Source organism: Coffea arabica, chromosome 2e, assembly GCF_036785885.1.
Source record: "Coffea arabica cultivar ET-39 chromosome 2e, Coffea Arabica ET-39 HiFi, whole genome shotgun sequence".
Lineage (NCBI taxonomy): Eukaryota > Viridiplantae > Streptophyta > Magnoliopsida > Gentianales > Rubiaceae > Coffea > Coffea arabica.
The window spans coordinates 60,921,070-60,993,158 of NC_092313.1; the positions used below are offsets into that span (position 1 = coordinate 60,921,070).

Consider the following 72,089-nt stretch of genomic DNA (forward strand, 5'->3'; position numbering starts at 1 on the left):
AGTATAATCATCCAACTAAAGGAGATAAGCAAAAGGAAATCGAACAGAAGAGGAGATCTTCTTTAAGGACCAATTAGACTTCGGATTCCCTAGTCAGCATTTGATCATGGGGTAAAAAAAGTAAATATATTAAATAGTTCATTCTACTGTTCAATGATAAACATTTAAAAAAATGAAAATACAAGAGCAAAAAACATGTTAACTAAATACATAAAACAGAGGAAAAAAAAAGGTTGTTCTTGATCCCAAGCATTGCTATTTTATGCTTTTATGAGAACAACCAAAAAACTTCTCTGAACGCCTGAGCACTTGCAAATAATATAGGCTTACAATGTTCTACAAGCAATCTTCACTTGGATTGCCAAAACAAAAACATAAGAAACAATATAGACACTCCCCAATATATCAAAATCAACAAAAACATAAATACTGATCCTGATACAAAAGATACAAAGGAATGAGAACTTTATAGCATCAGCAAAAATAGGAATATTCGAGGAATGGTAACTAGATTTGGAGTGAAGCAAAAAATTGGAGTAATGAACTCACTTGCCGAGCAGAAGCCTGGGATATCCACGAAGGCAGTAAACAAGGAGTGTTATTCAGTGCGTCATAGGTAGTCTCCTTTGCTTTTCCGCAATCAACCACAAAAACTATGTCATTGATTGTAATACTAGCCTCAGCCATATTAGTAGCAAGTACAATTTTACGAACATTTGGAGGTGGCTTCTCAAATATGAGTTTCTGTAGATAAATATCACCTTGTCAACAAAATGATAATGGACTATAAAAATACAGAGTAAAAGCAAACAAAACTAAAAAATATAAAATAGGAAAAACTCAGAAGACAGTGAGTTTGTTTGGACTGAGTTTATTTGGTTTGCAAAATTTATTCTCACAAATCCCAACCACCTTTTTATCTTCCCAACCACCTTTTTATCTCACATACATCCCATCACAAAAAGTGCTACAGTAAATATCTCAAATAAATCATCCAAATAAACTCTTATCCAAACAAACTCAGTGTCATTTCCAAAAGTGAATGTATGGCATTACACATTAGCTGAACAGGGTGTTACACTTGAATTAAACAGATCCATCCAACAACTTGAGAATAACCATCAACAATGATAGAAAAGTCTTCTAAAAGCCAAGAAATAGAAGAGTCCAAGAAAATGGAAGGAAAAAAAAGAGTACAGTGTATGACGAACAACACACTGCAAGGAGATCAAACTCCATATGAAAAGCTCACGCTTTCTGTCAAGTGGTGGTGGTGGACCATGTGCAGTTAAGTTTTCAGTCATAAGAAGGACAGAAAGAAGAAAAAGAATCAAAGATTAAGAAATTGAGGTGGCACATTATAACTGATAAGAGGATGAGAGAATGGATCATGGTTTAATCGTTATAAAATTGGGCCCAATCCAATGACATCCGTTTGTATAGTGGATGTAACTGGATTCAGTTAATTCAATCCAGTATCCAATTATATTAAGCCATTTGTATCCTACATTCATTAGGACCACTCTAGCTAATGGGCAACACCTGTGGCAGCCAACTGGCTAAGGCTGGCTAGAACTGCCAAGAGGACCAGTAAAAAACAAGACAGGAAGAATTTTGCTGTCTGCAGCTTGTGAAGTCAAAATTCAATTTTGATGTGATATTTGAGAGATACGACCCTTGGTGTCTAGATAAGGCGCCTCATCAAGTTAAAAAATGATAATTGAGTGACAACAAGACGAAAGATGCTGGGACATGCCATATACTTGTCTACTTTAGTGTGCCCTTGAGCTTACAAGTCAGTCTAGGAGAATCATATGAACATAAGATTTGGTGGATTCAGAAAGGAGATAGAGAAGTCTGAAGGTAACTTATTTGCAGGATTCAAAAATTACCGCCTACTGATTGGACTTGGGATACTTCTTAATAAGACAGAAATTGGGGAGGCACTCTTGGTATATGGGCCATCAGCTTCCCTCTTGCTTATTGGTCAATTGTCAGCAACATATTGCTGTAAATCCAAAGGTCAGCTTAGGCTACGAGAGGAGTACCATTATTCTCCATGTTCGTTGATGAACCAGAATAAACAGCACTACACAAGACTGCTCTGGGCAATCTCCAAGAACTGTAGTTTAAGGCACGGAAACCAGTAGCCTAACCATCTAGCAATCAACAACCTTATATCACTAATGTTTTGAGCAATAAAGGCACACCAGGTGGTGTATCCTAACTCATTCCAGAAGAATTGAGATCTAGCCTTGCCATGGAGGTTGCACTGCTATAAAGGGTGCATGGTATTTGAGATGTGAAGCTTTGGACATTGGTAGTTGGGAGCTTTAGCAATGTTGACCATATCATGCAGAAGGTACAAATGAACCATGGAAAGAATGCTTCCCTTCTAAGGCTGCTTCCCTCCTAAGGCAAGGCAAATGCAAGTGATGCCTAGGTAGGACAGGCACCATCGCAAGTTTCAAGCAAAAGAATTGTTCCTCAACCGTTCAAGCAGCCCTCAGTGCTCGAAGCAAGCAAGCATTCTGGCCTTCCTAGAGGGGCACAGAGAACCAGTGTGAAGAACAGTACATACAGAATATTGGAGACAAAGGCCTGGCATTCTGATGATGCTTGTGAGAGTTCAAGTATGTTCCCTAATACTAGGTTCATCATCTTGAGGCAAAACTTCCAGATGGTGGTCTTAGGCACAAGGGTGACTGAAAATTACATGAAATGTCGAGTATAGCGCTATCAATTTTCACAAGATGTGAAACAGTTGGGTGAATCTCGACCTATAGCTAGTTGAATTGAGCAGTGCCACATGAAGTAGATGCTAGCATAGGGAAATTATTGCTTCCACAAAAGGGTCATGATCATACTTGAATGCGCAAATCCTATGCAGTTGAGTGAGACTCAAAATGTTCTCACTCACTTAAATGGAAAAGACGTCCAAAAATGGAATCTTAAGAAAGCAGGTGTATGTAGAAGGATTTGGATACCACCAGAAGCTGGCGAAAAATTGCTGATTATATCATATCACTGTATGTGCAAGCTAGCCTTAGCACAAATCATGCTACAAGACAAGAGTATTAGAGCTCTATGATATTATTCCTGAAACAAGAATACCAATAGACTGCTGATGCATATGAACCACTGGAAGTCTAAGCAAAAGTCAACCTTAATCTACATTTTCGGAGCAAGTAAAGCAAGAAGAAAACTGAAGTGAAGACAACATAGACTAATCTTAAATCTACTAAAGGGGGAAAAAACTATTCTGAATCTATCCAAAAGCAAATACTGGATTGGACACAAATGATGAAGTAGGTGCTGAAGTGAACTTCTCTTTTTCTTTCCACCTGTATCTAAGAAAAGGAATACGAAGCTTGCAAAAGAAAATTGATGGGATACGTAAGAAACTTGGAAGAGCAAATTAGTCTTCAATAGTACCAAAAATGAATGTTTGAGATAAACTTATTAATCCATTGATATCCAAATGGAGCATATTCATATCAACATAAGTCAACCATACCACTTTGGCATGCAAAAGAAAAAGGCAGCAAGGAAAAGCAATATCTTAGAAAAGAATATGAGATTCAACAACTTCAATACGTTGGGAAATTAAAGCCCTCTTCCAGCACATTGAGGCAGGTAAAACAAAGAACTATCTATATAACACATTGATATTAAAGCTAGTGAGTAGTGACACCAGCAAATAAATGATAACAAGAATAAAATACTTTAGGAAAACAAAATATCTATGGTAACAATGATCATCAGCATGGTAAGAACAGTACAAGAAAAAGGAACTCAAAGAAAATGCAGCACCTGTTCAGAGGTTGCCATTGAACCATGACATGTAAGTAGAAGCACCCTGTTAGGGTCACCTAACAGTGGATGAGCTTTAATTTGATCCCTCAAGCAACTAATATCCTCCCAACCAGTCATAAATACCAGCACAGCACCAGGTCGTTCCTTCCGACATATATGGCATAAAACAGCCTCTATAAGATTGAACCCAGTACAATCAGGTGTCCAACATGAGAGTGAATCACGTGCTCTGGCACTATAATTCTCAAAGTTTGAGTTATTCAGAGCGTCCTGTGAAAAGATTCAAAAGCTCAAATATGAACATTACTCTTTGTAGGTCCAATGCATGTGACCTGCACTCTTTGAATAGTTGTTGTCTACCAGTGAAGATTAAAGAAAGTTACATTTAAGCAGGATTGAAAGAGGTAGTTCTTATAACAAGATAATAACATACAGCAAAAATGGTGGTCCCAGAAAAGATTTGGTCCACCAATTTTGTCCAGTTACTACCTTAGACGAGGTATGCATTTCAAGAAAGACAAATTTCTTCGCTCAAACCAGTAGTAGCATTTATAATTATTGGAATAGTTACCCTATTAGGGAAATGGCCTTCTATTAAGATATGAGCTTTAACTTTCCACCACCTCCCCCTTGCTACAGGAAGTATGCCAACATACACGTGATATGAGCAACAAAAGAATACCAGCCCAATGCAGAAGAAACAATTGGTAAAATGAACTAATCAGATTCACAATCTTTTGTATTCCTTGCAACAATTTCAAATTTTTCCAAAAAAGAAAAGTTCGTCAAATGGTCTCTGTGTAACTACAATCTCCCAGGATCAAGAACTAAGTTGTTCTAATGCACATCTTATCGTATGGCTCAGCAACACTATTCACAGAAATTATTTTTGACTTGTAAAGTTATAACATTCCTTCTCATTCATCTGATAAAAAATTTAAGCTTGTATTAAATCAGATGGGGTTACAAGAAAAAGAATCCAACTATTACTATGGAAAAAGTTGTGAGAGTGCAAAAGCCTTCCAAATCATCATAAAAGGCTAACATTTTCAGCCCAAAAAAAAAAGGAAAAATGACCTGGGTATATAATACAGAGATTGAAAAATTTTACCAACATGTGAAGATCTGTTAACTCAAGTTTCTGTGTAACTTAGCCTTATTAAAGAAGAATGTGCCAGTCAAAAAAAACCCTTAAAAACTTCAACATTCAAATTTATACAAACAATACTTGTACAAAACAAGAAAATGCAATGACCAAAGGGAAACAAATACTCAACCAAAAATCAAATATGTGTGGAAGCAAAAGCAGCAAAGATTTTCTATAGAGTATATCTTGAGCAGAGTTTGTTACCTCAACAAGAGATGTTATCTGATTCTTCTTCTTTCGTGGAGCTAGCTGCTTTTGTGTTTTCCATACCTTCTCTTGGCCATAATCATCAATTTGGTTGAATGAAGTCAGCTTATATCCAGTCATTTCCAGTACATCTTCCAGAAAGTGAGTTCTCACAGGATACGTGAATCCCTACACTCATTTTCAACAAAGGTGTTTAGGGGACGGGGGTGATAGGGTTGGAGGAGTGCTTACACTCTTCCAAATTGAAACACACAGTGTAGACAACATTAACTAAATTTCACAGGAGATATAAAGGTTGAAAGGGGATAATTTCAAGGTCTAAATTGTGCTGCAGCTCAGACAAATTTTTTTCCTTAACTAAAATACCAAGTTATCAAATTTATTCAAAGGATTTGAGAAGAAAGCAAAAAAGAAATTATTTGGTTGATAAGGTCAACTTTGCAAAGAATTTCACAACAGCCCCAAATAAAACCAAGCATAAGTAAACTCTGTTGGCCACACCATAAATCAGATTAGTGGTTTAGAGAAGGAAATCTAAAGCATACTCGATACTTATTCCAAGTTTAAGAAACCTACAAACTGTATCCTGCAAGATACAACAGGAACTTCTGATACCATATGGAAACCCCAATAAGGATATACTACTTAGCTTGACAATTTACCGGGATGTGAATTATAGGTGCTCCTCCAAAATAACTGGAGAACAGATCAGCATTTAGAGTAGCACTCATCAAAATCAACCTTAAATCTCGACGTTGCACAAGAAGATCCTTCAATACAATCAACAGGAAGTCTGATAACAAAATAGCAGAAAAGACTATGACAATCAGCATATGATGCTTTGCTGAAAAAACTCGAGAAGATAGGGAAAAAACTTTAAAAAACTATACTAACCTTCATTCATGCCACGCTCATGAATTTCATCCACGAAGACATGAGTAATACCATTCAGGTTGTGGTCACTCAATAGCCGACGGAGTAAAATACCACTTGTGCAAAAGAGAAGTTGTGTGTTTTTTCCCTTCATTCCCTCTAGCCTCACTTTAAAACCAACCTACCAAAAAATCTCTGTGAAGGACAGTAGCTCAAATAAAGAAGTTTCCAAGTAGAACTATCTATCTAGTGAATGGACACTTCAAATCCCAATCAATCATAAGAAAAGTTAAAGCAAAAGAGCAATAGAAGGCCTACTGATTCACCAAGAGGCTCTCCTCTTTCTGTAGATACTCTTTCTGCAACAGCCATAGCAGATATTCTACGTGGCTGTGTGCAAATTATGCTACAAAATGCTCCACGACCAGATTCTATTTCTGACTCTAATATGTACTGAGGAAGTTGGGTGGTCTTACCACACCCAGTCTCCCCAGATATCACAACCACCTGTAGAGCAGAAAGGAAGCGGATCAACTTCCATATAGAACTCATAATTGTGATGATTCATCCAAGGAAGAAACCATCCTCTTTACAAACGACCAAACAGCCACACACAAAAATCTTTTGAAACTTTAAGTAGTGTTTAGGCATTAGATACAGAAGGTTGAAAAGCATAGATGAAAACAAGATACATCATATTTCATCTGTAGACAGCACATAAGTTCTTTTAAATATTACAACATATCAGGCAATACATCAAAGTTACAGAACTTATTAAAACACTAGAAGTCTCACATATTCTAAACTAGATGAGGTACATTGTTGAAGCCTATCTTTTGTGCAAGCTTGTTTTTTTAAACATTCAAAGTGAAATACACAGACTCTGTAGTGTAAGTAACAAATTAAAAAGTACGAGTTCTGCTGGTGAACCTGATTATTTGCAATAGATTGAAGCAGCCTTTCCTTCTCCCTGAATGCAGGGAGAGATTTCCGAAAATCCAGCATCTTTCTTCCTTCATGTGATTCCTACATCAAAAGAAAAAATTACTTCAGTGCACAATCCAGTAAAAAAAAAATCAAGAAGTAAAATCTCGAGTATTGATATACATTGAAAGTATCTGCAATCACTTTCAGAACTTTTTGCATCCAGCACAACAGAACAAAACGCTTCCACAAAAAAAATTACATTTAGCAAAACAAAGATACTCTGTCCATAATGCAGCGAACTGTAGCATGATTAAGTCTCCAGTAGCTTTTAATCAGACAGAAGTCAAAACTAAACCAGGAATAAGGAGTTTTGGATTAGGAAAACAATCAGAAAATGTGACTATATTCTCAATAATGATGTCCAAGTGTCAACGAAAAGCAATATGCTAAGATATTATACATGCATATGCACTTGAAAGGTATATATGTATGCATGCACATGCATTCTTCTATACATCACCGTATGTATGCATGCGCACATTATAAGAGGTTAAAACATATATGAATCAATACAAAGAATATCTGGCAGTGAACAAGGAAAAAGCTAAATGCTTCAAATAGTCATTCGAGACATGGGTGGATAGTTTACATGGATGAGAACAAAACAGACATCTACATATTTAGTAATAACAACCTAAGTAAACAATAAATGCAATACTAGTTTTTATCAAGTACTTAATTAATGGAACGTCACTCAGGAGCTGGTGCAAATTGCTTGCATGCAATTCTGAGAATCATGCCTAATGCCATCCAAAGAGGTAAGAGAAACATAGAAAGTAACCACCAAATACCTGCCAAGCCCTCTGCATGTTACGCATCCGCAAGCTCCGTCTCTGGAGAACCTTCTCCATGACAGATCCATCAAGGAGGGAGTCAGGATTTTCTTCATTATTCACATCTTCAACCTGATCCATGGATTTTCTTTCGCCTGAAGCTTCATCGCTTTTAACACAACTTAGCTGCAATCGGTCCAAATGTTCCTGAAGCAGACCCTCAACTCTCCTCTGTAAACTCAATGGGATAACGACCTGCAAGTCTTGAATAAATTAAGAATAATCAACTGCTTATAAATGCAAATCCTAAAAAAAATCAACAACAAGTAATTACATACCTCCCTCTGAGGTCGCTTATCATCTAGATCTGGCCTGTAGTTAGGGAGAGGCACCTTGCTTGCAACTACAACTTTGCCATATATTTCGCTGAACATGGTTGTAAACATTGCACCAGACAAAATAAAAAAAAAATCTCAAACAAAATCAGGAAAAAATAAAGCCAAACAGAATAAAAGCACGATAATGCAAAAAGTTCTCTACCAGTAAAGTCCCACGCGTTTAGCCAAATTCGATATTTGCTCAAAGTCTCTCCTGTCCCTTTTATCTCTGGACACAATTTCTTGATCCTTTTCATTCCTCAACAGCATACTAAGTTTCCACTTCCATTCATCAATGTTGGCCACTGACGAAGATGCCTACAATAACAATAGCCCTAAAACTAATTATTCTCCAGCTCAATTTTCAATCATACAAATAGCAAAAAGAACATTCACACATAACCATCACAAGCCATTTAACCTTTCCAAGCAGTAACTAATAGCACCACTAAAAATTCAACTAGTAAAATTCAAACTTCTCCTCCATTTCTACTACAAGTTCGATGAATGAAAACGAAAAACATCATTTATTACGAAACCATTCAAACGAACCTAAAGTAGGGAAAAAATGACAAAACAGCACGCACAAATTAATGCAAACAAAATTAAACCAAAGGGAAATAAAAAAACTTTTCCATTCGATTATCGAGAAGTATAGATTACCGGCTGGTTGTCGTAATCGCATTCGTACTCGTCATCAGAGAACTGTTCAACGGCGTAACTAGAATAGCTCCGGCCTAGGGACCCACTGGCAAGAGTGGCCGAATTGCACAATAAATTGGACAGAGAAATACTTAAAACTCTTCTAATTAACCGCTCCCCAGCAGCCGCCGGCGGTAATACTAACGGCAAGGATAATGAGAGAGTAGAGAAGAGTGGAAATGATGGTGTTGATGAAGAAGTATTAAGCCTAATTCTTCTTTTGGAGCATGATGCTAAGATAAACCCAAGCCTTGAATGCATTATAATTTGGAGGGAGAAAAATGAAAATCTTCTTGTTTTAAATGGGATTCAAGTTCTCGGTGCCATGGCGGTTTTTATTTTATTTTATTTTGTTCCCTCCGTTTTAGAGCGGACAAGTGACAACTCCGGAGTCTGCTAATCTAAATGGAGGACGGGAATTACTGGATGCCTCGCCGCGGCCAAGGGGAGAGTAAATTGATTAAACCGGACCCCAAAACTGGATCGTCTCGGTTCCCTTCAAATTTGGAGATTTGAATGGGGATTATTTGACATCGAAATTGACTTTAGGTGAAAGGAATCGATAATTTAATAATTTTTTGTAGTTTTTTGGAATTCAATTTTAATCAAAAACCAACTTCGTTTTATTTTCTCTTTTAATCTTTTACCTTGTCTTATTTCTACATTTTTATGTGCATATGTTATTCGTGTAGGTAAGTTCTTAGTTAATTCTTGGGAAAAAAATTTTCAATTAGCCTCAAACTATTAGTCGGATGAACTTTTGACCCCCAACAATTAAAAGTGAACTTTTGACCCTCGATCTATCCAAAGTGCAAAATGTTGAGCCTTCTGTCAAATTTAACAGTTAATATCAACAGAAACCACGACCATGTGAGATGCAGGTCGAAATACTAAGGGCTTTTTTGTCCGTGATGAGCTATGTTCCACTCAATAAAATGGAGTAAAAATGATTTTGACCTAATTGTTTACTTTTACTTTTACCACTATCTCTCCCTCTCTCTACCATTATTTTGAGACCAAGAAATTCATTCACCCTTTTAGCAATCTGTTGTTTCACATAGCTCACATTTCTCTTTCTTCCAACATGGAACTCAAACTCTTTCCCACACGCAGTTCTAATAGTAATCGCCTAGAGATCTAATAGCCTAGGTGTGAGGCTTCAAAATTTTTCTTGTCTTTATAACTCTTATTTGAACTTACTTGCCTTAAATTCTTGGTTGATTTAATGGTTGAATCATGATTTTCTTCCTATTGTATTATTTACCTTGGTGCATGTTTAATTTGATGCATGTTAAGTTTCATAGTACAATATACTAGTGACCAACTAGTAAGGTGTGTGCAATAAATTTGGGGGATTAGAAGGAGTTTTGTATAAAAAGAACTATGTGACATGAGGTGTTAAGAGTTAATTGGAAAAACCTTAAATATCTTGGTGAGTTAAAGACGAATAGAGAGACAAAAAGATAAACCTCTCTTTTTTTCTTGCCATTTGTCAAGTAGCCAACCAAAGTTGACCAAAACCTTAACCAAAATAAGCTTTTCTTTCTTCCCTTTTCTTTCTTCACTATTTCTTTCTTCTTTATCTTGTCTTGGCCAAAATTCTTGAGGGGAAAAGAAGGGAAAACCAACTCCAAGTTCAAGCCTTGATTTCTTGCTTGATTAGTGAGGGAAAACAAGAGAAAACCCTAGTCTACTCCGACAAATCTTGAATCAAGTTTGGAGGGAAGTTATTGGAGAAGTTTTGGAGGAAGAAACCCTTGAGTACTTCTTGCTTGGCTGTCCATCTAAGGTTTTGGAGGTAAAGAGGTAAACTTTACCAGAAATCTTCCCTTATCTTTGAGTTTATTTGATATATGATGTTATAGAAGTTAAAGAAAGGACTTGTATGGTGAATTTCACGATTTTCAGGTTATGTTGTGAATTTTCAACTTTGTTTTGTGGGATTTAAGAGGTAAACTTGATAGCAATCTTATCTTTCTTCAATTGTCTTTGCATCTACTTAATGGATAATATTCTATAAGGTAAAAGTCATGACTTTTATGGAAGATTTTATGGTTTGTCAAGATTATGTTTTAATTTCCACTTTTGGTGCATAATCTAGTTAGTTTAGTTTAGAGTTTTGAATATGTGAAATTTTGATGGGTTTATTTGCTAAGAAAATGGTCATATATGTCATAACATGATATCTTGATTGATAGTAGTTTTGCTAAGAAAATAAGATTGAAAGTTGGAAGTTTTGTTGAAAATTTTGGGGAAAACTTGCTGTAATTTCTATTAGAGTTGGCCGGCTAGAAAAGAGCCATTTTCCAGATTTGATTTCCAGAATTTTGTGGTGATTTTGGCAAGGTTTTGCTCAAGATACTTTGTTAAACCTAAATCTTCGCCTGCATGTTGGAGTTGAGTCAAAACAAAGAGGACAAGAAAAGGAAAATGAGTTTTCTCCAACGTGTTTTTCTTGCTCGAAATTTCCAGTTTTGTGCCTCGAAAATTTTCTCCTGTTGTCTTCAAAATTCTTGGCTATAACCGACATATTCTTGCTCCATATTATACTTGAAACATGGACCTATCATACATGTGGTTTTCCCTTGATTTGAACAAGAAATCGTGGCCCTTTCGAAAGCTATATTAGGATTAAACCTGCAATTTTCTCTATTTGTTAAGTGAAGTTTCGAACTCATATTTTTTCTTTTATCTTAGTTTTAAATGGATAGACTCCTGATAGTTTATATAACCACAGGACTTGAGAAGATGAATCAGGGTTTGAAGTGGAAACATTGAGGTCAAGTGGTGAGTGTTCCTTGTGTTTGTGAATTGAATGCTTTGATTGTGTGATTATTGTTTGACTGTTAAAAGTATTTCAAAGATCACTTTACTATTGATAGGCGAGTGTGTACTTTACCACACTCGATCTAAGTGAATATAAATTTTCAACGATTGAATATTACCTGTGCATGAATGTAAGTCATGGCTGAATTGGGCCCTTGTCCTTCGTCGCTAGCCTATTCGAGTCACAAGCGGATTCAGTCAAGTAGGTTGGTAACCTTGGGCCACTATTTTGGTACACTAGTGTACGACTATGAAGTTAGGTAGAGTACTGGTCAGTGAATGAAATATAATGAATAAATGACTGAATGAAATGATCAATGTCGGGGTTTTTGTTTTCAAATGTATTTTCAAATATCGGAAGTTATAAGAAAGAAATGGACGGAGACTGAATGACTGAATGACTAAATGATTGAATGAATGAATGGTTCCAAGTAAGTTCATATCCTTTAAATGATTGAATAATTACGTTTTAAATGCCTTGAGATGTTTACTACTATGCAAAATGTGTGAATTTGTTAAATGCAATATTTTTGTGTTTTGACTGGTATTTTGCTTGGATGTTTGTTTGGGGAACCTCACTGGGTAATAACTCACTCTCCCCCCCCCCCTTAGATTTGTTTTTCCTTACAGGAGTGGAGGTTCGGAGCTTATAAGTTTGAACTAGTGTGTAATGATCCTCTTGCACATGTACTTTTAGTTTGTAATTAAGTTTGAATTTTGATTGAACTGTAGAATTCAGATGTTAATTTGGAGGCTTGAACGGTTATTTTGAGAATTTATTGGAGTGAATGTAGTGAGTCCTGACGTGAGTTAGGCAGGCAATCCGCCAAACCCTTGGGTACGCGTTAGGGAGAGGTGGAGTCGTCACACTAAGGACCAAATGCAACACATTCCTATCAGTGACCCCATAATCCTGAACACTGGACTTATTTTGCGCTAATTCTTTTCCATCAAAAACAAGTTTTTGATTCTTCACAAAAAATTCCTTGCGGTTCTATATCTTGAGCTTTACAGAAGCAATAGAATCAGACCCCATTACCTGCATAGGAACTGTATCTTGAGCTTTACAGAAGCAATAGAATTAGCCATTACCTGCATAGGAATCACAGAACCTCCAATTGCAAGAAAAATTATGATGGTATCATTTGAAAACGCCCCATTTCTACCCAAGACATGAACAGGGAAGTTCCAATAATCTTCATAAACAAGAGTAAGAGCCATGCTAGCAATTGACATTGCAGCTCCAATAGATAATCCTCCCCTGTATATCAAGCGGTAAAGTTCTCAATTTTTTAAGAGCCCACCACAACAGTCATGAAGTTTGGTTCTTCAATAGCCTAATTAGTCAACCACTTGACAAAACCATAGATCCACTGCCAGCCTGCGAGATACACCATTCTCAACACCATCCACTTGGACCCACCATCCGCGCACATTCTCAACACCATAGATCCACTTGACAACACATTCTCAACATGCGAGATACACCATCTCCTCATCACATCTTCTCATTGATCCACTGTCAAAATTTGCAGCTACCATCCACGCACACCGTAAATCTATGCCTAGGATTCCTCGAGGTCCACGAAGCTATGACCCTCGTCACTTTCTCACACCTACACAAGGGGAAAGGGGGATTGTTGGTTCCTAGCATTTTTTTGTTCAGCAAGCTCTTTGGCTGCAATAGAGTTTTCTTCATACATTTCTTTGCTCGGGAAGAACTCCCATTTTATCCAGTGGAACACAGGTTGTCACGGACAAAAATGCCCTTCATAGTTTGGCGTGCGTCTCATGTGGTCGTGGTTTTTGTTGGTATTAACTGCTGAACTTTATAGAAGACCCAACATTTTACACTTTGGATAGATCGGGGGCCAAAAGTTCACTTTTTATTATTAGGGGGCCAAAAATTCACCTGACTAATAGTTTGAGGGTCATTAGGACTTTTTTTCCTTAATTCTTTAACTTTTGAATATGAAGTCCTTCACAATCAATTGATCCCTCAATCAAGTCCTAAGTAAAAATATCTTAAAAGAAGGCAAGAAATTATTTGGACTCTAGACCAACCCCTCTCCGTCATTACGGAGTTCTTATAATCTAATCTCTGCAATTGATGGTCATTTGACTGAGCTAAGGGGTTAGTATTAATTCATGCAAAGATGCACCTCTAAAGTTAGGGTAAAGAATTATCTATCTCACTTCGTCACGAAGAGCAATAGTACTATTATTTTTCATGTCTACAGAGAGACAACAAAATTAGTGATGCTTAATCGAAAAAAAAGCAATCAACTATATACTTAACTCATGCCCCAAGATTCGCTCAGCACATGGGGTACGACCTATTATTTTGAAAGTTGAAGTGATCTAATTGTATATGAGAAAGTAAACAAAAATAGGTAAAGGAACATTTTGGTCAAGTTTAGTCTAGTGACAAAAAGAGTTGCACATGTCCAAGTTTTTGCCCAAAAATATAGACCATTCAAACCACCCAAAACATGGCCTAGTTCTGAGTCAAATCAACAGGTGCTTGCATTTACTGAGGTGTTCCTTGTATTAGGAACCAGGTCTAGCGTACTTGCTGCCTTTATTGGGTTGAGTTGTTCAACCAACAAGTTGAGCCAATTTAATTGGCATGCGCCTATGAAACCTAACCACATTAGCCCCATGTCCCACGTACCATATTGACTTGCAAAACTAGACAATTTTTTTTCATCCTTCAAGTACCTCAAAGTAAATTGGGGAAGAAATACAATTTTGTTCCCAAAAACCTTTGTTTGGTTTGTGTGCCAAATTGTTCTCCAATGTTTTGCTTAAAATAAATATTGTTCCATAAATTTTTATTTTAGATAAACTAAGACAGCTAATGAATATCAACCATGACTAACAGTGAAAATCAAATTGATAACAATTTTTTATAGGAATAATATCAGAAACCTCTCTTGAGATTTCTCCTAATATCACTTGGCATTTTTGAAAATTTAAAAATATCACTTACCTCTCTTAGTAATTGTAAAAAGACTATATTAACCTTTACTTGACACATAATGCATCTATCAAATAAATGTAGCTTAAAAATTAAAAAAAAAGGAGAACGAAAGTCACTTTCTTCTCTGTCCCTTTTCTCTAACATTCTTTCTTACTAATTTTTTTGGATGACTATGCAATATTTCATTTATAAATTATAATAAATTGAATTTTGTTTATCTTTATTTTTTGTGATTGTGATACAATGAAGTGTGATTTATTTGCTTATTTTGAGTTGATTTTTATAATGATAAGTACAATTTAAAAGTTTGGCTACATGTTGAGAAGCAGTTAGAAAAAAAAAAGTTCATAAGAAATCGATTTTGAGTATATAGAGTTAAATTGGTACAAGTGTATTTCTATGCAAATATCTATTTTATTTTTCAAATTTATATTTTTATAGAATGTAATATTATGATGTGGTAGCACTACTCGATATTGTCTTTTAGGTGATGATTTTCTTGAAGTAAATAAAGTGTTTTAGGAATATTTTTATTTAGCAAGTAAATACGGTTTTTAAAAATTTTGTTACACAAATAATAAAAGTGAGGGAAGTATGTAATATTTTTAAAACGTTAAGGGTGCCAAGTGATATGAAGAGAAACTTCAGGGAAGGTTTCTGATATTATCTCTTTTTTATACTGATAAAGTACTTATGGTATAAGTGATTCCAGAAAAAGAAAACCTTCAAAACTCCCTACAAAAATCCCTAAGTGTACTTGATATTTATCTAACAGTTATCAATTTCCTTTAGCTTAAAAAACATCTTCTTAATAAATTACTTTCAATTGAATAACAATACATAGAGAATAATAGAAAAAAAAAGTAATTGGAGAGCAAAGAATTATAATTTGAATATGACTGTATAATAATTAGTACGATCCAAATTCTTGCATGACTTGCATACATATGTTTCCAATAATTATAGTTATGGATCGTGAATGCAATAACCAGCCAAGGTAAGTACCTCACATTGCTAATGGGTATTTTTGAACAAATTTTCTTGTCTTTCCTGTTATTAAAATTTAACATCCTTATACTATATAAGAATGAGTTTAGGACAAAGACGGTTTTTAGATTTCAACTGCAAGTGTGGGGCTATTTTGGGAATGTTAGAGTGTTTGAAGTGTAATTGGAGCATTGAGTACAAGTCATTAAAACTTTAATTTCACTATAATTACTTATATAACCTTTCAGACATTTAAGGTTATGGGCAGATTTGGTATGTTACAATGTTTGGTGCCAAGTTGAGTATCAAGTACAACTGAATTAAGCTTGTGTTTTGATAGAATTACATAAAAGCCCTTTTAATCATTTATTATACTAATATCCAAGCCTTCCAATTTCCTGAAAACCTTTCTCATCCGTTAAGGAATTAATTGGATGTTTACATAATTGGATTTTAATTACAATTAATTAACTTAATTATTATTTGAACAATCATTATCATATTTATGCCCCCATGTTAAGCTGATACCCTTTCTTCTTTTTCGGTTTCACCTCTTTTGTTTTATTATGGCTATTAAATATTTGGTGGAAGGCGTAGCTTTTCCTTTAAATTGAGGTGAGTTCTTTGGGTTTGTCTTCTTCGAATGTAGTTTTTTTTTCTGATGAGTGGTTTATTCAAGAACTCCATATAATTTGCTTTTTGATACTTCTAATTCCAAAAACTGACTAATTGTATTATTTTCCTTAGTAGATCCTAGAGATTCTGTCTCTGATTTGAGATAATGTTGTCACTTTTTAAAATAATCAGAAAAGCAATTTTATCATCTTCTCCTTCTCGGCCAAGGTATTATCTCTTTATTTAAGTCAAATAACCTTATTTCTCATGAACTTTCTCCTATTGTTGTTGACTCCAGGGATCTGTTGACTACATTCTAGCAGTTATGTTTTTACTATAACTACCGCAAAGCAAACAAATGTGCAGACATGCTAGCAAATTGGGGAAGAAGCATCAATGAAGACTCCACCTTTTTTTAATCCTATCCTGATTTTGTCCTTCCCTTACTTTTGCAATACTTAAAAGGGTGTCATCAACACACAGACGACTTTACTTTAACTATAACTCTATAGACTTTGACTTATACTACAAAATATTAAACAATAATTATTAATTATCTTGAATTGCAACCACCAAATTCCCGCGCGTCGCGCGGGCTGTCCCTCCCTAGTTTTTGTAATAAAGTTTTGGGTCAATTATAATAAATCCACTTAACGTATGACCTCATTCTCACCTTGCCCCTAATCTTTTTTTTTTTCCATTTCACTACCCATTAGACCAAACTAGCCCTCTGTTGTCCTACTCTCTTATATTTTCCTTTTTACTTCCCTTTTCACATTGCCATTTTCTTATTTCTTTACCCACTCTTTAATTCATTCTTTCATCCTTATTCCTATCAAATATTTTTCACTTGCTCTTGGCTAGCATTATTAAAAAAAAAAAGAAAAAAAGCTTGATATAATGGATTGTCCCTGCCATCACCCTCATTTACTATTTGTTGTTGCCATCCATCAATGGCATTTGTTCCACCTCCACCCTCGTTATATTATGCCACCCATGATTGAGTTTTCTTTAATTAATTTTGTCATCTACCTAATCCAAAGAATTTTAAATATAATGTGCAGTATGATTGATGAATTTCAACTTTCAAATCATAGCTTGAAGAATTGAGGGCTAAAAGCGGGGCAAGTATTTGAGTTCCTTTTTAATCTCTCTCTGCAAGCTTTATGTCCATATCCCAGAAAAGGGATAATTCCTTTCCTTTTGCATCTATCCAAATGGTACCTCTTAACCGCTAAAATTGGCCCAATGATCAGGGAAGGACTTGATTGGGGGTGGAAAAGGCGTAGTGAGGAATGGGAGGGTTAAAATAAAAAATTAGTACCTCTTGCTATTTCTTTTTTTGTTTTTCTTTTAATTTTTTTTATTCATTGCCTATCTAAAGAATTTAGGGGCTCTGGAGTGAAGAGACGATATGAAAAGGACTAGAAAAAGACAGGAGAAAGGGAAAGAAGAAAAGAGAGAAGACAAGGAAAAAATCAAATCCAAGATAATGGAAGGGCGATTTTCTCTCACAGGGAGAAAAGTGACACAATTTAAAAGTTGGGAGTAAAATAAGAATCAGGCTATATCTTTAGGTGAATTTATTGTAAGTAACCCTAAAGTTTTAAGTCTTTCTTTTGATGTCAAGCTACATTAATAATTTTATTAAAGAACTCATATAATTCTTTTTAAAAATATTATTTGATTTGAAAGTATTTAATAACATACTTACACAAAATATATATTGAATGATCAACTTAATTACCTATAGTATGTATTGCTTGTATTTTTAAGGATATTTTTACTTGAGTGATTAGTAATTAGTGTATGTCAAAAATGGATTATCATTTAGTCATTCATAGTGCAGTTGTACCAATTTTGAGACAATGAGATTAAGCATATAAAAGAATCGATTCCAAGTGTGCAAAAGAGAAGAAACAAATGAGAGGGTATTAGAATAAATAAATGAAATCAAACAATAAAAAATAAAAAAGAAAGTTTAATCAGCTTTTCCATGTTTCTATGTTTTAGAATTCTAATACATAATTAACATATATTTGATTTAAATTTATATCTTACTTCACTATAAAATCTTCATGATTATCACTATTTGACATTTAAGGAACCACAATGATCCTAACACCAAATATTAGGGGTCCAAAACTAAAAGTTTCATAATGAAAATTTTTGTATTGTCGAATTTCTATTTATTTTCCTATCTTGCCTAAGGAAGAAAAAGGGATAATTTCAGAAACCTCCTTTGAGGTTTCTAAAAATTTCACTAGCCTCCCCTAAAATTTTAAAATTACATAAACCTCCCCTAAAGTTAAGGTTTTGATAACAAAGTTAGTCCAATTAGAAAAATAACATTAAAAAAGTACTTTAAAGAGAAAGATGAAACTTTTATTCCATAAATACTCCTTATGCTTGTATATAAGTCATATTAGTAAAAGAATAAAAATATTTAAAAGTTAGAAACAATTAATACACACATTTAACTACTCAAAAAGTTCACATTTAATAAATTAGATGATACAAATAAGTAACAAAACTACACTAATGATTACAAGATTTAGCAAAATAAAGTAGTCATCTCTTTTAACATGATTTTGCTATGATTTTCGTGATTTTGAATAGAAAAATTTTCAAATTTTGTCTTTCTTTTCCTTTCTTTCAATTTTCTTTGAAACTCTTAAAACTGTGACAATTGTAAAGTAATTTCATGGAAATATGGGAGAAAGGAGGGAAAAGAAAGGCAAATTTTGAAAATTTTTCTATTTAAAATCACAAGAATTGTAGTAAATATCATGTTTAAAGAGATAACTAGTCTGTTTTAAATCACAACAATTGTAGTACATATCATGTTAAAAGAGATAACTAGTCTGTTTTGCTGAATCTTGTAATCATTAGTGTAGTTTTGTTGCTTATTTATGTTGTCTAATTTATTAAATATGAACTTTTTGACTGGTTAAGTGTGTTCATTAATTGTTTCTAACTTTTAATTATTTTTATTCTTTTACTAATACTACTTATATTCATGCATAAAGGGTATTTATAGAGTAAAAGTTTCATCTCTCTCTTTAAAGTACTTTTTAATGTTATTTTTTCTAATTGGACTAACTTTGTTATCAAAATCTTAACCTCAATGAAGGTTTGTGTAATTTTACAAATTTTAGGGGAGGTGCGTGAAATTGTTGAAATTATCCCCAAAAAAACTGTAGACTGGATACGTTTTGCTTGAAGTATTGGCAACTAATCGTATGCACGGACTAAACATGAGAGACTAAAACTACAATTCTGAGAATTATTAGCTAGGAAGGTTTTTGTCCTTGAATCAAACAAGCTTGCATGGCTGTGATGTTTCAATTGCTGCCCCTCTATTAGCTGGAAAATGTACAAAGCAAGCGAAGAATCTTGGAAGCATTATCTTCAGAAAAGGAGAGAACTTCTTATCACACATTCATCCCTCCTTGCCTAAGCAAACAGGCCAATTAAGACACAAACTTGCACAATCTGGAGGCAACAAAATTGGAATAGTTTCTACCATAGGCAACCTGGACAACAAACTTCCAACATCAAACGTAAAAACCCAAATAAAATATCAAATGACACTCATATATATAACGTAGAAATTGTTGGTATTTCATCAACAAGAGAATTACAGATTTCTATACATCTGATACAATTGAAAGCTAAAGCACAAAAGATATAGTTTTTTTTTTTTTTTGTTGTAGATATGGCGATGAGACCTGCAAGAGGTGGGGTGGGACCTTCTATTCGTCCTCGTCTGAGGCCTGTTGTCCAAAATTTTTACGAAGATTTTAAACCCATGTCGGAATGGCGGCAAGATGAAGAGTCAGATATTTTGTTGCTTTTTCTTCCAGGTATGTCATCGACAATTGGACAAGGTGTCCAATCTCCATTGTGGTCAGCTTTATAAATTTGTTCTCTCTTTTAGTTTTTTGGTAAATTATTTATGCACTCATAGTACTAGCGGATTTAGATGCATGTCATATATATATATAATTTGATATTTAAATTCAAAGTAAAATAATGTGACATGCATTTAGATCCGTTAGTACATACATAAACAGTGTAATAAATATTAATTCTTAGTTTTTAGTTTTTTTTTATAGATATAAGTTTTATTTAATGCTAGCATCTTCTTTCCAAGAATGAATCTTGTACATGACCTTTCCTTTTCCAGATTAACTTTACTTCTTTTTATTTTTATTTTTTGTATTGCTTATTTTGCTTCTTAGAGCTTTTGATAAAAGCAGAACCACGTGATAATGCAAAACTTTTATACACATACTCTGAAAACTTGAAAATTTTGAATAAAAGCACATAAATTTTGGTATGCATATCCCCTTTATTGAATGCCCTATTTGACTTCTTTGTTGTGAAGCGTTCTTCACTTTTTCCTTCCTTTATTCGTTTGCAGCTTTTAAAAGGATGCAACATAGGCTAGGAAACTTTTTATGATATATTAGTATATGAAACTTAAGCTGATTAAAGAAATAGAGTAAAAGTCCACAAAATTTTTCTTTAGAAAATCAATACTTTGATACATGAAATGCCAATGAACACAGTGAAAGTCTTATTAAATATATTGAACATTTTGAATGTAATGAAATGCATCCATTAACTAGCAGATTGAAGTTTGTTTTGCAACTCAACCTGTAAATATTTTGGTTGCAATGTTCTAGATTCATAAGTAACATTGGGATTTATTTGCTTTTAAACTGCCTATTTCTTAGTACAGCGCAAATAAAAGATTAAATTACATAAGATTGGGAAACCAAAATATTATTTGAGTTCAATCATGGGATAGCAGAGATTAGTTAATTGCTAATATACATGTATTGTTCCTATTATACATACCACCGTAATCTTTCACCCGTAATCTCTTGTTTTCTTTCCATTTTTTTTTGAAAACTTGTATTTCTTTGTATTAGTTAACAAAAATCAAGAATGAAGTAGTCCATCTTCTTGCAAAAAGAATTACAGAATAATGAAACAATAATTAAAAGAATTAGAGAATAAAAACAGAAAAGAACCAGAGAAAGAAAGAAGAAGATAGAGCTACCCTTCACTATGAAAGCCTTTTTTTCCAGGTTTTATGAATCAGCACCTTAAGGTTTCAACTGAAGGCAGAAATATTGTCAGAGTCCGTGGGGAACGATTAGTTGCCGGGAACAAATGGAGCCGATTCCAAGAAGATTATCAAGTTCCAGATCGTTGTACTATCAGGGCTATTCGTGCAAAGTTTGACGGAGGAATTTTAACGATGACAATGCCCTGGAGGAAAGACGCAGCAGCCAAAGCAACTCCTCCAAAAGCTACATCTGGCCTGGACAGCACTACTGATCAAATGCAACAGATCAGTCCTCCAAAAGCACCAATCGAGCCAAGTTCAAAAAAAAGTGCTGATGAAATCCCTCCAAAAGTAATCGATCCACCATCCAGGCCTCAGAAGGCTGCAGCTGAAATTCATCCAAAAGTACTCGATCCACCATCCAGGCCTCAGACGGCTGCTGCTGAAATTCGTCCAAAAGGACTCGATCAACCATCCAAGCCTCAGAAGGCTGCTGCTGAAATTCATCCAAAAGGACTCGATTCACCATCCAGGCCTCAGAAGGCTATTGATGAAATTCAACCAAAAGTACTCGCTCCACCATCAGTTACAGCTGACAAAGGAAGCAAAGATATTGATGAGAAACTGTTGAGCCAACCACAAACTCAAAAGGGTCGTCAAGATGAACAAGCTAGAAGCCCAGGGGCAATAAAGCCCGTGACAACATCAATGACAATTTCCAGTGATGATGATGAAAAGAAGGAGACGATCACCCCTAAAACCAACGCCAAGCCAATGAAACCTGAATATATTGAGAATTTGAAAGAAGTGAGTGATGGTAAAAGAAGTACTGAGAAGAGTAAGGAACCTTTAGATACACTAGCCGGAAATCTCACAAGGAAAATTATTGAGGTGAAAGAGAAGCAAAGCCAGACTGCAGTTGCTTCGAGCAGCAAGGATTATGGACTGGGAAATTTCAAGAAAGCAGTTACAAGCCTTGCTGAGCCAAACGAGGAGAGACAATTGTTGGTAAACATTGTTGTTGCAGTGCTGGTTATAGTGGCAGTAGGGGCACACATTGCCTCTAGAATTGGATCAGAAGAAGCTTAACAGTTTCCAGGTGTCTTAAGTTTGTCTTCAGTGTATATGAAATAGTACAATGTACAGAACTGCAAATATAATTGGACAGATGGTCCAAGTGGCAAATTTACGTAATCAATTGGTTGTGTTTTCTATAGTAAAGCTGTTTCTGTGAAGTTTCTATTTTTTTTTTCTTTCATTCCTTGTTTCTTCTATACATAAGTTCCCATGTGTTTTTGAAGCCTCTAGTTATGATGACCTTATGCATATGCAAGATATGCATATTGGTATATAAATATATACCAAAAAAAAAAAAGGCCCTATTTAGCGCTTTAGATTTCCAGTAAAATTTCCATAGTTATTCCATGTGAAATACCAACATAAAATTTCTTTCTCTCTCAAAAAATAAGTAAATGAATGAATAAAAGGTGAAATCTCTCTCAAGAGAATTTCCTGCTTTTTAAGGTTTAAAAATGTATTCTAGCTTACCCTTCTATTTTTGGAATTATATTAGGTTTTTTCTTTTCCCTTTTGGTCGCAAAATATATAGTTGTTCATCTCTTTATATGTATATAGCTTGCCAGTACAATTTGTAAACGAAATTGTTACGGATTCAAGGGCCAAATTTATACCCAATGACTTTGTTTAATTCTTTTTTCTCAACCGCTTAGCTAATTGTTCTCAAACTTCGAAGAGTCCGTAGTGAACTTATAATCATATTTTCTAAGTAATTTTTAGCTTAGATAGTTATCCGTATCATTCGGAATGTGATCATCCAGTACAATTTCGAAGTAGTGGGAAAGGAGCACTATACATGTCTGCCAATTAAAAGAAAAGATTGACAGGAAAAGGTTGGAGTTTTTAACTTAATTTTTTTTTTTTTTTGGTGAAACGACACTTGTTTACCCTACACCTACCTCAACTCATATTCTAACCTATTCTAAGGAAGAGGGCCCAACTGAGCCTACTGAAAAATCGACGGAGATTGAATCAATATCGGACCACTTGAACCCACTTAAAGTGGCAAGCCGCATATAATGCCAATTGGTAGGAGGCAGGGTCTGAACCCTTGAACTCCCACTCCACCAAGTCTTAAAGGCTATGGTGGTGGCCAACAGCCATTTGTGTTTCTGACTTTCTTTTGGGTGTTATTATTTCATGTTTTAACGAGGGCAAAATTGAGAATCTAAAAAAATTATATATAGTTAACACCAAAACCCCTCACTCCAACATTTTACATAACATAGATATAAATATGTAATTCATATCAAACATCAAATGACATATGTTCTTGGCGAGCAAATAAGAAGGTAAGCAAGAAACACCACTTTTACAGAAAAACATCTTCTATATCAGGAGACTTCTAGCACTCTTCTATGAAGTTTCAGCTTGTAATTTTTCCTAAACGATGAACAAGTTTTTTAAACAATTTCAAAATTTTCATAAATAATTTGTACAATCTCATAAAAGCGATGTTAAAACTCAGTATTGTTCATTTGCAACATTACATATCAACTGTGTCAGAGTTACATGGTACTATTAGAATTGTTTATTTTGAATTTTTCTTTGATTGGCCAAATTTTGGCCTTTAAAAGCTAGATTCTAGCAATCATCCCTGCCCATGAATCCATGATTAGGGATACGCTTGGAAGCTAGAGAAGTTCCAAGCGCTTGGACCGGGACTTTCAATGGTATTCAAACATTATCCATTTATAACACTAATGGCGGCAAATGATGGCATCTGCCCACCCATTGCCTCCGCCACTCTTTCACACCCTTCAAACAGCCTTTTCCCCAAATTCAGCAACAAAGGCGTGAATATCTTACACTTAAATGACTCCCCATCTCCTAGCGTCCTCAACCACGCCTTTATCCTACTCCCTCCCATCTTTTCCCTCACAACGCACGCACTACATTCCCTCTCATGTATACAAACACCCCACTGCAATCCTTCTCGAGCTCTGCACTTCCATGAAAGAGCTCCAACAATTCCTCCCACTGATCATAAAAAACGGCCTCTACAAGGAGCATCTTTTCCAGACTAAGCTCATTAGTTTGTTCTGTAAATTCGGTAGCCTAACCGATGCTGTGAACGTGTTTGAACTGGTAGAAGATAAAGTTGATCCTATGTATCATACCATGCTCAAAGGGCATGTTCATCATTCGTCCTTGGCTTCGGCTTTGTGGTTTTATAGTGGGATGATAAGTGATGGGGTTTTGCCGGTTGTTTATAATTTTAGTTACTTGCTTAAGTCTTGTGCTGATAATTTTAATGTTAAGGCGGGGAAAATGATTCACGGGCAGCTGATTGTTAATGGGTTTTCGAGAAATGTGTTTGCGATGACGAGTGTTGTTAATATGTATGCGAAATGTGGGGTCATTGAAGATGCTTATAAGATGTTTGACAGAATGCCTGAAAGGGATTTGGTTTGCTGGAACACTGTTATGGCTGGGTATGCGCAGAATGGGATGTTGAAGAGGGCTATGGAATTATTTTTGCAGATGCAAGAGGTGGAGGGACATAGGCCTGATGAGGTTACTGTTGTCTCTATCCTGCCTGCTTGTGCTAATTTTGGGTCTTTGAAGATGGGGATGTCGATTCATGGGTATGTGACAAAGAGTGGACTTGAGTCGTTTGTGAATGTTGAGACTGCTTTGGTTGATATGTATGCAAAATGTGGCCAAGTAGGGACTGCACGTTTGGTTTTTGATAGGATGACTTACAAGACTGTTGTCTCGTGGAACACTATGATCGATGGATATGCGCAGAGTGGAAACTCTGAAGAGGCCTTGAAACTTTTTGATGGAATGTTGGATGAAAAGTTGAGACCGAGTAATGTTACTGTTATGGCTGCTTTAACTGCATGTGCTGATTTGGGTGACCTTCATCGTGGACAGGAAATTCATGCGTTGATTAACCAATTGGAACTTGGTTCTGCTGTTTCAGTAATTAACTCTTTGATTTCCATGTACTGCAAATGCAAACGAATTGATATTGCTACTGAATTATTTGAAAAGTTACAAGGAAAAACTATTGTTTCATGGAATGCTATTATTTTAGGTTACGCACAAAATGGGCATGTGATCAAAGCTTTGAGTCTCTTCTCTGACATGCAAATGCAGAATGTAAAAGCTGATTCATTTACAATGGTGAGTGTAATTACTGCTCTTGCTGAGCTATCAGTATTACGCCAAGCAAAGTGGATTCATGGACTTGCTATAAGAAACTATTCAGACAGGAACATTTTTGTTATGACTGCTCTTGTGGACATGTATGCAAAATGTGGAGCTGTTCACACAGCAAGGAAGCTATTTGATATGACGGATGATAAGCATGTAACTACATGGAATGCTATGATAGATGGGTATGGGACCCATGGGTTTGGAAAGGAAGCTGTAGAATTGTTTGATGAAATGCAAAAAGGACATACAAAACCAAACCAGGTGACATTTTTATCTATTATATCAGCTTGCAGCCACTCAGGCTTTATAGAGAAGGGGCGGCAATATTTTACCATCATGACGGAAGAATATGGCTTAGAGCCCTCCATGGATCATTATGGAGCCATGGTTGACCTGCTTGGTCGAGCTGGGATGCTTGATGAGGCTTGGGGCTTCATTCAATGCATGCCAGTTAAGCCAGAAATCAATGTCTATGGAGCCATGTTGGGGGCTTGCAAGATTCATAGAAATGTAGATTTCGGTGAGATGGCAGCAGAGAAACTCTTTGAGTTAGGCCCGGATGATGGAGGATACCATGTATTACTGGCTAATGTATATGCTACAGCTTCAATGTGGGACAAAGTGGCCAAGGTGAGAAGTTTGATGGAGAAGACGGGGATTCAGAAAACCCCCGGGTGCACTTTGGTGGATCTGAAGAATGAGGTTCATAGTTTCTACTCTGGGAGCATTAATCATCCACAATCCAAAAGAATCTACTCTTACCTTGAAAAATTGATGGATAAGATTAAAGCAGCTGGCTATGTTCCTGATACTAATTCTATTCATGATGTGGAGGATGACGTCCAGGAGCAGTTGCTCAATAGCCACAGTGAGAAGCTTGCTATTGCTTTTGCACTCCTAAATACAAGTCCTGGTACACCAATCCATATCAGAAAGAATCTTCGAGTATGTGGTGACTGTCACAGTGCAACGAAATACATCTCTCTTGTAACCAAAAGGGCAATTATTGTACGTGATATGCGTAGGTTCCACCATTTCAAGGATGGAACCTGTTCTTGTGGGGATTATTGGTGATCTGCCCTAACAGTTAGAGCTCAAATCCTGTTAATATGGGGACCTTCATGGTCAAGACGAGAGATTTATGACGAAACATTTTTACCATTTTTACAAGGAGACCCATAAAGGTGAGGACTGGGCCCCTCAACTGCTGGAAGTACATAGTGTGAACAACTTTTACGTTCAAAGGCTGCCCTCTAATTCCATGACAATTAATATCGTACAGGTTGCTGAGATTATTTCTTCTCCTTACTCGTATACTTGTCAGGTAGCATTCTTGATCTACTCGTGTAATCAAAAACAAAGAAAAAATTCTTGCATCATGGCATCAGCATATTGGAAGATTGAGTTGGGGTGAGGCAGAATTCTGCATCAACAGTCCTACTAGCTAGAAAGCTAGCTAACCTTTCTGAACATGTTCAGTTATGGTTGTTGTAGTTAGTTCATTGTATATGTCTATATAATTTGAACTGCTAAAGCAAAGCCCTAGGTTAAGATGTACTTATATCTGATCTACGTTGAAACAGTTTCTTGTGAAGAATATCACACATAATATGCAATTGTGTGAGCCATACTTGGGCCTGTTCACTGTTGCTTATTGGTACTAGGATCTAGGTCTGGTGTTACATTACTCAACTGACCCAAGCTAGGAGTTTCTGTGTACAGCACCAAACTTACTGAGAAATAGACATTGCTTGACCCTGTCTTTGCGATGCTTAGGAGTATCCCTTCATCGGTATATCTGGGAGCTAGTGTGAATGTCTTGGTTGTACACGCTTCTTGTTTTCCATTACATGGCATTTGTTACTCCCATTCCTGTTAAATTTTGTCACGTTGTTAAATTTGATGGCTTCAAGAACTTGATTCGTGGTTTGAGGACTTCTCACTACTAGTTTGATCCGCTTAATCTTTGTCCTTATTCCTAATTATTCTTCTTGAATCGTGCTCTGATAACTGCTGAACAGGGCATGCTAATTTTGTTTGCGTAAAAGAGTTTATTTAGTTTCAAAAACAAAATAGTAAGCAACTGTATTGCAGTTTGGTACCCCAAGCGTTGGACTTACAACTATAATCCTGGTTATTTCACAAAATATTTCCATATTTTTGTTAGTTAAGAGTGTGTGTGTGTACAATATAATTTGTCTTTTGAAAGTAAAGGAAACTTATTTTATTTAAGTTTCAAATCAAACACCGAGTTTATACTGAAGATAATTTTGGCAGATTGAATTCTTAGCTGGATTTTCCTGGAAATCAAACTTTTTGGCTCGTCAAAACAATAGGAAAAATAGGCTAGTTATAATTGTTGGTCATACAATTCCTTAGGATAGACAAATGAGGCTTACCTCATAGAGTAATTAGATGAGGACAACTATGGTCACATATCTCCACGGTAATTGATGGAGGAATTTGTAACAATCGACCTAATGTATACATGATTTTTTGGGACTTGGATGGAAGATTTTCTTTGACTACTTTGTTAGTTCTCTTTAGTACTCGAAAGAAAGTAGAAACAACTTAAAGGAGTGTACCAAGAGAAACATGGCATTTGCACTAAATAGTTTAATGTGAATTAAAATATGTGACAAAATCTATGGGGAGTGAAGTTATCTCAGTCGTGTAGGAGAGTACCACACTTGGGATTCAAGTCTATAAGACCTGGATACTTTATGCTAAAACTTTTCAAAATGGCAACGACTGTAAACCTAAAGGTGAAAAAATTGCTCATTGATTGCACCAACTAAAATTCTTGGATTGCTCTGCCAATTACATATTTGGCCAAAATTTATTTATTTGTGTCACAAACATATTTTTCAATAGAACTTTTTATTTTCTCAGTCACCTTTTTATTTCACGTACATTATATCATAAAAAGTACTACAGTAACTATTTCAAATAATCTCATTCCCAAACACACCTATAATCCCCCAAGAACTGCACACTAATATATGCTTGAAGATGAATTTGACTAGTGTATTGTGGAGAACTTCAGAAAAAAGGAGGAGCAATTTTAAATGTTTTAATAATAAAGCGTCTAATTGATAAGACATTTAACTAGTAAATGAGAGGTCACAGGCTCAAATCATAAAGAGTTAAGTGATAGACCACTGATAATCATCTTTTAAAGAAAGAAAAGAAAGATAAAGAAGGGGAAAAAAGAGCACTTGAGACTTAGGCAGAAGTAATCATCAACACAGGAGGTACATAGTGCATGAAATCGGAAGCCAACAAAATAAATAAAAAAAATCCCAATGATGACAATTTTTTTTGAGATAAAAAGAGAATTTTCATTACTAAAATTGTTGGAAAGCTCTGTAGAGTGCATAAGTTGAATGATTTCCAATGCATTTTTATACTATATAAGAGCGAGTTGTGGTCAAAAGAGGTTTTGAATTTCAACCGCATGGATAGGGGTTTTTTGGAAATGTGAAATGTTGAGTAGTTTTTTTAAATCTTTTGATACAACTGAGGACTGCATGTGTTTGGGCATGTTTACCGAAATGTCCTCATTTTGATAATTTAAAGCTTTGATTTATGGAGACAACTGGGTATTTGTAGAATGTGTAATTATTTTGCAATCGTTTTTGCATAGAGTACAACTCATATAAACTTATGTGTTGGTGTAATTACTGAAATGGTGTTATAGACACATTTAATTGAAGTGTAGCTTCTAAGACAAGGATAACCGTTTGAGGATATTCCTTTATTTGAAACAACTTATGTCTCATCACTTGCGCAACTCCTAGAGATGTTAAAGCCCAGGTTGGAAACAACCCATTTCTTTGCCATTTGCATCTCAATTAATTAACAGCCATAAACATGGGTATGTTAATGAATTAATGTCTGAGCATCGGTTATGGTTGTTCCAATGCCTCCTCTTTCACATTCTTCAGTTTCTCCCCTTTCAGCATCCATGATTGGTTTTTTTTTTTTGGCTGCCTTTATACTTAGCATTCAAGAAAATTCCTTGTTTGGATTGCGAGTTTTCGTAGGAAAATTTTCTCAATACATTTTGTAATCACTATTTTTCTCACATTGTTACACTATATTTTTCTATAAAAACTCCAAAAAATTGCAATCCAAATGGGTAGATTTTGTGATTTTGTCGAGTGCAACATCCTGAACTTTGTAAGTTATATGTTTTGTTATTTTGATTGATGAATTAGGCTTTGGAGGCTATCAGTACCAGCTGGGGAGACTACTGACCATCCACTAATAAACCCCTTTGGACCCTTAAGCCCCAGCCTGGAAACAGCTGATCTTGATCCCATCCTAGTCCTCTTCATTAGTTAAATGGGGGATGAGTAGGTTCTTTGCTATGAAGATAACTTCCCTTGCAACCAATATAAATAAACTATGACGAGAGAATTAATATTAAATAAGCTAAAGATTGTGGCAACCAACGTATCAAACTCCCTTGTGGTATTGTTGAAAGACACCATAGCCCCTCATTTTTTAAAAATTTCGATATAACTCTCTTATACTTTTAACTAAAGTGGAATGGTGATTCCTTCCTTATAAACAAGATTATAATTTATTTATGCTTTATAATTTCTTTCCTTTTTTGTCCTTTTTTTAGTTAGGAAAATCATTTCTTTCCCCTTCCTTCCTTCGAAACACCACCCTTCTTTCTTTTTTGGGAGAATTGTAATTTTGGTCCCCAATCTATAGTGTATGCGCGGAATTAGTTCCCAATCTATTTCGAAAATCAATTTTGGTTCCCAATCTATTCAATTTTGCGCTAAAAGTGGACAATTGACGGAATTTCTTCAATTTCAACCAGAACCAAGTCACGTGAGATCACGTGCCGGCACCTAAAACCCCTTTTTCAATTTTTAAATTTCTGAAACACGTTTTTTAATATTTTCAGCTTTCTCTTGCCTTTTGTCTTATTAAACAAAGACATGAAAGGCTAAAATTCACTAATCAAAGGAGTTACTAATCATGTGTAGAAATAAATCACAAAATAAAGTAGGACAACGACGTCCTCTACTTCCTTCTTTCCTCATCTTCTTTCTTCCAACTCAAGAACAAACCCTAGGAGCCACAATCCCATTCTAATCAGACAAAAAAACTCCTCATTCTGGCAAAAAGTTGCAAGATCTAGGCAAAAACCTTGTATTGAGTTTCTTCTATTTTCAATTTAGCTCCTCATGGAACCAATGAAAAATTGCGACTGCAAGCAACGAGCAATAATGGTTACTTCTTGGACAGACAACAATCTTGGGAGAAGATATTTCGCTTGTGCAATCAAGAAGGTATGGTTGTCTCTGTTTCTGATTTCGACTTTTCTGTCTCTGTTTCTGAGTTTTGTGCTAAAGCTTTATGATGTTGGCTATGAAGGGTGACAGAGGAAAATGATGCGATTATTTTGAATGGCATGATCCAAAAATGTGTAGAAGGTCAACAGCCCTGATTCCTGGACTACTATGGAGCATGAATTCTAAGAATGCTACAATTGAGAGGCTAAGAGCAAGGGAAAGAAAATTATTGTTAGCAATTTTCTTGTTGGTACTTCTGTTGGTTAATGTGTTACTGGTGTAAAAGGCAGAAGGCTGGACAATCTTGGTATCAACTGGTGAAAGGAAAATGTGTTAAGTATTAGGCTAAGTTAGGTACTGTCTAAACTTAGAGATGAAAGACATTCATCCGGATTCTTTGGTCTTTTTTGTTGAAATGGGTGAATGTGTGAGGACTCGTATTTTATTTTATTTTATTTATTTATTTTAGCGATTTATTCACTTATTTATTAGTTTACCCTAAAATAGTTATTTTCATGATTAATTACCCAAGTGTTAGTTAGTTATACTATCGTTACAAGAATTTCTTAGAAATTTCACTTTATCGTGCACAAGTCGGAAGTTCGCGTTTTCGCGCCCGCGATTAATTGAGGGACTTTAGAAAATTATTGTTAGACTACTAAGAGTGAATAATAATAGTGTTAAAGAAAGTGCATTAGAGGTTTAGTGCACCAGTGAAACAAATCCGAGAGGAATCGGGCACGAAATGCGCGCGCGCGCACTATTGAGAGTTGACTTTTGTACAAAATTTGAACTACAACTACCAAGCTTCCATGAGAAGCTTCCCTCATCAGATTGCACTCTCTCTCTCCTTACCCTTGCGGGCCGAAAACTCCAAGGAGGAAGAAGACCAAAACCCTTCATCATCTCACTTCATTTTCTTGCACCTTTTCACTCCAAATTCACTACACAAACTCACAACAATTTGGAGACTCACTTGGACTAGGAAGAGAGCATCATTTCCACGGTTTTCTTGGAGCTCTTGGTGGCCAAAATTTCTGAGTTTCATCAACCAAGAGGTAGTAAATCATCCAACATTTGAAACTTGATTCTAGTGAGTTAGATTTCACTTGGAAGCTTGTAGCTTCATGTGGGTATCTTTATTTTGTTGGAAATCATTTGAATGGGCTTTATGAAATCTCACAATGGACATGTTGGACTGATGTGATGATTTTGGGTGTTATTTATATTGATTAAGTGTTAAACTAGTGGATATAAGTTAAAAAAGTGAAAAGAAAATCAAAGGAAAGCTTGCATGAGAAAGGGCCGAATTCTGCCCTGTTTTTACAGAGCACTTGGTGCGATTTTTTTTGTGGTCAAATGACCTTGAATTTGTTTTAGATATATTGTTTTGGTTGTGTGGAAAGTTTCCACAAAAAATTACTTGATTTGGTTAAGAAAAAGTTGAGTTTTGGACAAGAACAAAACTGGAATTCGCGTAACAGGGGTTCTCTGGCAGTGAATTTTGAACGATCATAACTCTTTGCTTCGATGTCGAAATCAAGTGCTGTTTATGGCATTTGAAACTACACACTTCTATTTTTCTAACGGTATAAAATGCATTTCCTGATTCGAAGGGAGTGAGCTGTACTAGTTCACCAAAGTTACCTGTTCTGTTTTGTTGCTCTGCTCGAGAGTCAGTGATGTGCTAGGACTTGTTACTTGAATTTGAGATAGTTATGAACTGAATTTCAAAACGATTTCTTCTGAATCGTTTCAACGCCACCAACCATTTCCAATTTCAAGTTGAATTGACTGAGTTATGGCCAAATTACAGAACTGCACCAGTGATAGAAAACCCTAGTTTTGGCTAGCCAAATGGCTTAGCTCGAATTGAGACTTGTTATTTTGAAACTTTTGGTGTTAATCACCTACCAAATGTATGTTGGATGCTTCTTAGACTTTTTCTTCATAAATGAACCATGTTTGAGGTGATTTCATTGGCCAAAGGTTCGAAAAAAGGAAAATGGAAACATAAGGCAGAATTACCTTGGAAATTCTTGAAACTTTAGTGGTCTTGTTAACTACTTCCCGTACGAATTTTTCCATGAAATTTGGCAGAGATGTAGCCCTTATATGTTAGTGTAATCATACCAAATTTGGTGCCATTCCAAGTCCATTTCGATGCCCAACTGAAGTCTCAAAATTTATGTTTCAAATCTGAAAAATTGCCCAATGGTCTTCATTTTGAACCAACTTTGAGCTGCTATATCTTGGCGCTCAAAACTCCGATTCTTGTTCCATTTATTGTGTTTTAAATTTCGATTGTAACTCTAATTGAGTTTCAAATTTTAGAGGCTAGTTCACATTCTGTGAATTTTGCCGAATTTCCAAAGTTTACCAAAAACCAACCCCAAATCTGTCTTGGAAGTGCAAGTCAGTAGCTTTAAGCCGAAATTTGAGTGTCTTCCATTTAGAATCATGGAAAAGTGTCTTCTAAAAACTTTTAGTACTTTGGAAATAGTTTTCAACGATACTAAGTTTCTAATTTTTGACCTATGGAGAGTGAGATATGATTTTTCAAAAATTGCACCTTAAATCTGGAATTTTTGAACTTGAAATGAATTGAGTTTTTAGAAACTCTTCACTACCCTTCGATATTGCTTGACCGTTTTACACTTGATTTCAAAGATGAAAATCAGTTTTTCCTTGTATTATTAAACCCTACTTTTGAGCCCCGATTTACGAATAATTAAGGCTCATTTTCATGATATTTTCCTAAATTGTACAAGACTACAATCTTCCTTGATAATTAGGGGGTCTTAAGCGATAGTGTGTGATAGATAATTATTGTTTACTCAGGCATTCAAGGGGACCTTTAAGAGGACCTCACAACGGACGCTTAAACACTTGAATTGAGTACCACTCTCTCATTTTGACTAGGTGAGTGTCAAGTGTGTGAAAACGTGTTACGTGCTTAATTGTTATTGGAAATTGAGTATTTTGAAAATGTTGAGTCGAGTGTGTACTTTACCGCACTCGTTCTCATTAAAGTGAAGTGTACTTGAATAACTTGACATGAAATACTTGAAATGAATATTTACATGAAGTATATTTGAACTACTTGAAGTGACTTGTTAAGTGAATTAAGTGAAGTGTTTCAATGATTAATTATGCTATGGCTGCATAAGTCGATTGGAGTGAATCTCCTCGACTCCTAGTGATACTAGTGGGGGACGCCCAAATCTCATCAGCCGATCTTGCAACTCGAGCCGGCATGGGCACGGTCGAGAAGCTTGGTGAGCCATGAGAAACGTGTATAAACTTGATCTAATGGGGAGATCTTGCTTGGTATATTCGAGTAGTATCGCCTTATATAAAAGACAGGCGGGCTCGGTACAGGGGCATGTAATGGTGATCAGGGAACGAGTAAGTGAAGTTCTACGGATTATAACTTACCTGATTGACGGAGTGTCAACTCGTGGAGGTTCTTGATTGTGCAAGTGGAAAATAGCTCCTGAGAGCTCTTATATTCTTGAATTGTTTCTGTTTACTTTTTCTCGCCCGATTGTTATTTACTTGAATATTACTGTTTATTCGTTAAATGGGATTGTTACTTGGACAACGTGCTTGCATGTGTGTTTCTTGGCCTCACTGAGTATTGGATCATTCCATTAGTTTGTTTTCCTTAACATGTGGATTGAAAGATTATGAAAAGTCGACTAGGTTATGTTTTTAATTGGAATTTTTGTTGTAATTATTTAGTCGACTTTTAATGGTTGTATTTTGGGACTTGATGTATCTTTTGAGAACCTGATGTAAGATTTGGATATTCGGTTAAGGAAGCGACTTTTCTTTATTTAGACTTGTATTAATTTGGTATGTATCGTTAAGCTTGAATTGAATTGATTTGAGTCCTGGCAATAGCCGGGCAGGCGTCCCGCGGATACCCTTGGGTTTGCTCTTGGGAGAAGTGGTGGCGTCACAGTTGGTATCAAAGTGCTAGGTTAGAGACCTAATTGGGAGGTGTGTTAGGGACTTTACCCTTAAGATTTGAGATGAGATGACTTAGTCATACCCTAAGTTATATTTGAGCAAATTCGTAACTTTAAGTTTCTAATCTAGAAATTGTGGTTGTTTTGCAGGGATGGAGAATGGGAACGGAGGACCTGCTGCTGATAGTAATGGCCATGTTAATGGCCATGTAGAGTCTCTTAGATCTATTTACTATAGCGCACAGGACGGAGGAACTCGTGTACGCTACTCACCCTCTACTAGGTTCCCCAGATGTGTCTGTAGGAGGACACATGCTTACCCGAACCACCTTGTATTTGCTCTTGATGATGAGCGCCGTCAGTTGGTGGCTGCCAACCGAGATCTGCTCCAGGAGGTAGAGGAGCTGAGCATTATGGTGAATGCTCAGAGTGCTAGGATTGCTGAGTTGGAGGAGACTTTGGCAGGCGAGGTGGCTACGGCTGAGGTCACCCGTGATGAGTTTCAGAGAGTTAGGGCTCGACCTATTAGGATAGGTGAGGAGCTCCGTGATCGGGCTTCCGGGATCATGACCAATGCCACTATACTGATAGATGAGGTGATGGAGGTTGTCTAGAGGCCAGTTCAGGAGGAGGATCCAGAGGAGGACCCTGAGGAGGAGGTTCCACCTGATAGCCCCTGAGAACTAGCTTTAGAGTGACCGACCTTTTGACTGATGTAGTTAGAATTAGCTGGGATGATGCTAGTGCTAAATCCATTGTATTTTTGTATGACTGTGTGGCCTACTTTTGAGGTACTTGACTTTACTTTAGTCGTATGTGACTAAAAGTACTTTCGTGGTACCTGTGTGCTATATTTTTAAGATTCCCCCATGATTTGTTAATTGTATGAATTTTGAAGTGTTAATGAATGTAAATTATTGTTATTTCCAATGTTTCTCGATTGGCTCTTGTTTTGAGTATTTTCTCGCGTAATCACTTTTATTTTTGCACTAGACACCATTAGAATTATGGACGGACGAAGGAGAGGTCGAGGTCGTGGGTGAGGGTTTAGGCAAACCCAACCTCAAGGAGATGATCAGGGATCGGCAACTGAGCCGACTCAGGGACAAGAAAATTTAGAGGGTAATCAATTGGTTACTGCCATTAATAGGATGATTGATACCCTTGAACGGTTAGCTGAGAGACAGGGTCCAGGACCACTTAACCAACTTAGGGGTCAGGATGGAAGGGAAGATAAAGCCTTGGAGAGGTTCTTGAAATTTAACCCGTCTAAATTCACTGGTGAACCTGATCCTGAGATAGCGGAGAATTGGTTGGAGAGAATAACCAACATATTCACCGCCTTAGACTATACTGAAGATAGGCGAGAGGAGTGCCTTCTAGTGGTTCGGTAGTGATACCGCAAGTTACTTGTGGTTACTGTGGTAAACCCAACCACTTAGAGAATGATTGTTGGAAAAAGTCTGGGAAATGTTTGTTCTGTGGTAGCGCTGAACATCAACTCGCGAGTTGTCCGAAGGCGCCAAAAATAGGAGGTAGCACTCAAAGACCAGAAAAGTCAACCTCTAAGCAGACTAGTGCTGGAGGATGTCGACCTACAGTACCGGCTATGATTTATGCTCTGGATCATCAACAGATTCCCGATGCAACTGAGGTGGTAGAAGGTACGATCCCTATTTTTCACCGTTTAGCTAAGATTTTAATTGACTCAGGTGCAACGCATTCTTTTGTAAACCCTAATTTCATGAGTGGAATAGAGTTGAAATCAATTAAGTTACCTTTATGATTTAAAGGTTAGAACATCTACTGGAGATCAAAGTTTACTAGCTAATTTGGTGTATAAGGATTGTGAGATATGGTTTGGAGAACGGAAATTACTGGCCGATCTGATGGGTTTAGTGATTAAGGGGTATGATGTGATCCTAGGAATGGACTGGTTAGCCCGTTATAATGTTCAGTTGAACTGTAAGATGAAAACAATAGAATTGTGCATTTTGGGAGAGGCAATCCTGAAATTGGATGTAAGGGGTAGGTTAGTCTCATCTGTACTGATCTCAGGGATTCGAGTTAGGAAAATGTTAAGTAAGGGAGTTCAGGGATACTTAGCTTTTCTTATCAGCACTCCTAGTGATAAAGTAAGACTGGAGGACATGCCTGTAGTGAAAGAGTATCCGGATGTCTTTCCTGAAAAGTTAGAATCTTTATCCCCAAAAAGAAATATAGCTTTTAAGATTGATGTGACTCCGGGAGTGGCATCTATCTCTAAGACACCGTATAGAATGGCTCCAACTGAATTGAAAGAGTTGAAATTGCAATTATAGAATTTATTGGAGCGGAATTTTATAAAGGAGAGTGATTTACCGTGCGGAGCCCCAGTCTTATTTGTTAAGAAAAAAGATAGGAGTTTAAGACTGTGCATAGATTACCGAGGCTTGAATGATGTCGCTATTAAGAATAAGTACCCATTGCTTCATATTGATGAATTATCTGACCAATTGCAAGGGGCGGTAGTATTCTCGAAATTGGATTTGAGATATGGTTACTATCAATTGAGGATTTTGGAGAAGGATATACCCAAAACTGCTTTTAATTCGGGGAATGGACACTTTGAATTTGCAGTAATGCCATTTAGATTGACCAATGCACTTGCTGGTTTTATGGATTTGATGCACAGGGTCTTTAAACCTTATCTGGACCAATTTGTGGTGGTATTTATTGATGATATATTGGTGTACTCTAAAACTGCGGAGGATCACGAGAAGCACTTGAGAATTGTTTTACAAACCTTGAGGGAACATCAGTTGTATGCTAAGTTTAGCAAGTGTGAGTTTTGATTGAAAGAAATGACATTCTTGGGTCATATAATTTCTAAGGACGGGGTTAAAGTAGATCTAACCAAAATTGAAGCGGTTTCTAAATAGAAGCGACCGGAAAACCCTACTAAGTTTCAAAATTTTATAGGATTAATAGGGTATTATCGGATATTTATCAAGAATTTTTCTAAAATTGCTGGACCCATGACTGAGTTAACTAAGAAGAGTGAGAAGTTTATATGGAATCCTAAGTGTGAAGAGAGTTTTCAAGAGTTGAAAAGACGCTTGACAATGGCACCCGTATTAGCTCTATCGAATGGGAAAAATAGCATTGTGGTCTACACAGATACTTCCAAGGAAGGCTTGGGATGCGTATTAATGCAAAATGAGAAAGTGATAGCGTATGCCTCTAGGAAGTTAAAATCACATGAAGGAAATTACCCAACTCATGATTTGAAATTAGCGACTGTAGTGTTTGCTTTAAAGAAATAGAGGCATTACCTTTATGGAGTAACGTTTGAGGTTTTCACTGACTACAAAAGTTTTAAGTATTTATTTTCTCAAAAGGAGCTAAATTTGAGACAACGTAGGTGGATGGAATTTTTGGAAGAATATGATTGCACGATAAAGTACCATCCAGGAAAAGGCAATGTAGTGGCCGATACTTTGAGTCATCAAGTACAAGTGGCAGGATTGATGATTAAAGAAATGCACTTGTTGGAGGAGGTTAGTGTATGGAACCCTAGACTTGAACTGAGGAAAGTAATTTTTGGGAATATTGTAGTGAATTCCACTTTGTTGGAATGTATCAAGGAGACCCAGGAAAAAGACACTGAAGTGCAAAAGTGGTTGGAGAAAGTCAAAAAGGGAGAAAAGCCGGATTTTAATTTGGGAACGATTGGTATATTGAGGTTTCGGAATCGGATAGTAGTGCCAAAGGATGAAGGACTTAAGAAGAAAATCTTGGAAGAGGCACACCGATCGAAATTTACGGTACACTCTGGAGGGAATAAAATGTACCAAAACTTGAAGAGTTTGTATTGGTGGGAGAGCATGAAAAAGGAAATTGCTCCATTTGTCCATACCTGTTTGGTTTGTCAACAGGTCAAAGCTGAACATCAGAAACCATTAGGACTTTTGCAACCTTTAGAGATACCAGAATAGAAATGGGAAAACATCACCATGGATTTTGTATCAGGGTTACCTAGAACCCAGAGAGGTCATGATGCCATTTGGGTAATAGTGAATAGATTGACCAAATCGGCTCATTTTCTGCCGATTAGTATAAAATACCAATTGGAGAAGTTAGCTAAGTTATACTTGGATGAGATTATCAGATTACACGGGATACCTGTAAGTATTGTGTCAGATAGATACCTTAGATTTGTTTCAAGATTTTGGCAAAACATGCAAGAAGTGTTGGGGACTAAATTGAATTTTAGTACTACTTACCATCCCCAGACCGATGGACAGTCTGAGAGGACGATTCAAACCCTTGAGGACATATTGAGAACTTGTGTTTTAGATTTTGGAGAGAGTTGGAGTAAGTTTTTGACATTGGTGGAATTCGCCTATAACAATAGCTTTCACTCTTCTATTCAAATGGTCCCGTACGAAGCACTTTATGGTCGGAAGTATAGGTTTCCGATTTGTTGGGATGAAGTAGGTGAACGAAAAATCTTAAACCCGACTACAGTGCCTTGGATTGAGGAGGCGAACGAAAAAGTGAAGTTGATGGGCCAGAGGATTCAAACCGCACAAAGTCGTCAGAAGAGTTATGCAGACAACCGAAGGAAGGAATTAGAATGCGGTTGAAGATCAGGTTTTTCTTAAAATTACTCCTCTGAAAGGAAGTTTAATGTCTGGAAAAAGAAAGAAGTTACAACTGAGATTCGTAGGGCCGTACAAGATTATCCAATGTGTAGGAAATGTGGCCTATAAGTTGGAATTGTCACCAAGTTTATCTCGCATCCACAATGTTTTTCACGTGTCCATACTTAAGAAATATCATCCAGACCCTTCTCATAACTTGCAACCGGAAAATATTGAAATTGATGAGGCGCTGACCTATGAGGAGAAACCGATCAAGCTTCTAGATCGTAAGGTGAAAAAATTGAGAAACAAGCAGATTCCGTTGGTGAAAGTTTTTTGGAGGAACCATAGACTAGAGGAAACAACCTGGGAAGTTGAAGAAGAGATTCGAGGAAAATACCCAAACCTATTCTCAAATCAAGGTATAATTTCGAGGACGAAATTCTCTTAAGGGGGAGAGGATGTGAGGACTCGGTATTTTATTTTATTTTATTTATTTATTTTATCGATTTATTCACTTATTTATTGGTTTACCCTAAAATAGTTATTTTCATGATTAATTACCAAAGTGTTAGTTAGTTATACTATCGTTACAAGAATTTCTTAGAAATTTCATTTTATCGCGCATAAGTCGGAAGTTCGCGTTTTCGCGCGCGCGATTAATTGAGGGACTTTAGAAAATTATTGTTAGACTACTAAGAGTGAATAATAATAGTGTTAAAGAAAGTGCATTAGAGGTTTAGTGCACCAGTGAAACAAACCCGAGAGGAATCGGGCATGAAACGCGCGCATATACGCACTATTGAGAGTTGACTTTTGTGTAAAATTTGAACTACAACTACCAAGCTTCCATGAGAAGCTTCCTTCATCAGATTTCACACTCTCTCTCCTTACCCTTGCTGGCCGAAAACTCCAAGGAGGAAGAAGGCCAAAACCCTTCATCATCTCACTTCATTTTCTTGCACCTTTTCACTCCAAATTCACTACACAAACTCACAACAACTTGGAGACTCATTTGGACTAGGAAGAGAGCATCATTTCCATGATTTTCTTGGAGCTCTTGGTGGCCGAAATTTCTGAGTTTCATCAACCAAGAGATAGTAAATCATCCAACATTTGAAACTTGATTCTAGTGAGTTAGATTTCACTTGGAAGCTTGTAGCTTCATGTGGGTATCTTTATTTTGTTGGAAATCATTTGAGTGGGCTCTATGAAATCCCATAATGGATATGTTGGACTGATATGATGATTTTGGGTGTTATTTATGTTGATTAAGTATTAAACTAGTGGATATAAGTTGAAAAGTGGAAAGAAAATCAAAGGAAAACTTGCACGAGAAAGGGCCGAATTCTGCCCTGTTTTTACAGAGCACTTGGTGTGATTTTTTTTGTAGTCAAATGATCTTGAATTTGTTGTAGATATGTTGTTTAGGTTGTGTGGAAAGTTTCCACAAAAAATTACTTGTTTTGGTTAAGAAAAGTTGAGTTTTGGACAAGAACAAAACTGGAATTCGCGTAACAGGGGTTCTTTGGCAGTGAACTTTGAACGATCATAACTCTTTACTCCGATGTCGAAATCAAGTGCCGTTTGCGGCATTTGAAACTAGACACTTCCAGTTTTCAAACGGTATAAAATACATTTCCTTATTCGAAGTGAGTGAGCCGTACTAGTTCACCAAAGTTACCTGTTCTGTTTTGTTGCTCTGCTCGAGGGTCAGTGATGTGCTAGGATTTGTTGCTTGAATTTGAGTTACCTGTTCTGTTTTCTTCTGATAAATTGTAGGCTTATGAATGTAGTTTCCAAAGCCACCAACCATGCCTAATTCCAAGTTGAATTGACTGAGTTATGGCCAAATTACAGAACTGCATCAGTGATAGAAAACCCTAGTTTTGGCTAGCCGAATGGCTTAGCTCGAATTGAGACTTGTTATTTTGAAACTTTTGGTGTTAATCACCTACCAAATGTATGTTGGATGCTTCTTAGACTTTTTCTTCATAAATGAACCATGTTTGAGATGATTTCATTGGCCAAAGATTCGAAAAAAGGAAAATGGAAACATAAGGCAGAATTACCTTGGAAATTCTTGAAACTTTAGTGGTCTTGTTAACTGCTTCCCGTACGAATTTTTGTATGAAATTTGGCAGAGGTGTAGCCCTTATATAGTAGTGTAATCATACCAAATTTGGTGCCATTCCAAGTCCATTTCGATGCCCAACTGTTGTCTCAAAATTTATGTTTCAAATCTAAAAAATTGCCCAATGGTCTTCATTTTGAACCAACTTTGAGCTGCTATATCTTGGCGCTCAAAACTCCGATTCTTGTTCCGTTTATTGTGTTTTAAACTTCGATTGTAACTCTAATTGAGTTTCAAATTTTAGAGGCTAGTTCACATTCTGTGAATTTTGTCGAATTTCTAAAGTTTACCAAAAACCAACCCCAAATCTGTCTTGGAAGTGCATGTCTGTAGATTTAAGCTGAAATTTGAGTGTCTTCCATTTAGAATCATGGAAAAGTGTCTTCTAGAAACTTTTAGTACTTTGGAAGTAGTTTACAACGGTACTAAGTTTCTAATTTTGGACCTATGGAGAGTGAGATATGATTTTTCAAAAATTGCACCTTAAATCTGGAATTTTTGAACTTGAAGTGAATTGAGTTTTTAGAAACTCTTCACTACCCTTCGATATTGCTTGACCGTTTTACACTTGATTTCAAAGATGAAAATCAATTTTTCCTTGTATTATTAAGCCCTACTTTTGAGCCCCGATTTACGAATAATTATGGCTTATTGTCATGATATTTTCCTAGATTGTACAAGAGTACAATCTTCCTTGATAATTGGGGGGTCTTAAGCGATAGTGTGTGATAGATAATTATTGTTTACTCAGGCATTGAAGGGGACCTTCAAGAGGACCTCACAACGGACGCTTAAACACTTGAATTGAGTACCACTCTCTCATTTTGACTAGGTGAGTGTCAAGTGTGTGAAAACGTGTTACGTGTTTAATTGTTATTGAAAATTGAGTATTTTTAAAATGTTGAGTCGAGTGTGTACTTTACCGCACTCGTTCTCATTAAAGTGAAGTGTATTTGAATTACTTGACATGAAATACTTGAAATGAATATTTACGTGAAGTATACTTGAACTACTTGAAATGACTTGTTAAGTGAATTAAGTGAAGTGTTTCAATGATTAATTATGCTATGGCTGCATAAGTCGATTGGAGTGAATCTCCTCGACTCCTAGTGATACTAGTGGAGGACGCCCAAATCTCATTGGCCGACCTTGCAACTCGAGCCGGCATGGGCACGGTCGAGAAGTTTGGTGAGCCATGAGAAACGTGTATAAACTTGATTTAATGGGGAGATCATGCAAGTGGAAAATAGCTCCTGAGAGCTCTTATATCCTTGAATTCTTTCTGTTTACTTTTTCTCGGCCGAATTGTTATTTACTTGAATATTACTGTTTATTCGTTAAATGGGATTGTTACTTGGACAACATGCTTGCATGTGTGTTTCTTGGCCTCACTGAGTATTGGCTTATTCCATTAGTTTGTTTTCCTTAACAGGTGGATTGGAAGATTATGAAAAGCCGACTAGGTTATGTTTTTAATTGGAATTTTGGTTGTAATTATTTAGCCGACTTTTAATGGTTGTATTTTGGAATTTGATGTATCTTTTGAGAATCTGATGTAAGATTTGGATATTCGGTTAAGGAAGCGACTTTTCTTTATTTAGACTTGTATTAATTTGGTATGTATCGTTAAGGTTGAATTGAATTGATTTGAGTCCTGACAAAAGTTGGATAGACGTCCCACGGATACCCTTGGGTTCGCCCTTGGGAGAAGTGGAGGCGTCACAGAATGTGTAAGTTGTAATCTACTCTTAGGCTAGTACATTCTGTTTATTTTGAATGAATGAATATATTGGATGTTCCAATCTGCCATCACTTAGTTGTGTTTTTACAGTTCATTTACAAGTTAACTGGATGTTGAGTTATCCTCGGAAAATGAATTCAATTTGAGAGGTTGAATGAAAGAATCATTTGATAGCCAAATCATGAATCCTGGCTTGAAAGAGCACATACGTAATTTCCAATTTATGCATGAACATGGGTTACATACCATTGGATTAAATAGTCCCAAAAATCAGAGTAGGAAATTCACTGCAATCCTTGCATTGCAGATGTAAAGAAACATGGAAGAATAATAGGAATTCAATTCATCCAAGTCATCCACAACTAGAAGCATACATTCACAACCACCATCCCATTGCTCAAATAAAGGCGTTTCCCTGCCTAGAATCCTATATAAAACTTGAAGCTCCTATTTATGATAATTTCCAGAATCCAGAACCACCAGAAAATAGAATGAAAACACAGCTTCAAAATGTGAAAGTAAGCTACTATAAAACCTGAACATCATATGTAATGCTGGATTGTAAAACAAAACAAATGGTAACATACCAAAAGATAAAAGAAGAATTCATTGCTAACTTGGAACCAATGTACAAAAGATACATTCAGAATTCATTACAACCATCAAATAGACATTGTTTTGTCATTTGCCAGAAATGATTACAAACTTGAAAATGAGCAATATGGTAGCTGGCTTGTTCTCAAGATACATGAGTTCCAAATACTAATGTACAAAAGCTACTAATCTGACAATAAAATATTTCAAATTCAGCAACACAACCATCCAAAAGGTGCTGACTAGCAACATTAAGCTAGGTACAAGATTATCAGTTAGTTGATGTTGGCTTTCCCTTTGTCATTGTAAGGTGGATTTGAACATCTTTGATCCTAAAAGGTACAGATCCTCCTTGGCCAACTGGTTGACTGCAATGTACCACAAAATTTTCTAGGATCCCAAAAGCTTCATGCAGGTTTGGTTGAGCAGTAGGGGCAGAAGATATTATGTTGTCATCTCTAGTTGCTGGGTTGTTCTGTGATGAATCTATTTGCTTTGCACTTCGTTTGGTGCCATTTCCCGGCAATACATCAGCATTTAACCACTAAATATTGAACTCACAAGAAACAATAACTAAATGTACATTAAGTAATAAAATTACAACAGATTTTCTTGATGTTTTTGTTCTTGTCTTTTTTGCATTTGAAGTGTTGCCCCTGACCTGCAACAAAGCATAAAATGCATTAGCTGCTACAATGTTACAAACACAGGTATATCTATTTACACAAATTAGGAATTATTACTTACAGAGTTATCTACTATCATGTCATCTAGTTGTGAGAGATTCATATCCTGATTTGCTTGTGTTTCCTGCCCCTGTTTATTATTTTGACTGGCTGCAACACCTGCTTCCTCTCTAAGCTTACATGTCCGTGTGTTATGACCTTGCTCACCACAGAATGAGCATTTACAGATTTGACCAAATCTCCTCACTTTCTTGCCCTGCTCTTTTGTTTGCTGTATCTCATCAGCAGATTTTCTCCTCTGTTTCTTTGGTTTTCCTGGTGTTCTTCCATAAGTTGGTGGCAGGGGTGCCTGAACATCTACATCTTCCCACTCATGCTTTTCATTCACAGGTAAAATGCAAGGGTCATAACACTTAAGATACGTTTCAACACTATAACAGTCATCAATGTACTACATAGGGTCCTTCATAGCATCCACAAAGCTGAAATTGCATGAGCACATGGTATCCCTGTCAAATCCCATTTCCTGCATGAGCAAGTCCTATCCTCAATATTGACTGCCCACTTTTCACCATAAGGATAAGCAAGTTCAAAACTGACATCGTTTGATTTGTAAGGCACATAGTAAGTTGCCTTGTCAATATTGACCCTCATCCTTTTTCTAATTTTTGGACAGAAATCAAATTTACTCCACTTTTCCCTAGCTCTATTTCTATTTTCTTGCATTCTTTGCATGACAAAATGCCTCAATGCCTCCATTATGACAACAATGGACCCTTCCCTGGCATCTAATATTTTGCTGATAAATGATTCACATATGTTATTCAACAACATATCACATATAGGGAATGTTCAGAAGTGTGATCTATTCCACTCTGGTGGATTCTTGTCCTCTAACCACTTAATTGCATCAATATCCAATTCTGATATGGCTTCCATTCTTCTTATATATTGTGTACGAGTAGTTGCCTTAGCTGCTTTCCATGGAGCTTGTCTCATGGCTGTCCCTTTGAATCCAGCAGCTACCATATTGCTTTGCATATGCTTCACACAAAATCTATGATCAGCCCCTGGAAAAACTGTTTCACATGTCTGAATTATGCCCTTCTGCTTGTCACTCATTATGGTTCATTCATCATCTTTTTCAATTTTTAGATCCTCCTTAAGTAAAGTAAGAAACCAAATCCAGGAATCCTTAGTTTCTCCCTCAGTTGCTGCATAAGCAATTGGATACAAACCATTATTTGGATCAACTCCAACTGCTGTCAGTAATACTCCACCAGCTGCACCGTTGAGAAATGTCCCATCTAATCCAAACACAGGTCTGCAAGCATCTAAAAATCCTTTTTTCACCCCAGCAAAGCACATGTACAATCTTTGAAAATTTCCTTGTTTGGTGACTGAATCACAGTAGTCTTCTGCCACCTTCATTACTACAGTACTATCTGGGTTACTTCTCAAGATTTCATTGATATACTTGGACAATTTATTGTACTGGTCCACATCACTACCTTGGGCCAACTCCTTGCCAATTTTTTTAGCTCTATAGCCTTGATGTCTACTCAAATAGCACTTGTTCTCTTTCATTACCAGGATTTTGAAGCTAGCATAATCCATCTTGGGATTCTCTCTAAATGTGTTAACATATTTTCTGCCAACCCACCCAGATTTGACACTCTTGTTATGATATGAAAACCCACACTTGTACTTCTGCTGGAATGTTCTAACTTTCAATCTGCCATCACCTTTCATCTTCCTAGCATATATGCACCAGTCACATCTTTTTTAGGACAAATTGCCCTAATTCTAATGGTGTCACTCTTGATAAATTTAAATGGTCTACCCCGCTTGATATTCCAGGTTCTAACTGCCTCTTTAAACTCCTTGAATGTGGTAAATACCTGCCTAATTTCAAGTTTGGGGTTATCTGCATCCTTGGGGTCATACATAGGGGGTCTTGAATGACCCTCTTTATCTGAACCTTGGAGACTATCAATATCTGAACCTGAATCTGGTGCAACATCTATGTCGGAGTTGTCATCATCAGTATCAGAATTACTCACCGTTTGTCCCCTAGTTTCCTCTACACATTCCTTTTTTTCATTCCTCTTAAGCTGCTCTTTCCTGTGATTTTCTACCCCTAACCATTCTAAATTATAATCAACATTTTCTTTATTATCATTGTCATCAGAATTTTGCTCATAATCTGAATCTTTTCCTGAGAATTCTCTAGAATCAGAACCCTCTATATATTTACTATCAGATTCATCATCTTCATCTTCTAATTCAAAATCTTCATCATCAACATCAGACCCCCATTGTGATGCTAATAACTCACTAAAAGAAACTTCTATGTACAAATCAACTACCCTTCCATACTCAAATTGATCAACACAATAGGCATGCATTTCTCTATCATGCTTTAACAAACGGAAGCCATGTTCCTCTATCAAAATGTGGTACTTCTTTTCACCTATAGCTCCAATCTGACTTTCTAACATTCTATCCATTGCAAAAAGGCTTATACCTGTGACCTCTACATGATCAAACACCCTTAATTCACCTCCCTCATAATGAACATCAGGTTCAGTTTCATATTCTCCCCATAAGTGACACTTCATAGTCACTTCCGTGCTATCACTGTCTACATTTAAAAAAAAAGAAACAAAAACAACAAACAAACAACACAGGCCATAATTTAGATGACAGAAATAGTAAAACTAGCAAACCGACAATAAAAAATGCATACTTTAGCAAAGATTCAAAGACAATGACCATCAATTGTAGTAAAATAAGTCCCAATTGTATAGTATGAACCAGCATGATAAGAGCCCGTTTAGAGACACAATGGGACCACATCACAAATGACAAATTTTTGTAGGGTTTTTTTCAAGATTGGTTATTAATAAAGCCTTAATTACAGATTTTTTGTCCCCCCAAGTACAAAAGCATCTTTTCCACTATATTCTAACATTATAGTTGGCGATTGTGCATATATATCACAAAAAGAAGGCAAAATCACATACCATAATTAGGTGCTGCCAGCTTGTTCATTTTCTTAGGTCTCGCTGCCATTTTTGCTTTGCAAAGCCACGAGGAGCTTCAGCTTGACTGAATTCGGCAAGATTTTTCCGTATTTTTTCATGTTTTGATTCTTGATTTTCACTCTTAGGGTTCGTTGTTCTTTTGCTGAAGAGAAGAGACCAAGGTTGAGAAATACGAGAGCAAATGTTTCTTTTTCTAATTTTCAACCTTTTTGGTGGGCTCCACTCCTTGATTAGTGAATTTTAGCCTTTCATGTCTTTGTTTAATAAGACAAAAGGCAAGAGAAAGCTGAAAATATTAAAAAACATGTTTCAGAAATTAAAAAAATTGAAAAAGAGGTTTTAGGTGCCGGCACGTGATCTCACGTGACTTGGTTCTGGTTGAAATTGAAGAAATTCCATCAATTGTCCACTTTTAGCGCAAAATTGAATAGATTGGGGACCAAAATTGATTTTCGAAATAGATTGGGGACTAATTCCGCGCATACACTATAGATTGGGGACCAAAATTACAAATCTCCCTTCTTTTTTTTATTTAAGTTTTTCAGCTTTTTGTATTTCTCTAACATATGCCTTATGGACACTCATTAGCAGTTGCCCAATGTACCATGTTTATACACATTATAATTATCACTTTCTCTTACATTTATATATTTTTTCTAATTAATCCACTTGCATTTGTACACTTTCTTTAATTAATCTTATACTTCGAAAAAACTAACAATTGAAATATATCTTAATGGATGCCCAAACAGATAGTAATTTTTTTCTTTCTTTTCTTTTTATTTTCTTTTGTTTTTCCTTTCTTCTTTCTCTACTCCACACAAGCACCATTGATACACTACCACCACCACCACCTCTCTCTTTCTCCTTCTTTCTCCTTCGCCACTTGCTACCACTACCTTTTATTCCCTGCCCCTCCCCAGTTCTCCTTCCCTTATCCTTTTCCTCTTTTTTCTATCCCTCTTCCTCTCTCTCCTCTCCTCCTTATGTTGCGCCTCTCTCTCTCTCTCTTCCTCTCCTCCCTGGCAAGTAGATCCAGTTGCAACCAATGATCTCTCCTTGGTGATTGGATGGTCCGAATCTAGTTGCAGGGATGAGATTTGGTCTTGCAACCAGACCTAATTGCTGGAGAGGAGGGAAAGAGTGAGGAAGGGGCGAGAAAGGGAGGATAGGATAGGGGAAGAGGGGAGGGGAGAGGAGGGAGGAGGGGGAAGGGGAAAGGGGGAGAGAATGAGGGAGGGGAAAGAGGAGGAGAGAAGGGAGGAGAGAAGGGAGGAGAGAAGAGAAAGAGGCAACAGTGGGTGGCGGGCAGTGGTGGCAAGTGGTTGAGATGAAGAGGGAGGATTGGGAGGAAGAGGAAAGATGAATAATTTTTAAAAATTTTAAAATGTTTCAAAAAATTTAAATTTGTAAAGACACCCATGATAGTTAAGTCAAAGGAATTTGAGCACAAAAAATAAATGGAATTTGATCCCGCTTTTTTTTAAGAGCGGCATCAATCCCATAATTGACTATTTTGTTAATGGGTAAAAGACAAAAAAAGACACCTATGGTTAAGCAAATATATGGACAAGCTTCTCGTGGTTTCAACACATATAATCTTACACCTCATGATTTGAATTAAATTAAAAAGGCAATGGAAATCGTCAAAACTAATGTGGGTAGATGAAATTATAAAAATAATATATATATATATATATATACATACATATATATATATATATGTATATATATAAGGGTAAAATGCAGAAAAGCCCCTTGTGGTTAAGCCAACTTACAAGAAAGTCCCCTGTGGTTTCAAAAGATATAATATTCATCCCTTTCACACATAAAACAGTTGTTTTGATTTGATTAATATTTGTATATGAGATAACACCATGATCACAAGAAAAACCCGCAATCATCCATTGCACATGTAAAGTACAACATCCCTTTTGATGGTTTTTTGATCTCGATGATTTTTATTTTTGCTTTTTGTGAACACTCACAAGTTTCATATTGGTATCATAGAGTTTAGTTTTACTGCCCACTTGAGAGCTTGAGAAAAATATAATCAACTATTTTGCAAAATTTTTGTTCACCTTATACAAAGAAAAAGTATTGAAATTCTTACTTTAAATTCTTAAAAAAGATCTTCTAAAATAATATTATAATAGCAAAAACCCAAATTTAAAACTTTTACCATGCACCAAAAGTAGTGTGCATAAGATCGGTGATTCATTTCTCTCAAGAAACTTAACTCCCTTTTCAATAAATTTCCTAAAAGTTTTGGATCAAATCCAGCTTGTATGTTTTGAAATTATAGAGGGTATTTTTATAGGTTGAGTTAACCATAGGGGGCTTTCCTGTAAGGGATAGAATAGGTATATCAACTAAACATTAATTATAAAAAATTGTTTTCAAGTACCACTAGTTGGAAAACAAGTGCATGTGCCTCGAACACATTAGTTTTGACAATTTTCGTTGCCTTCTCAGTTTAGTTTAAATCATGAGGTGTCGAAATTTATGTTTTGAAACTACGAGAAGTTTTTCTGTATGTTAGCTTAACCACAAGTAATTTTTTATTTTTTACCCTTTTTAAATTTTTTATTAAGTCTTATGCGACTTATAGGTAGGGGTGATAACAAGTTTAGTTGAATTTGAGTAATGTTATGCTCGAACATGAACTCAAAATGTAAACAAGCCTACTCAAGTTCGAGCTCGACTCGAGCGAGCAGAAATTTATGTAGCTCTACTCGACTCAAGGGAAGAACAATTGAAATTCGAATTTGACTCGATAAGACTTGATATTGTTCTCGATCCTTATCGAGTTTGAGTATTCCAAAAACTTGAAATACAAAAATTTGCATTAATTATTCAAAATATAAGCCCTTATTGGTCATTTCATAATCAAAATAAATATATTATATAAATAATAAAATTAATCAAACTACTCGACGAGCACTCGAGTAGCACAAAGAGAGGCTTGAACACGACTTGGTTCTTGTATCGAGTTACTCAAGCTCGAATTCGGTCAAACCAAGTTGAAGCCAAGCATTTGACCAAACATCTCACAAGCTGCTCGCAAGTAATTTGGCTCACTAGCACCCCGACTTACAGGTTACACAACTAGTTAAAGGTCAAATTCCACTTTAGTTAACAGTGATTATATGGGAATAGGGGAGGTTTTGTATCTTTTGGCAATACCACAGGGGCATACTGTATTTTACCCTAATCAGAACCATTCTTCAGCTATTACAAAAGAAAGAAAAGTGAACTAAAGTAAAATCAGAAATAAAACCAAGCTCGAATCAATATCAACATTGAAGCAACCTCATTGAACCAAAAATGATTCTTGCAGCTCATTTCAGCATAGTTCTGGCATAAAACAAAAAATTATGAATGTAGCCAAATATTTTAAGTACCAAAAACCTAATCTAAATGAATCCATACTAAGTCAAAAGAAAAATTAAATGGAAACTCTCGGTTCTTCCCCGTATATTGTTCTTCGGATGCGTGTGTAAAACATGCAAGAGGAGCTCACAGGATAACGTGTCTTCAAGATTATTTGGTAGGACACTTATCAGTATTCATGGATTAATAGTTCCTATATTGTCAGAATAAAAAGCACATGAACGATTTTAGATTTATGAGACATGCCAAAAAAGAGATTTCCAATGTGAATTGGTAAACCAAAGATTTTTTAAAAACAATTTCAAACTAAGAACAAATTACTTACCATTAATCCACTATTATAATATAAAATCATCTAAGACTCTTTAATAATCTATTTAACTATGACCAATTTAAAATTTGATTGAAAATTTATTAAGTGACGATATAAATATAATTAATGAAGTGATGAGTAATCATTGCAAGTTGGAGGCATATGGTTAAATTGGCTCTCTACATCATTGTTTGAAAACTTAATTCGGATCTGTCGGTTAAACCAGTTGGGCCATCAACTAGTTACTAATTCAATTCAAGTTGGCCGTAGTGAAAAACCATTCAACTAAAGTTAAATCGGCAAAATTATCCAGTTCAATCGTTAAACCATTAAATCGGATGGTTTTAGAGTGATTACTTGTCCAACTTCAATTAAGCCCGAAACAATTTCAAAATTGGTCAACTATTAAGTGTCATTTCAAATTTAAACTTTACTAATTATTAATGCATAATTATCTTTACTAATTAGACAACAACATTTACGGTAAAATTCACTCCTCTTTTTCTCTCTCTTTGACAACTACGACATAAATCGTATCCAACATGTATGACATATATTATAGTAATTCTTGTGTCTCCTTATGTACTTTATTTTTTGTCATTGCCTTCCATTTTGATTTATATCCATTTACATTTTGTCATTTCCTCCAATGATTTTTTTTTTTTTTTTTTGTATTTGTAGGTAATAAAGTCTTTCCAAGAATTTCTAGTAAGAGTATTGTTGTGAGAACTCGAAAATTTATACCTAACTGCGTACATTACCATTAGAAAATTTGATCATGCAATCTTGTTGGATTATCGACTACTTGGAGTGTTTAATTGATTGCCTTATAGTTAAGTGTATTAGAATATTTCAAATTCAAGCATGATTCACATTCATGGAAATTTAATACGAATTAGACAAGAAACTAGAGGAGTAATAGTGAGATGGAATGAAAGCGCAAGGTCTAAATTTTTATTTGTTCATGCTTTTGACATGTGGCATGAATAGGACACTTGTCCAACTACTAAACCAAGCCTGCACCAGCTCATTTGTCTCTTGACATACAAAAGCAACTTTTGACTGAGAGAGCAGACACATTTCTGGTTCTTTTTTTTTTTTTTCAGCCTGCAACCGAGAGAGTGAGTGAGAGAGTTAGTCCATTTTCCTCTTATCACTTCGACACAAGAGAGAGAATTGAGAGTGAGGAAGAGATTGCAGCTTCTCGGTGTCCAAAACAGCTGCATTGAGGGGAGAAAATTGGAGTGTTTTGTCTTTGAGAAACCAAGGGAGAAAAAAGGTAAAACAATCTGCAATTTTCCAGCTTTTGTTGTGAGGAAACAAGAGGTAAAACCTGATAAATTTCCCTTATTTCCTTTCTACCTTGGTTCTATAATGTCTTAACTTGAACTACCCTCAAGAAAAGAGAAACTTAACTAAGGAAAAATGCCTCAAAGCTGGAAATATTCTGCTGAACTTACTGCATGTTGTTCGTCTGCAATGTTGTGATTGTTTCTCTCAAAATCTGTTAAGTTGAATTTTTATACAACACACACACCCTAACTCTTCTACCTTGTCATGCATGCAGTATTTAACTTGAAACAAAGATGGACCAGTGTAAAACCTGAAGGAAAACTTTGCTTAAAAATTGATTACCTGCTACAAAATTCTCTGTGTTGGCCGAGAGGAAGAGAGCTTGAGTCTCACAGCTTTTCATTCGAAAACTTGGAAGAAATTTTACTAGGAGTGCATGATATATGTTTTATCTCTTGCCTTATATGATATATAGTACGCTTTATCTTTGAAACTAGTTAAAAGTTGGTGAACTTGGCTGAAAATGTTGAAGGACCTTGCTGGAAATTCTGTTGAGATGGCGGAGAGAGAGAGGAAGGACTTTTCCAGTTTTCCTCCATGAATTTTGGCTATAAAATTGCATATTGTTGTTTAATACACCTTATAATACATTAATATTGACATGGATGTAGTATTTGGCTTGAATCCAAGTGAGATAGGTGGTGGTGTTGAGGGAACCTTACTGACATTTCTGATTATGATTGATACTTGAGGGCCGTTGGAATAGAGCCAAGAGTTTGCAGCTTTAACTCCAAAAATTTTGTTGGTTTTGATCAAGAACTCACTTCATGTACCATTTACCTCTTTTATCTAGACATGCATGTAATGTTTGTTGAGTTAAAAGCTAGAAAAGACTGATTTATTAGAGGAAATACTAAACATGGAAATTTTCAATTTTCTTGCCAAGAGTTTTTTTGAACTTGGTTAAAACTTACTTTATGCATCATCTATTGTTCTAATCTAGCCATGTATGTTGTATATTTGGCATTTTAAAACCCTAGCATACAGGCCATGGAGTTGCATGAGAGCTTTCAATTGATTTAAATAAAAAAATTAAGGCTTTTGCACAGGGGAAACGGAAGAAATGAACCTGGACAATTATTCCACCTTTAAGACTAAACCTTAACCTTAATTAATTTTTGGTTTTAACTTGAATTGTTGGGTAGATTTTATACAATATTATTGTGCTTGAGCTTAATTAAAATTATACTAAAGTGAACATTACATATATACTTTGGTGGTCTTTTAACAATTAAACTTGGTATAATCAACTTAGAATCGGGTTTGGGGATGGAAGTAACTACACTTAGTAATTATTCCTAGAGTTATACAATAACTATAGTACTTGTAATTTGTCTCAGGAACTACTAGTGAGCGTGAAAGTAACCCCGAGACTGAGGTGTAACCCATTTGATTTGAGCAAGTGTTCTTAAGTTCTTAATACTTGTTTTTCTAATTGTATGGTTTTGGTGGATGAATGAAAAGAAATGATATTGTTGCCATGTTATTGAAATTGTTGTTAAAAGGGCTAAGGCGTACTTTATCGCCACTTGCCTTATTGAATTGAAATAGTTTATCATTGCAATTGTTGAATGGAATGTGCATGACTATAGGTTGTTGTGTATTTTATCACATCGGCTGAGTTGGGCCCTAAGCCTTTGGCAAGTTGACCTAATTGAGCTAGTGGTGGACTTGGTCGATTAGGTCAGCCACCTTGGGCAATTGTACGGAAAACTCGAGTTTTGCCCTAAAGTTGGAGATTATTGAACTGTTTAATGAATGTTGGGGATTGTTTATTATTTTGGAGGGTATAAGGGGAAAGAATGGTGGAGTGAGTCGAATCTGTATCCTTTAAATTGATTGATTACTTTTATTGAAATTGATAACTTGAATTGCAATGTTTGGTGAATGTTTTGTCTTGCTTATTGGCTACCTGTCCCTTTTGAGCTCTAGCTCAACTCCTTAGTTTTGTATTCCTTACAGGAGTTGCGGTTAAAAAAAGCGTCAAGTAGAGATAGATGGTTTTGGGAGGTCCAATGTGTATCTCGATGTTAAAACTTGTATTTTATTTCTTTTAATGGACAAATTTATATTCCAAAATGGTTGGTGATGTACTCAAGAATGAATGTTCGGATGTTTAATGGGAAATATTATCTCTCAAGTTAATGTGAGTGAGTGAGTTCTGACGAGAGTTAGGCAGGAGGTCTGCTAACTCTTAGGGTACGCCCTAGGGGGAAATGGGGTCGTCACAATTGTTCTTTCCTAGTGAAAGATTTCTTCTTTCCTAGAAATTTTTTAGTGAGAGTTTGTTTTTTCCTAGGGTTTCTTGTGAGAATTTTCTATTAGTTTTTATTATTTTATTCATTTTTCTTTATCAAATGTTAGTCTTTTTAAATATGTTTGTTAGATCCATAATTTCTTAGTTTATTTTGTCAAACCTCAATTTGATATATAAGCTTGAAACATTTAAATAGTAGATTTGGTAGGAGAAGACATGTATAAATGTTCATTGAACTCAAAGAGATTGACATCATTTAAAACAGGTTAGAAATTTACAATGTAATATTTATAATTTTCTCAAAACTAGTGTATCTGCAGATCTTTCAGATCTGTTATTTCTATGATATTTTTGATGATATAGTTTTTGCCATTAGTGCAGATTTCATAAATGAAATGAATATTTCTATTAAAAAAAACTTCCACTCATAATTTTTGAAACTTCAAAATGTAACAAATTAAAAATAGTAAATTATATATATATTGTCAATTGATGAGGTTTTTAATATATGTACAAGTTAAAAAATTGAATTACACCCGTTCACCGCAAGTATACAGGTCAACTAGTAGTTTAGGATATATATCGGGTCAATCCCACAAGAAAGAGTGAACAATTACCGGTATTAGTAAAGTTTCTCTATTATTTAGACTATTAATGAATTATAACAAATTAAACCTTCTAAAATTATACAAAATAACAAGTGAAAGCTCCTTAGGTTATGGTATCCCTAACTATTCATGCAAGTGCTATATTTGGATCATTGAGTACTACATCTAGGCTAGTTATAGTGTAATTTCCTTATGCATTTGAATCCTACTTTCGTAGTGAATCAATTATACTCATAACTAATCCATACATATTCTCATGGTTATGAAATTAGCTACAAGTTCATTTCTTCAATGAAATTACATGAAATGAATCACTAAAAACCACATAGGTGCACCTCTACTTTCGTGAGTGTACTCCCTATGTTTAGCACTTCTTGAACTAGTGTTACATCTCAATTTTCATTGTAGAAACAACACCTTAGATAATCACAATTAATGGTATCAGATTAATCTTGATTTAAAGAGCTAAAGTACTAAATAACTTGCTCAAATTATAGCAGTCAAATAGACAAATAATAAATACTAATAATCATAGAAAGTTCAACCAAACCCAAGGCATAAACTTTAAAGACACATAATAAACACAAAATCCAGAACTTGCATATTAACCATATTTAAGAATCCAATACAAAAGATAAAGAGTTGGAGAAGAGATAACCCGTGTCACTTGAGCTTCAACTTCTCTTTCGTCATCTCCATTTTCATCATAATCTAGCCATTATACAAGAATGGATGAACTACACTTACTATACTATCCTACACTAAAGAAATGGAAGAACTACATTTCTACACTCTTCAAGCTTTCTCCCGTATGATCCATTTAGACTTCCCAAATGTCTTTGTATATAAACTACTCCAAAGCTCATTTTCCACTGGTCAAACTTTCCACACTTGATTCCCAAATCTGAAATTGTTAAGATAGTCAATAACAAATGTTTTTGACTTGAAAATAAGCCACCTTTCTTGCCCTTTTGTCTTCTGAAGCATGTGTACCGAATTCCCTTGCAACTTATAGCTGGAAAGTAGTCTGAACACAAGAGAAATGGTTGAGCAAATTGCAGAAGTTCGGCTACAAAATGCACCTACACAAAACGTGGCTTGGAGTCGCGTTTTGTTAATTCACGTTTTCAATTCTGTGTTTTTGGCTTCACTTCAACTACAATATTCTCTATGATAAAGGTTGAACTAACTTTTGTACAAAACAGAAAAATTTTAGCCCTTTAAATTAGCTTTCCAATGCTTCAAAAATCATCCAAATCGGAGCTTTGTAGACTGAGATATGACCAAATTACTGAAGACTGGTCAAAGTTGTATTTTCAACTTTGGACAGCAGTGTTGAATTTTGGTATTTTGACCTTTTGACTGAGAAAATGGCTGAATTGGATTCTGATGTCTTCATACTAAATTTAGATCTATCTCTTAGCATCAAAATGGTATAAAGCTCATTTCAATACAATCTGTGTAGCTCCAGATATAGTCAAAATACGAAAATGTGTCAGAGTTGTCAAAGCTGACTTTTCTTGATTCTTTTGTCCTCAAATTGCATTTCTTCTTTTACACTTCATATTTTATTTTCACCACTTTAATCCATCTTCAATCACCCAAATATCTTTTCAATGCACTTCATTTAATGATTGAATCATTAAACCTACAAAATATGAAGTTTTTACCATAAAAATTCATAAAATGCAATGTTAGCCACTTTAACATAAAATGTAGTTTTTTACCAAAATCTTAGTTATTTTAGTTATAAAACTAAAAAATCAAACCAAATTAACTAATAAAATACACTTAAAATACGTAAAATAAACCCTTATCAAATACCCCCACACTTGAACCATTGCTTGTCCTCAAGCAATAAGAAATACAAACCAACAATGATCCAAAATTTGAAAATAAATATATGTGCACAATCAACTTCATATTCTCAAAACAAGGTTCATTGGAGTTAGATTAAAAAAATTCAAGTAGGGAGAATTAATTTTATTTATTCATGCAAATACTCTCGGCTTGCTATTTTTAGTAAGTTAGGGTTTGCGTTTTTGGTTTGGGCCACCATGGCCACTGGTCCCTCCTCTTCGGGAGAGGGAGCGCCGCCTCCGATTCCTGGTGAACGTCGGACTTTTGCTGATGTTGTGTCGTCTAAGTCTGTGATGGGTTTCCATTCCAAATCTTTTGCGTCGTTAGCATCCATGGGCTCACGGGTGCAGGCTGCGGTTTCGACTCACAGGGGGGAGCCGGCAGTGACTTTCGCTATGGAGGATATTGTGTGCATGGCATCACCTTTTCAATTTGCGCTGGTGGGGAAGTTTTCTTGCGGTCGTCCGTTGATGGAGGAGATTAGGAAGTTTTTCCAGACCTTGGACTTAAAGGATGATTTTTCGCTGGGGTTGTTGGATCGCCGACACATATTGATTCGGTTGACGAGCGAAGCGGATTATTATCGGGTATGGGCCAGGAGTATTTGGTATATACATGAGGTCCCGATGAGGGTGTTTAAATGGTCAATAGATTTCTATGTGGATAGAGAGACTTCGGTTGTTCTGGTTTGGTTTGCGCTTCCGAAGTTACCAGTGCACCTGTTTCACAAAGAGTGCTTATTCCCTATAGTCTCTTGCTTGGGCAGACCTTTGTGTGTGGACGTTGTGACGGCGAAGGGGACACGACCGAATGTAGCTCGGGTATGTATAGAGGTGGACTTGATGAAAGATCTTCCGAACAGGGTCTGGATTGCATTTGGTGACAGGATGGGGTTCTGGCAGGAGTTGATTGCAGAAAATCTGCCTAGGTACTGTGGCCATTGTCTGCATCAGGGTCACTCCGTGGAGGAGTGTAGGGTCAAGAATCCAGAGTTGAAGGTGGTGACGCCACGGCGGCACTGGAGTGAAGCAGAGCAGACGACACAGTTGAAGGTGGGTGTTGCGGCGGCATCAGGCTATGGCAAAGACGGGGCTGCTAATGGGCCAGTAGATGGGGACAGAGGTGGGTTAAAAAGAAACGAAAGGAGGCGAGTTCAGCAGGTGTTTAGGCCGAAAGAAGGTCTGGCGGTGGAGAGGGCAGGAGGGAAATGTGCTGCGGAGCCTCCGCACGCAGCACTTGCACTTGATGAGGAAAGGCATGGTGTGGCGGCAGGGTTAGATGTGGCTATGGGGACACCTGCGGTGAGCTCGAATGCACTACAGCAGAGGGAAGGTGGTGCGGAGAAGGCTACGGCTGACGAGCAAGACGCGCTCTGTGCTCCCGAGGTCGGGCAGGATGTAGAAGAATGTGAGATGGCAGTCGGTTGTCGTTATCCAGAACGCTGCCGAACAGGAGATCGAACGAATAGCTGATTTGGTATGCGACGAAATGGTAGAGGCGCAATTGGATGAGGCATTGCAGGAAGAGGAGGAGTGAATGGAGGATCAAATGCGCGGGGGCCAAGGAAGTTTGTCTCCCTCAGGGGAGTATGTACCAGTAGCGTGTAATTTATCACCACAGGGTACGACGCTGGCGGCGGGAATTGGTGCGGTTGAGGTGGGAAGGCCTTTGGAGCAGCCCCCACAGGTTCATGATGATTCGTTTCAGGTGGTCACGGGCGAGTCAAAAGGCGTGCGCGCGAGGTTCCCCTCTGATAGGGCCCTGCGATCTACGGTAAGGGCTTCTCAAAACTCTTTCCATCCTTTACCTCATGATTAATGCATTGTTCTGGAATGTAAGGGGTATGGCTAAAGCGTCCCATTTTCGTAGGCTCAGAAAATTAGTTGTATCTAATAATATTTAATTGCTAGTTGTATGTGAAACGCATGTCCGGATGTCGTTAGCAGAGGATTTTCGGGTTAGACTAAAGTTTGATTATGTGATTTCCCACTCTGCGGGCCAGTTGTGGGTGTTTTATAAGTCTCCTTTTTGTTATTCTATCATGGGTGAGGGTGCTCAATTTTTAAATTTAGCTGTGCAACATCCCGGGTTGGTGAGTTCGGTATCCTTCTCGGCGGTACATGCGGCTACCACTAGGGAGAAACGACAGGATCTTTGGGCGGGGTTGCTCCAATGCAAACCCTCACATGGCCCTTGGCTGGTGTGTGGCGATTTTAATGTTGTTATTGGGGAGGAGGAAAAGAAGGGGGGTCGTCCGTTTACAGTAGCTGAGGCCACTGAGTTTGTGACTTTCATGCGTCCTGCTGGATTGGTGGATGGCAGTTTTTCAGGTTCGCGTTTTACCTGGTGCAATAATCGTCATGGTCGAGCTAGGATTTGGAAACGTTTGGACCGTTTATTGATGAATATGGAGTGTTTTGATGCTGGTTTATCAATTGGTGTTACTTATTTGGAACGTCATCCCTCCAATCATGCACCATTGTTATTGTTCGTTGGTACAAGGTTGGATGGCAAACCTCGTCCGTTTCGATTCATCAATGCTTGGGCAGATCGTGAGGATTTTTTGGAAGCGGTGAGAGAGTCATGGCAACAAGAGTGTGGTGGGCCACCTATGCATGTGCTCTGCTCTAAGTTACAGAGGCTCAAGCGGCATCTTCAATTGTGGAACAAGGACTGCGTGGGGAATTTTTCAGACAACGTGGCAAAGGCAGAGGAGGAGGTTGGGAGGTTAGAGAGAAGATTAGAGGATGGGGGCCGGAGGAGGTGCATGTGGAGCTCCAGCAGGCTCAGGCCTCGTTGAGATGTGCATTAGCCATGGAGGAGTCACTGTGGAGGCAGCGAGCTTGGGTTAAATGGCTGGCATTAGGTGATCGTAACACTAAGTTTTTTCATTCAGTGGTCAAGCAAAGGCGTATGACCTCCATTATTCATCGGATTCAGAAGCCTGATGAGGGATGGGTTAATGAGGATGTGCTCATTGGCGAGGAGGCGGTGCGGTATTTCTCTTCCTTATTCTCCTTGGATGATGCTCCTGGGATGCGGGATGTGCCTGATGTTATTCCCCATCTGGTATCTATGGAGGATAATGAGCGGTTGGAGGAGGATCCAACCTTGGAGGAAATCCGGCAAACAGTTTGTGAAATAGATGGAGATAGTGCTGCAGGTCCTGACGGGTTCACTGGCCGGTTTTTCTCTGCTGCTTGGGAGATAGTTGGGGGTGATGTGTATAACGCTGTCCAGAGTTTCTTCTGCGGTGCGGAGCTTCCCCGGCGGATCATTGCTACTTCCATTGTGTTACTGCCGAAGGTGCAACAACCGAAAGATTTCTCACAGTTTCGCCCAATAAGTCTATGTAACTTTATGAACAAAATTTTTTCCAAAATTCTGGCCTGCCGCCTGGCTCCAATATTATCTAAGGTTATCTCCCCGAACCAGAGCGGCTTGGTACGGGGTCGGTGCATTTCTGACAATTACCTTCTTGCACAGGAGGTAATTGCGGGCATTTAGCGGAAGGCACGCCGGGGTAATGTCGTTTTTAAGCTTGACATGATGAAAGCTTACGATAGGATGATGTGGCCTTTCCTGATAAAGGTTCTACGCTCCTTTGGCTTTGGAGAACGCTGGATTGATACGATCTGGCGGATTATCTCCAACGTTTGGTTTTCCGTCATTGTCAATGGTTCACTCTGCGATTTCTTTAAGTCAGCTTGGGGGCTTCGTCAGGGGGATCCTTTGTCGTCGGCTTTGTTCATCATCGGGGTAGAGGTGCTTTCTCGGTCTTTAAATCAGCTGGTGCATCAACGGGGGTTCCCGGGCTTCAGTGTCCCACGAGGTTGTTCGGCTATCACCCATTTGGGGTATGCTGATGATGTGCTAATTTTCTCAAGTGCGACCACCACGTCTCTCCGGATGGTAATGAGGGTCTTAGAAGGGTATGAGGCTTCTTCTGGACAGCGGGTGAATAAATTGAAGAGTTGTTTCTTAGTTCATGCTAATTTGGGTAGACACAGGGGGATGGTAATCCAGCGAGCTACGGGTTTCAAGTCATGTTCATTTCCCATCAGGTATCTAGGGTACCCTTTGTATTATGGCTGCCGGAAAAGGAGTATTTTGTTGGACTATGGCAGGCTGTGGTGAGCAAGATTGAATCCTGGAAGAATAGGTTGCTTTCTGCTGGGGGTCGGATTGTTCTATTGAAGCATGTCCTCTCTGCGTTGCCGGTATATCTCTTGATGGCTGCATCACCTCCGAAGTCTGTTTTTAAAGCGATTGAAGGGCACTTTTCGAATTTCCTCTGGGGTGAGTCGGAGTGGGGTCAAAAGTGTCACTGGATCAGGTGGCAGGATTTATGTGTGCCAAGGGAAGAAGGGGGTTTGGGGGTCCGACGTTTGGAGGATATTCATGGAGCTTTCTCCATCAAGTTGTGGTGGAGCTTCCGTTCTTTGTCATCCCTTTGGGCGACCTTCATGAAGGCTAAGTACTGCGCGCAGGTGCATCCTAATCTGGCAAATCCTAATGGGGGTCGCTAGTCTGGAGACGGATGGTGGAGGTACGGCATCTCGCGGAACTTCACATTGGATGGATTGGGCGATCTGGGAGCTCGAATTTTTGGTTTGACAACTGGATTGGGACAGGCTCGTTGGCTTCGCGACTGGATAGTGTGTCGAACCATTTGGTTGCTGATTTCATAGAGAACGGACATTGGAACCTCCCTCTTCTGCAGCAATGGGTGCCGCACGGGGTTGTCAGTGAGGTTGTTCGGGTTGCGCCTCCTATAGGTCAACTTCCTGATTTAATGGTATGGAGACCGTGTTTATCGGGGCAGTTTACCCTACGATCGGCATTTCACCTGGTGAGGCGGCATGCCCATAACTCATTCATGTCTAGACAAATTTGGCATCCGGTGGTTCCTTTGAAAATTTCTTTCTTCTTGTTACGTCTCTTACAGCGTCGCATACCGGTTGATTGCTGCTTGATGAGATTTGGGGTTCATGGGCCGTCCAGGTGTGGGTGTTGCTCATTTCCGGAGGTCGAAACTGTTGAGCATGTCTTTGCTATGGGGGAGATGGCGTCACGCGTATCGCATTTTTTCGCGGATCCAGTGGGCATATCCTGGATTGGCTCATCATTTTGTGTATGCATGGCAGCCTGGTGGTTTGGGAAGCGGGGTAACCGGCAGCTGGCTTTTGTGCATCATATTCTTCCACTCCTCATTTGCTGGCATCTGTGGAAATTCCGAAATCGCATGAGATTTGATGGGGCCCGACTTGGGTTTGCCAGGTTGTGCTTCTTAGTTTTGTCCGACCTCCGGGAGCTGTTTGGCCTGTTTCATCCCCAACGTAGGTCCTTCCCTGCAGACTGGGTGCATTTCTATGCAGAGATTTCAGGGTGGGTCCCCCGGGTGTCCTATACGCTAGTGTGGTGGTCTCGACCTTCGGGGGATGCTCTCAAACTCAATACGGATGGGTGCTCCAAGGGCAATCCTGGTGTTAGTGGGGGAGAAGGGATCCTTCGGGATAGAGATGGCAGTTTGCTTTTGGCTTTTTCTTGTTATTTTGGTCATGCTACGAGTCTTCAGGCCGAGGTTAGAACGCTTCTATTTGGGGTTCAGCTGTGCATTCAACGTGGCTTTGGCGGGTTACATGTCGAACTAGATTCACTCGTCTTAGTCCACATTCTTCTAGGCAAGGTGAGCTGTCCTTGAGGTATTTATCACGACATTCAGCAGTTGTTGGAATTGCGAGGACACTGTTTACGAGTTAGCCATTGTCTCCGCCAGGCAAACCAAGTTGCTAATGTTTTATCAAATGTCGGTTGTGCTCAGGGGGGAGAGGAGATCTACACCTCTCCGTCAGCGTTACCTTCAGAGGCTAGAGGAGCCATGTGCCTAGATAGGGTAGGGGTTCCATCTGTAAGACGTATTGTCCATGACAGGGAAGATTGTAGAGGTTTCTCTCCATTTTGATCAATAAAGTCAGGTTTAGTTGAAAAAAAAAATGCTCTAGGCAACTGAGACATTTTAACAAACAGATTTAGATGAAATCTTTAATAGCCTCTTCCATTTGAATTTCTTCAATCTTTATGCTAAAAAAAAAAGAAGATATTAATCAATTAATCGTATAGATCACAAAAAAAAAGGTAAATAACAATTATGCAATCTCTCATTAATCCTCAAGTACTCATAATATCAAGTAAAGGAGAGCCAATTATACCCCCATTATAACAAATTCAAGTCAATTTCTCATTCTTACCCAATTTCATATGCAAGTAACTCATATGGTCAATAATATGCTTCCTAAACTCATGATCATTTCTTATTCAAATTTAAAGAGGGATTTATTCATATAATATAGCTAAATATTACTTAAGTTGTGAAAGTACCTTTTGACGCGAAGATCGACATTTTTAGATGAAGATCGCCGGTTACTCAACATTTCACATACTCAAGTTATTTTTCATACTCTTAATCCGAGTACCGTTTTACGCGAAAGTTGACATTTGTAGATGAAGACTCTCGGTTACTAAGTACAAGAACCATTGGAGTAGAACAAATCTTATTCTTTTTTTTTTCTTCTTTTTTCCTTTTCTCTTTTTTTTTATTTTTATTTTTTTCATTTTTCTCTCTTTTTTTTAAAGTAAAAATAATAAACATTCCCTCAAATGATTAATCATGAGAGGAGTGTTGCAATTACTGACCATATTTATCACTTAACTTATAAAATCAAATAAAGCGAAGAAATTTCATCAAATATGCAAAAAAATATAGGCATAATTTTCTCCACTTTAAAAGATATACTTTTCTACAAATGCAAAAATTATAATCACATAATAGTCATTTCCAAGTTAAATGAGAAAAGAAGTGCTTAAGCCACATATATTTATCTCAAATGTAGAAGGAGTTTGAACTACTAATGCTATGAAACTTGTTACCCCTTGGATAAAATCGAAAAAATTTAAAAATTTTTAGGGCAAGTTTGCAATTTTGGACAAGATTTTAGAAAAATTTTGAATTTTAACACAAGTCCAATATTTACAACTAATAAGTCAATCACATACAATGTATATAATCTCAATTCTCCCCCCACACTTAACATACACATTGTCCTCAATGTGTAAAAAGGAAAATCAAGATAAAGAAAAGTAATACTCCCCTATTGTTGGGATTGAATATGAAGCTTCAAGATATGTTGTTCACCTATCTCCCACGGTTCATGAGTTCTATTTGATAACCATTAGTGATATAAATCTAAAAATGAAAAATGAGAAACAAAAGTGATAACAAAGGCTCAAGACATCAAAACGGCGATCCGTAACTTCAAGCCCTTATTTTGGTGATTACCTATAAAAAATACACAATAAGCAACTCAAGGTACAAGAAAATATATGAGGAAAAGAAGAAAAATAGAATCAAGGAAACTGCATTTTTTTAAAAAAAAAAGGTGCTCAGAAAACGAGACTCATCAAAACGCTCCATCAAGCTGCGTTTTGTGAAGTCGCGTTTCTTCACAAAATTTGCAGCATTGAAAATGCGACTACGTGAGAAAACGCGACTTCAAGTCGCGTATTTGAAGGCGCGTTTTTGGTTTCTGAACAGGCTGGAAAACGCGACTTCCTGTCGCGTTTTGAAGGCGCGTTTTCTTCAGTAAGAGTGCAGGATTAAAAATGCGGTTATGGGAAACGCGATTCCAAGGCGCGTTTTTCAAGCCAGGTGCGTTTTTTTCTGCGAATTTTTTGCAGAAATTCAATTACAAATGGTACTCCAATTACTCAAAATGTATCATAGATCATTTATTTGCTAAAATACTCACTGCATGCACATATAATATGATTAAAACATGCATTTTAACCCATTCTAACGAATCAAAAATAACAATTACTCAAATCGAGGGGTTGAGTTCCTTGATCAAACTTCGCCTTTTTCACCTCATTTGGTCACTTTTGCTTCTATTTCCAATACCTACAAATAAAAATAACAAAATAACTCAAACATATAATTTAAACATAAAATCACACCAAAATAACACGAACTTAAACAACCATTGGGTTGCCTCCCAATCAGCACTTTTGTTTGTAGTCGTTAGCTCGACTATTGAACCTCATTTTTCAAGGAGGCTTGGTTAAAGAATAATCCACAATTTTAGGTCGTGGTGGATCATTAAAAGGTGGCTTAATAGCAAAAGCCACATACTCTAATGATATGAGAGATGGAAGTGACTTACATATTCCAAGTGTTTCATAGATATTACCTTGAATATGCACCACTTGAGAACTTACCAAAGGAGATGCCGTGAGGGTTTCTTGGGCAACAATACCTTTAAAACCTATACTTTCAATACACTCCTCAAAAGGGATGAAAAATGAGTCATTAAAACTCACCTCTTGAGGTTCAAGTTCCAAAGATATTATCATGTGAAATGGATATTAGCTCATTAAAACACAAGTGAGATTCATCATTTTCATCCAAATGCAATCCATTTTCACATACAACATTCCCACCATTCATGCTAGGGTCATTTTGTAAATTATTAGAAGAAATAACTTCACACAATACATTCAATTGCTCATGTATTCTACCAAAGTGAGAAACTAATTCATCTATTATTTCCTCAATCCTATCAAAACGGTTGGAAGTCATATTAGCTAATTTTTCTATAGCTAACTCCCAAGATGGTTTAGAATCATTAGCTACTCTTTTTATTGCCAACTCCCATGATGGTTTTGATTCATATTGGACACATTCAAGTTGATAATCATAAAAATAGGAAGAATTATATAAGTATATTGATTATCTCAACCATAAGCAGGAGAATTGCTCCAATTAGCACTATACTGATCAAAACAAGGATTGTAATGCTCTAATTCATCATAGTAACCCACATTTTGTGCTTGTCTACATGTATTAGTGGAATGATAACCTCCACACAAATCACAAATCACATGATAAGAATTAAAAGTATTAAAATTCCTCGTTTGTTTAATTTCATCCATAATTGTGTCCATTTGAACATGTAACACAATTACATCAAATTTTGCCTTTAAGCACATCAAACCATTTTCAAAAGACATACCTTCGGTAATTTCTTGGTTACCTCTATTGAAGGAGCTTTGCACTTGATAACCATCCATTGCCAATCTTCCATTTCTCAAGCATTGTTCTCCAAATTGACTTACCCTCCTCATTACCTAAAATTACTTTTAAACAACTTAAAAGCAAGATTAGTAAGAAGAATAAGTGATAAAGCACATACACACATAAAATACTAAAATAACAGAAAATAACATTCACACTATAACTAATAAAATGTCTAAACTAATAAAGTTGCTCTTCACACCGATATTGCCAAATCTTTCCCGGCAACGGCGCCAAAAACTTGACGAGGTTCTTAATATATGTACAAGTTAAAAAACCGAATTACACCCGTTCACTGCAAGTATACAGGTCAACTAATAGTTTAGGGTATATATCGAGTCGATCCCACAAGGAAGAGTGAACAATTACCGGTATAACTAAAGTTTCTCTATTATTTAGACTATCAATGAATTATAACAAATTAAACCTACTGAAATTATACAAAATAACAAATGAAAGCTCCTTAGGTTATTGTATCCCTAACTACTCATGCAAGTGTTATATTTGGATTATTGAGTACTACAACTAGGCTAGTTATGGTGTAATTTTCTTATGCATTTGAATCCTACTTTCGTAGTGAATCAATTATACTCATAACTAATCCATACCTATTCTCATGGTTATGAAATTAGCTACAAGTTCATTTCTTCAATGAAATTACATGAAATGAATCACTAAAAACCACATAGGTGCACCTCTACTTTCGTGAGTGTACTCCCTATGTTTAGCACTTCTTGAACTAGTGTTACATCTCAATTTTCATTGTAGAAACAACACCTTAGATAATCACAATTAATGGTACCAGATTAATCATGATTTGAAGAGTTAAAGTGCTAAATAACTTGCTCAAATTATAGCAGTCAAATAGACAAATAATAAATACTAACAATCATAGAAAATTCAACCAAACCCAAGGCATAAACTTTAAAGACATATAATAAACACAAAATCCAGAATTTGCATATTAACCATATTTAAAAATTCAATACAAAAGATAAAGAGTTGGAGAAGAGATAACCCGTGTCACTTGAGCTTCAACTTCTCTTTCTTCATCTCCATTTTCATCCTAATCTAGCCATTATACAAGAATGGATGAACTACACTTACTACACTATCCTACACTAAGGAAATTGAAGAACTACATTTCTGCACTCTTCAAGCTTTCTCCCGTATGATCCATTTAGACCTCCCAAATGTCTCTGCATATAAACTACTCCAAAGCTCATTTTCCATTGGTCAAACTTTCCACACTTGATTCCCAAATCTGAAATTGTTAAGATAGTCAATAACAAATGTTTTTTACTTGAAAATAAGCCACCTTTCTTGCCCTTTTGTCTCCTGAAGCATGTGCACCAAATTCCCTTGCAACTTATAGCTGAAAAGTAGTCTGAACACAAGAGAAATGGCTGAGCAAATTGCAGAATTTCGGCTACAAGACGCGGTTACACAAAACGCGGCTTGGAGTCGCGTTTTATTAACTCGCGTTTTCAATTCTGTGTTTTTTGCTTCATTTCAACTGCAATATTCTCTATGATGGAGGCCGAACTATCTTTTGTGTAAAACACAAAAGTTTTAACCTTTTGAATTAGCTTTCCAATGCTTTAAAAATCGTCCAAATCGGAGCTTTGTAAACTGAGATATGACCAAAATACTGAAGACTGGTCAAAGTTGTATTTTTAACTTTGGACAGCAGTATTGAATTTTGGTATTTTGACCTTTTGACTGAGAAAACGGCTGAATTGGATTATGATGTTTTCATACCAAATTTAGATCTATCTCTTAGTTTCAAAATGGTATAATGCTCATTTCAATACAATCTATGTAGCTCCAGATATAGTCAAAATACGAAAATGTGTCAGAGTTGTCAAAGCTGACTTTTCTTAATTCTTTTGTCCTCAAATTGCATTTCTTCTTTTACACTTCATATTTTATTCTCATCACTTTAATCAATCTTCGATCACCCAAATATCTTCTCAATGCACTTCATTTAATGATTGAATCTTTAAACCTACAAAATATGAAGTTTTTATCATAAAAATCCATAAAATGCAATGTTAGTCACTTTAACATAAAATGTAGTTTTTTTACCAAAACCTTAGTTATTTTAGTTATAAAACTAAATAATCAAACCAAATTAACTAATAAAATGCACTTAAAAATATGTAAAATAAACCCTTATCATCAATACATACACTATCATAGTCAGATGGATGACACATGAGTAAATTTTTAATTTCAAATTTAAAATTTGCACATGTGTCATATATCTAATGGTGATAATATATACACTGACAATATACATAAAATTAATCCAATTAAACATGTAGAATACTTCAAAAAAGTAGAGAATATATTGAGTGCTTTTCTCTAGATAACTCTGGAGCTAAGAGCACACTACTCCTAAAGTTTGTCGCGTAGATATGTGTAAACCAAAAAAAATGAGGGAGGTTCGAGGCTTGTGAATTCGAAACTTTAGTATAAAGCTCTAATATTGAGGCGCACAAAAATATTTTCTATGAAAAAGAATTTATAGATTGAATGGGTTTGTATTTATTTGTAAACAATAGCAATGCCAATAATTTCGAGAATTGGTACAGATTGCTGAATTTGAAAGCAAATTGTTAGTAAGTGCATCAAAATTTATCATTACGGATGTGCAAACTGCTCTTAGTGGCAGCTCAAAGTGCCTCTGTTACAGGCTTATACTCCTCAAATTCTTCATTTTTTTTCCTGTCATTTAGCAGGCTAATGTTGCATCTATGATTTACAGTGGTAGATGGTGTTAGGATCCAAGTGCAGAATAAATAACTATTGAGACATCAAGAACATAACAGTTTAATGATAAACAAGATACAAGCATGAAAGATAAATGATCCATAAGATATAATGTGGTTCGACTCTACCATCGAATCTAGGTTCACGAAAAAAAATTTGTTCTTTATTATGAGAGAATAAACCCTTTACGAGAATACAGTTTGAACTCAAGTTCAATCCTTGTATAATTTTTCTCACTTTCCAAGAATCCTCTATCACCGTATGTATTAGGCTACATGTCATCCCTTTGTATACCACTTTGTAGTATGCCAACCCCCACCTGTATATAAACCACATTATTTGGCTAACACCTAAATAATAACAAGAAATAATTGTTAATTCCTATTCTTATACAAAATAGAAAATAAGTTCTAATTCCTAAACTCATACAAATAGGAAAATTTTTTGGTTACTACTTCAAGTAACTAAAATAATAAAAAAACTAGTTCTGCACAAAACAAAAAACTTACCTAAAAGAAATTAAACCAATTTCCTAACAGATGGCTAGGTAGGAAGCTAAGAGGAAAACTTTGGAATTCATTCAAGTACCTCTTTCTCATTGTTTTCCTCTGCACGCCTAAATTTGCTAATGCTGTATTTTAACTAATACATAAAGCTTGAATTCAGGCAATCGAGGTGAATCGTGTTTGCAGATTATTGCTAAGGCTAATGAACTGTAAACCACATTTTCTTTAAATGTTACTGTTCTTCTTAAATTTAAAAATGTAAGTAAGGAAGTTGTTAGTTTATAAAGTAGTAGATATATGGGATAAGGAATTCAATTGGATGATACAACATTCTTCATGGCATTCAGTCGTTATTATGATTTTGTTGAGTTAGTTTTGTTGCCTCCATTTGTTATGTTTGAAGAATAAAAATCAATTGCAACTTAGAGTAGTTCTTGTTTACTCTTGATGTGATATGTGATTAGATTTTAAAGGATTTGAGAGGCATTGTTGTTGATTGAAAGAATGTGACAAACTTAGTTGTAAACTAAACCTTAGTTTCTAAGTTATACTTGTCTTTTTTAAAGGTAATTGGTTTTTGGTTTTTCTAGTTATACTTTATATTAAAAAGTATGATTTACTAAATTTGTAAGGGCTTTTCTCTTGAGTACTCTTCTTGATGATCAATAAATATTTAGCTAATTTACAAAATAAAGAGCTACCTATTTCTCCATGTCTTCAATATATTCAATAAGAGAGATAATTTAATTCACTAAAGGCACCTCTTCACTACTTGAATAAAACACATCAACTACCTTATTTACAACATAAAGAATATACTTACTAATTGTGTTCATCACTTTTTCATAATGTCCACAATTAGGAAAATAACCTGCTTCTATAGGTACCTCGCAAATTTTAACTGAATATACACATCTATCATTGATTCAAAGAGCTATGGCTCTCTAATAGGCCTTTAAGATTATCTTGTTAGGTTGAAACTTCTCAAATCACAACCTTTTGCAGTTTTAAAATTTTTTCAAGTGTTGATTCTTTTTTCTGGAAACGGTAGAAGTTTTTCAGGTGTTGATGGGTGGTTAAAAAGTTAAATTTGATCTAGTTGCCCAATAAACCAGATTAACTCAAAACAAATTATTGGAAAGGGAAAAAAAGGTTCTTCACACATGTAATTATCATCCGCTTTCTGATTTGACGAATATAAGAAAAGTGAAACTCTAAACATTGCCAAATACAAGCGTAGATTTACCTCTTTGAATGCAACATTGGAGGAAGCTCAGAGTCATTACAACACAAGGGATTCTCGAATTGCCTAGCATGAATGAAAATGCTGAATTCTTTTACCAAAGTACCGAGAGTTTGTCCAAACTGAGAGTGGAAAGTGATGCTTCACATTTTGAGATTGAAGCATCCAGGGTATCCTTGTAGTTTCTGTAGATCACTTAGTCTACTGACTGTGTTCACCGATGTAGCAAAAAGATTTTCAGTTCGCAAATGAAATTTTGTTTGATGTGTTGCACAGGAGAAGCAAAATGTGATTAAAGAAATCTTTTCAATTTTAGCTATAAAATTATTGGTCAATATTTTCTCTGATGTTGTCTGAGGCACAAGCCTAAGATTTCAATTAACACTTAATAGAAAAGATGAGAAATCCTGATCGAGTCATGAAAGTGGTACTTCATAGCCATTTTTTTCTAGTTTTATAGTTGTTTTAGGAAATATTAGGAGTAAAAACTTCCAAATGGCTATATTAACTCTTTATGGATGTACACTTTCCTTAACTTGCTGGAATTATGGTGTTCTTCAATTCTTTAACAAATGTTCTTGTATATCTTAATCACTTAAAATATTTATTATTGACATAGCAAGCTATGACTCTGTTATAGTCCTCCAAAATATTCTTGAAAGATTGAAATTTTTTCCTTAACATGCCCCTAGCTAGTAGTTGTTGGTGGGTGGTAAAAAAAATCTAAGGTTTTCTAGTTGCCTAAATTGGTAGAATTAAGTTTTTAAAATACTAGAATTTCAACACAAAAAAAAAGATGTGCATTGAATTTTCAACAAATGACACCATATAGACATATAGTCAATTGGAGTTTTTACACATTATCTGACTTAGTTCAACATCTTGAACTGCTTCATTCTTTTCCTTTTATGGCAGAAAAT

At 36.4% G+C, this 72,089-nt stretch overlaps 5 protein-coding genes and 1 long non-coding RNA gene across 7 annotated transcripts in view; 4 read left to right on the top strand and 2 right to left on the bottom strand.

Moving 5' to 3' along the window:
• Positions 1–9,315, bottom strand: part of LOC113732604 (DExH-box ATP-dependent RNA helicase DExH3-like) — a 16,393-nt gene extending 7,078 nt beyond the window's left edge. The window contains exons 1-11 of one of the 2 annotated variants that reach the window (XM_027258506.2): positions 8,844–9,315; positions 8,344–8,498; positions 8,142–8,229; positions 7,822–8,058; positions 6,974–7,069; positions 6,362–6,550; positions 6,065–6,224; positions 5,833–5,963; positions 5,168–5,338; positions 3,814–4,086; positions 550–744 (exon numbers count right to left, since the gene is read on the bottom strand). In XM_027258506.2, the coding sequence (XP_027114307.1) occupies positions 550–744; positions 3,814–4,086; positions 5,168–5,338; positions 5,833–5,963; positions 6,065–6,224; positions 6,362–6,550; positions 6,974–7,069; positions 7,822–8,058; positions 8,142–8,229; positions 8,344–8,498; positions 8,844–9,143 (1,995 nt within the window). In that variant the 5' untranslated portion in view covers positions 9,144–9,315. Of the gene's footprint in view, positions 1–549; positions 745–3,813; positions 4,087–5,167; positions 5,339–5,832; positions 5,964–6,064; positions 6,225–6,361; positions 6,551–6,973; positions 7,070–7,821; positions 8,067–8,141; positions 8,230–8,343; positions 8,499–8,843 lie in introns of those variants that run through there. The other variant, XM_027258508.2, reaches the window with a different exon arrangement.
• A 1,150-nt stretch (positions 9,316–10,465) lies between these two features.
• On the top strand, positions 10,466–16,837 carry LOC140037320 (uncharacterized). The gene is made up of 3 exons (XR_011841242.1): positions 10,466–10,688; positions 11,620–11,669; positions 16,592–16,837. It is a non-coding gene; the product is annotated as an uncharacterized lncRNA (long non-coding RNA).
• Positions 16,838–19,940: 3,103 nt separating this feature from the next.
• On the top strand, positions 19,941–22,594 carry LOC113732605 (uncharacterized). The gene is made up of 2 exons (XM_027258510.2): positions 19,941–20,159; positions 21,393–22,594. The coding sequence occupies exons 1-2, from the start codon at positions 20,012–20,014 to the stop codon at positions 22,460–22,462; spliced, it is 1,218 nt and encodes a 405-aa protein (XP_027114311.1). The 5' UTR covers positions 19,941–20,011; the 3' UTR covers positions 22,463–22,594.
• A 1,476-nt stretch (positions 22,595–24,070) lies between these two features.
• Positions 24,071–27,443, top strand: LOC113732606 (pentatricopeptide repeat-containing protein At1g11290, chloroplastic-like). The gene has a single exon (XM_027258511.2). It carries the CDS (start codon positions 24,266–24,268, stop codon positions 26,687–26,689), a length of 2,424 nt encoding a protein of 807 aa, XP_027114312.1. The 5' UTR covers positions 24,071–24,265; the 3' UTR covers positions 26,690–27,443.
• Positions 27,444–43,995: 16,552 nt separating this feature from the next.
• On the bottom strand, positions 43,996–49,330 carry LOC113732609 (uncharacterized). Its single transcript, XM_072080644.1, has 2 exons — positions 44,746–49,330; positions 43,996–44,659 (listed from the first exon to the last, which is right to left on the bottom strand). The coding sequence occupies exon 1, from the start codon at positions 47,303–47,305 to the stop codon at positions 46,433–46,435; it is 873 nt and encodes a 290-aa protein (XP_071936745.1). The 5' UTR covers positions 47,306–49,330; the 3' UTR covers positions 43,996–44,659; positions 44,746–46,432.
• Positions 49,331–59,556: 10,226 nt separating this feature from the next.
• Positions 59,557–60,315, top strand: LOC140036369 (uncharacterized). The gene has a single exon (XM_072077752.1). It carries the CDS (start codon positions 59,557–59,559, stop codon positions 60,313–60,315), a length of 759 nt encoding a protein of 252 aa, XP_071933853.1.
• The last annotated feature ends 11,774 nt before the right edge of the window (positions 60,316–72,089 follow it).

Coding starts and splice junctions, on each gene's coding strand:
- LOC113732605 (XM_027258510.2), top strand. CDS start 20,012: ATGGCGATGAGACCTGCAAGAGGTGGGGTGGGACCTTCTATTCGTCCT. Junction 20,160..21,392: donor TTTGTTGCTTTTTCTTCCAG/GTATGTCATCGA, acceptor CTTTTTTTCCAG/GTTTTATGAATCAGCACCTT.
- LOC113732606 (XM_027258511.2), top strand. CDS start 24,266: ATGACTCCCCATCTCCTAGCGTCCTCAACCACGCCTTTATCCTACTCC.
- LOC113732609 (XM_072080644.1), bottom strand. CDS start 47,305: ATGAAGTGTCACTTATGGGGAGAATATGAAACTGAACCTGATGTTCAT.
- LOC140036369 (XM_072077752.1), top strand. CDS start 59,557: ATGGGTGAGGGTGCTCAATTTTTAAATTTAGCTGTGCAACATCCCGGG.